Here is a 68,127-nt window from a genome sequence, read left to right on the forward strand (position 1 = left end):
CAACTATGCAATAAAAAAGGATTTTTGAATTTTTTGAATTTTTTTTAAAATATGAAGGTTAACCCCCACAAAATTGAGGTTTTCGATAAATGTTCTATATAATGAAGTTTACACTCTTTAATGTTGTTTAAAAATTTCTAACCACATTATAATTTGTATTAATATATGCTAAACTCTCTTTCATGGTACATAAACATCACTATAGTTTTTAAAATTTTAATTTAATAAATTTTATATACTACTTAAATCGGTGGATTAAACACTATAAAATATATATTTTTCTAGAGAAATGGACACAACATACATTTCAAACCTCTTTGACCATCATCATATGTTTGTTAAGGATGCAACTATGCAATAAAAAAAGATTGTCAAATTTTTTGATTTTTTTTCAAAATCTGAAGGTTTACCCCTACAAAATGGATTTTTTCGGTAAATTCTCTATACAATGAAGTTTACACCCTTTAATGTTGTTTAAAATTTTTTAACCACATTTATATATTTTTATTAATGTATGCTAAACTCTCTTTCATAGTACATAGACATCACTATAGTTTTTAAAAAATTAATTTAATAAATTTTATATACTACTTAAATCAGTGGACTAAACTCTATAAAATATATATTCTCTAGAGAAACGAACACAACATCCATTTTAAACCTCTTTGACCATCATATGTCTGTTAAGGATGCAACTATGCAATAAAAAAAATTGTCAAATTTTTTGAATTTTTTTCAAAATCTGAAGGTTTAACCCCCTACAAAATTGAGTTTTTCGATAAATGCTCTATATAATGAAGTTTACACTCTTTAATGTTGTTTAAAAATTTCTAACCATATTATAAATTTGTATTAATGTATGCTAAACTCTCTTTCATGATATATAGATATCACTATAGTTTTTAAAAAATTTAATTTAATAAATTTTATATACTATTTAAATCAGTGGATTAAACACTATAAAATATATATTCTCTAGAGAAACGGACACAACATACATTTCAAACCTCGTTGACTATCATCATGTGTGTTAAGAATGCAACTATGCAATAAAACCACTAATCACACCAACCGGTATGCACCACGAGAACAACACTTCACATCGGTTTGTATACATTATCTTCGGTTTAGGATACGGTTCGGTTGGTGTCTGGTAGTTACTTTACACTAACGTTGAGGCAAAAAGAAGATATTTGGGTTTTACAGGTGACGTGCTGTCTCGTGCATCATGTGGATTCATTCCACGACGTCAAGCTGATTCAACCGGCTGGGGTTGGTGGCTGACTGGTAGTTTATAATGCAAACAAAAAAACAGGATAGAAACTGGTAAATGTCATTCTCTATCACCAACTACCACAAATCTCAACCGTTGAGCTAATGCATCAAACAACTGTGATTAAAAAGAACGTGTTACTTATCCTCACAAAAATAATTAGTGTGTCTAGTATTTATATAACTTTAGGAAGAATTACATGTTCAGAGTAAAATGTAGCTGATAGAGTTCTATGTACATATATAGTTTTGTAAAATTCTAAAATTAAAACATGCCTTAAATTACTTATATTTTATTGGTTTCAAAAATTAAATTAGTAAATACAATTATTGGAATACCTTTTATTTACTACAAAAGTAAACAGAAAATAGTAAATAAACAGTAGTATATATTATCTGTAAGAGAATCCAACTTACCATTAATATCATTATTTGTATGTTTTCTTAATAGGAAATGAATAAATGCAATTTCCACAAGAAAATATCCGACCGATTGACCCAGTAACCAGTTACTGAAAGTTAAAAAGAATGAAGTGTGTATAAAAAGAACGTGCAGCGGCGTGAAGGGTTGTGTACTTGTGTCCAGTGGCTTTGGTCGGTGTCGGCTGCTTCTCTGCTTAGATTTGCTCTTCCTCTCTCTCTCTACACAGGTTTCTCTTTAATAGACAAACTCTCTACCTATTCTCTGACTCTTTTCTTGTTATAAACAAGGGTTTGATTCTCCTGTCTTCACAGATCTGTGCCAATCATTTGCTGTTTTGTTTGCTTTGGATAGGGAAAATATTACTCTTCGGTTTGACCTTTCTACTAATCACTTAATAATGATTGTGTCTTCATTGATCAATATAGACTTTAGTCTCTGTTTCCAGTTTACTGATCTTGATTTTAACCGTTACACTTAATAATAATAATCTGTATCAGGATTTATTTTTCTACTATTAATAACTAGTCTTCCAAGTCACTAATCTTTGTCTTACTGTATTTAGGCTATGGAGTCGTTTCTGTTTACATCAGAGTCAGTGAACGAGGGACACCCAGACAAACTCTGCGACCAAGTCTCCGACGCAGTCCTAGACGCTTGCCTCGAGCAAGACCCTGAAAGCAAAGTCGCATGCGAGACTTGCACCAAGACCAACATGGTCATGGTCTTTGGCGAAATCACCACCAAGGCCAAAGTTGACTACGAGAAAATCGTCCGTGACACGTGTCGCGCCATCGGCTTCGTCTCAGCGGACGTCGGCCTAGACGCTGACACCTGCAAAGTCTTGGTCAACATCGAGGAGCAGAGCCCCGACATAGCTCAAGGAGTTCACGGTCATTTCACAAAACGCCCTGAGGAGATCGGAGCTGGTGACCAAGGTCACATGTTTGGGTACGCAACGGACGAGACTCCTGAGCTTATGCCGTTGAGCCATGTCTTGGCCACGAAGCTCGGTGCGCGTCTCACTGAGGTTAGGAAGAACGGGACTTGCCCATGGGTTAGACCTGACGGGAAGACTCAAGTCACCGTTGAGTACTACAACGAGAACGGTGCTATGGTCCCTGTCCGTGTGCACACCGTTCTTATCTCAACTCAACACGATGAGACTGTAACCAACGATGAGATCGCACGTGACCTCAAACAGCACGTGATCAAGCCGGTGATCCCCGCCAAGTACCTAGACGAGAAAACCATCTTCCACCTAAACCCATCAGGGAGATTTGTCATCGGTGGTCCACACGGTGACGCTGGTCTAACCGGACGCAAGATCATCATCGACACGTACGGTGGCTGGGGAGCTCACGGTGGTGGTGCATTCTCGGGCAAAGACCCATCTAAAGTGGATAGAAGCGGGGCGTACATAGCTAGACAAGCGGCTAAGAGCATTGTGGCTAGTGATCTAGCACGCAGGGCTCTTGTTCAGGTCTCTTACGCCATTGGTGTCCCCGAGCCGTTGTCTGTTTTTGTTGATACTTATGGAACAGGGAAGATTCCAGACAAGGAGATTCTCAAGATTGTGAAGGAGAACTTTGATTTTAGGCCGGGGATGATGACTATTAACCTTGACCTCACGAGAGGTGGGAATGGGAGGTTCTTGAAGACTGCTGCGTATGGACACTTTGGTAGGGAGGATCCTGACTTTACCTGGGAGGTTGTTAAGCCTCTCAAGGCAGAGAAGGCTTAAGAAGAGTCAGCTTATTGTTTTAACTACGTTTATGTTTGTTTGAAACTCTTTTAAATCTCTTTTGTGGCTTTCAGTCTGAGTCTTGTTTGTTTTTTTATTTATTTTATAAGTGTGATGTTTTGTGCTCTTTGGTTTGGTACTTTGGTATGATGTTACGTACTCCTTGATGGTTTTATTGGAGATTAGTGTTGTGGCAGAGCAAGACTTTTACTTAAGAAGACACTCAGCTTTCAAGTGCAAGTCTCCAGTATTCAAGACCAAAACCATAAGTTCACTGAAGAAAATGGATATACAGTTTTACTTATACCATCAGTACTATTAAAAGGATTATTGTTTCTATCAATGTTCAAAAAATCGGTATCGATCCTTTTTAAAGGATTATTGTTTAGGTAGTCGCTTAGACCGATTTTTATAAAACTTGCACCCATTTATTAAAAAAGTTGTTCTGAAAAATCCTATAGATTTGATTTTTAGAACACTGATCAAGGGAATCAGGGGAAGCAACAGAAGAAAATTAACTATAGTACAAACATCATCTCCATTGTTAAAATTACAAAAATATAATCATGTCAACAAAAGAAAAAATACTAATCAGAGTTACAGAAAGAGAATCCTCAGGTTCCAGAGAGAAAAGAGAGCTTTTACACACAACAACCTTCTAAACACATGTCTCTATATCTTTATATATTACAATATAGAAATCACACATTTATATAAAGTAACATTTATTTTATTTATAACTTAGAAGATTTTTCAACATAGACTTACACACTCATCTTGTTCCATAGTCCAACAACTCCCACCTGAACGGTTGAAACACATAAAGCACTTCTGGGCAACTCTTGAATAGAAGTGCCACACAGACGCAAACCGCAGCAATCGCCACCATTGACAGCATAGCTGGTCTGTATGCTACAGACCGGCGTGCTGTCCCATACACCAGCTTATGGTCACAGAGCTTGCACTGAAGCTTGTGGTTTCCATGTGTGATCTCCAACGCTGAAGAACCTGATTTTGTTTCTTTCTGCTCTCGGTCTGAGATAGAGGAAGCAGGGATATTGACCACAACATGATCTTCAGTTGCTGACTTTTTATTGATCTTGCGTTGGATCAAGTGGATGTATGAGAAGTGACCGCGTAAGCGTGCGTAGTCTTCCGGTGTAAAGCCTGTGGTGTCTCTAGATGTTCTCCATGCTTCAATCCCCACCTGAACCAAATACAAAATAAGATAAGTTTTTTTTTTCGTTCTGAGAATCAAATTCAAAGTGAAAGAGATCAAATCACCATTGAGGGATCTTCTGTTAGAGCGTCCAACACATCTTCTGAACCATCTTTACCAGCTGCAATGTGAAGAGGTGTTAAACCTGCTGGACCAGCAGCGTCAGGTCTAAACAAGCTGTGTATTCTTTGCTGGTTAGGAACGACGTATCTCAAGAGCATTTCCACCATAGGCTTAGAGTTTTTCCTGACGGCTCTGTGAAGAAGGCACAGTTCTGATAGCGCGGCGGCATCAGATGAAGAGTAACCAACAGCTCCTTCAAAGAACATGTTCAGTAGCTTTCTGATCACAGCGCACCACTCTCGGTCCATTGAGAACTCGATGAGCCACTTGAAACGTGCTAATGAGAACACACCGAGCTTACTTCTGCGAAGAAGCCAACCGAGTTCATGAATGAACTCCATAGCTAGCTTAGCGGAATCAGTATCAGTGAACTCTAATGTGGTTTCGAGTATACGGATCTCAGAACAAACGTCATCCTCTTCAACCACTATGAAAGGGAAGAAACTGCTGCTGAGTCCTCCTTGGTCTTCAATCTGAAAATAGTCATCAAGCGAAGCTTGAGTCAAACGAATAAACAGGTGATAGATAGCTCATTACCAGAAATACAAAGTTATCTCACCTCCATGAATCCTCGACCGCTTGTAATAGGCAAATCACAAGAGAAACTGACACACTCATTACTCTCCTTGAGATCATCATTCTCCTGAATCAAGTATTTTCCTTCTACAGCACAAAGTAACCTGAACAAAGACTGTTAGATATCAAAAAGGAAGAAGAAGAAGAAGATAAGGAAGGGACATAGAACCTTGTGCCAGGTCGACGGAGATTGATGCCTTTTACTGTGAACTGAGCCTTTCCTGTTGCAGCAGCTACAGCGAGCGGTCTAACGCTAATAATGTGGCTGTAATCATGACTTCTTAGCGGTAAAGAAGTGTCAACAAGAACCTGACCTGTAAGTAACCCACAAAATTCACAATTAAAATTACTTGCAAATATTATATTCAACTGATGAAAGTAATCTCGAAACTAACTAACCGTCGAATACAAATGCGTATTGGTTTTGCATCCTAACATAAATCCATCCACTTGTCCATAGAGGATCATCTGAGAGATCTAGAAGCTTGCTCAAGCTAAAGCCCATGTCATCAGAAAGCTGCAAAGCAAAAAAAAAACAAAGTTCATAAGTTTAGAAATTTTAATCAAGATAAAAAGAAGAAATGTCAAAGTAAGCTTACTTCTTCCCAAGCAGTTTCAGCTTGACGAAGATAAATGGTCAATACGATGCAACCAGGTCTAATGTAGCTCTCAATGTCAGTTGGAGTATGAGATAGCCAGTCAAGAATCTGAATTATCAAAGAGAAGAGAAGATTAATATTAACACATCAGTATAAAAAACAAAGTTTCAAGTTGAGAAAATGGTACCTGTCCACGCAAGACAGGAGGAAAGTCATTTGGCTCTTTCCCAAATAGTTTGAACACAATCCTCCCTGTGCGCATCTGAAGAAGATGAAGGAGGTTATTATCAGCTATAGAGCAAATGGAATGGATGAGGTAAGAGATTCATTCATATATACCTGAGCATCTTCGCTGGAGCTTGATGGTGACTGGTCAGATGCTGAATCTGAGTTCCTACTAGTCTGATGTATCCAGGAAGGATAATCAGGAGAGCTTGTTGCTGGATTCGTAGTAGTGGTAGGAGGAGAAGATCTTTCGAGATCTGTGCCGCCATCATCAGAGTCTATGTAGATGTCATTCAGATCAAAATCATTTACTTTGGTTTGTAGTTTCTCTGATCTGTTCCCACTGGCATACAGTTCCTGCCGAGGAAGCTCAGGAGCTTGCTTCGAATCCTCTTGAGGAGCTGCAAGCAAACCCGATCCTCCTTGTAGAAGAAGTTCGACCAAGTTCTTCCCTAGCTGTTCACCAGCATGGCTGACAAGGCTCTTGAGAAGATGAGGCATCAAATCTTGATCACCTGATGATCCATTGGCTGCTGCAACAACAGAACACAACACAAAGTTAAATAACACTAAATAAAACTAGAATGTCTGATGAGAGAGGTTTAAGTAAGTAACATACAGTGCATATTGGAGAGTATCTTCAAGAGACAAATCAACAGATAATTGCTTGATTGATTATCATCACTCAGGGGATTCCCATTGGCGGCAGGTTCAGGATTTGTCTTCCTCCTACGTTTGTTATGCCCAGCCAAACGTCTACGGCAACTTCTCTTTCCTTCATCAAACTCCTCAAGAACATGGAACCTGGAACACAGAACAATCAAAAGTTAATTCCTTTTTTTTTTTTTAATATTAACTTCATTCATCATCAGGCATACCTACTACATTGCTGACAAAACCGCTGCATGATTCCACCGACGAGTGCACTAGTAGCCTTAGAATGCATCTCACACACCTTATGGCGTCTATGATAGTCCTTAACTTTGCTAAGATCAGCTTCACAGCTCTCCACCTGACAAACCGAGCGATGATTTGTCCCACTTCCTCCTCCGAGTTTCGTCTTCTTCCCTTCTCTTTCACCATTAAGATCATAACCATTCTCTCCCAGCTTCAAACTAAGCCCACCACCACCACCATCTTCCCCTGTAGCAGCAGCTCTTCTTCTCTTCTCAACTTCTCTTGTATTATCATTCCCTTCATCAGAGCAAGAAGAAGAGGTATTTGACGAGTTCCCTAGTGGGAAAAACTGACGCCCCATGGTTTGGCTAACACCAGGATTCAACGGTGTTGCTATGAAGAGATCACCATCCCACTTCCAATCATTCAGATCCCACTCCACGCTCCTTTTGCCAACATCCATGGCTCTGTATCCATAGAAATGTTGACCCTCACCTTCAATTCTAGCTTCCATCACAAACAACTTCGATCCCAAATTGATCTTTGCAGATCAGAGGGAAAAGATAAAAAAAACAGAACTTTAAGGCTTCTTCTTATCAATCAATCAAGATTCTTCCCAAGAGATCTACAAATGAACAGATCCATGGTTCCAATTAGCCCCACACACACTTCTCAATACACAGATAAATCAAAAGACCTTTCAACGTATAAAACACTTTCAAACAAGACAACAACAAGAAGAGAAAACTGACCTGTCTCAATACTAAACAATCAAAGTAACAGCTGGAGAGACCTTCGAGAGGAGCCACTGGTGATGGAGAGGCGATGAAGATGCGTTTGTGGCGTGATGGAGAGGAGAGTATGTGTATGGTAATGGTTAATTGGGGGTAGTACAAAAGGTTTGGGGGAGAGAAAGAGTGAGAGAGAGAAAACCAAAATTAGTACATATCAAAAATATATAATTTTAATTTTAATTTTTTTTTAGGCAAAACAAAATAGTGGTGGACCACTTCTACACTGATAATATTTATATTAAAAATCTATATAAGATAAAAAGACATAAAATTAATTCTTTTGTGACTTTTGTCTACCTTTTTTATTGTCTTCTCCCATGTGGAGTAGTGTACTAATGGAGGTTAATAATCGACTGCTTCGCGGAGCATGGGGCGGTTTCGTGCACTTAGAGGTGCTATTGTCTGTGGAGCGGTGCACGTTAATGCGTTTTTTAGACTTTTAGTTAGTTGTGAGTTCGTTGAGAGGTAAAAAATCGAGTGTTTAGTAGTGAAGAACCGTAGTAATCGCTGATCGATAAAGAAAGTGTCGGTGTGTCTACTAGTAACTGAGTGAACGCGGTTTGACTTTGACTTGAGGAACCCGACTGGGCCAACTTTCTGTCTCGATGTGGTCAAAGTGGTCTGGGCTTTACTGGCCCACTTACTACTAACCCACCTAAATTAAATATTATAGATTTTGTTTTGTTGTTAATCTCGTTTTGTGTTTTGTTTTCATTCTTGTGATACATCTAATCATTTAATTAAGGTAGAATATTGGAAAAATAATAATCGAATTTTTGTTAGTGAGAGTACAAAAAGAGACCAGTCACATGAGAAATATAAGGGAGAATCCAATGCGCTGCGTCGGATGATATATTCTTCCATGTTCCTCGTCATGATAAGCTTTAGAATCTCCAAAGGATCTCATTCCGTAATTATTATGTAATTTCATAGTCCTAAAGTATGATGTTCCTCACTTATTATAACCTGATGCTGATAGTTATCGATTGTATGTGAGATTCCTTTCTAACTCTATTCGTTTTCAAAAATAAAAAGAAGTAAATTGAGTTAGGAGCCGAATAAATGCATTATGTTATGATTTTAGAAAAGCACTACCAACCGAAGCGGCAAGGTTTCGGCAAATAATTCCCCATAAACCTAAAAAGAAAAGAAAAACTTGAAACGGCTAATATGATCATTATATGGTTAGAGAAGGTGGAAGATTGATTAAATGGTGTTTAAAATAATGTAATGGTCACACCAAAAGAAAACCATGATGATTCATCTCGAACATGCCCATATTTTGTTCACATGCAAAGATAACGACTTCATCTAGATACGACCCACAACTCACCAACCCACATTTATACATTTATTTATAAAGTTTTGTTGGCTGTTTCTTGTGGAAAGAAACGCATTATAAAAAGATAACGCGGAAACATGATACGTAACATAGGAAAGCTAACTAGTTAAGGCTGTATATATGCATACGTAGTTTTATAACTAAAATGGTCTTAGGAACGAGTATCTAAAAGAAGGCACTATAAAGGAAACTATATAGAATTTGCGGTTTTTAATAAATATTGTATAGTTGCAATGAAGATAAGCGACTCATCTCTATCAATATCAATGCATTTTGTTAACGTTAAAGAAAATAATAAAATATCTTAAGAATACAACATGATTTAGAGGAAACCAGTAGATTTGGTCGGAAAACATAAATATTATTGTAATGAAATCAAAATTGGCATTTATATTGAATAATTCTACATAATACAGAAAACAAAAGGAAAATAATCCCAACATACCAACGGCCACACAAAAAAAAACATGGTCGTTGAATGACGGCCGGCGGCGGAAGTCACGCCGTTGATATGTAACGATAATTCCGGTCATTTTTCAATTTAATTCGATAAATAAATAATCCAAATTAAAAATGAGGTGGCAATCTGGTCCGTTGGCTCTTGAGTTTCGTCAAACTAATCCAACGGCGACACCGCTGTCAAGTGACAGCGTTGAAATCCAGTCAAAGTAATTAAATTAATACACTAGTTGAAAAAACTATTATTTAAAATACAAAAATACAAAAAAAAAAGGTTTGCGCGTTATGTAATTTAATCTTTCAGTCCTATAATTTTCAAAAGATCGCCACTGTTATCGAAAACTCAGATCTCCAAAAGAAGAAACTCGCTCTCACTTACCTACTACGCATCCTCTCGAGGTACAAAGTTCATCTAGATTTCGCTCTTTGTTGCTCTGATCCTCGATTCGAACCTGTAATAGAATATTTCTCGCTATTTATAGTAACGTTTCGAGTTCATTTGGTTCCGTTACGCTTCCTAGATAGTTGAATTTCATTATCAGATTCAGATCTCTCGTTTGATCTGGCTAATGTAGATTATATTATCTATTTGCAGATAGAATAAAATAAAAATGAGCTGCTTCGGGTGTTGCGAGGAAGATGATATGCACAAAGGTGCTGCTGATCACGGTGGCCACAATACAGCTAAACACTTTGGAGGTAATTTTTTTTTTTTTTTTGAATAAAGCAAGTTTTTGTTTTACTTATTGTTTGATTATTTGGTGTAGGGAATGATGGGAGGCACAATGCCTCTGAAGCTGCACAAAAGGGCGGCGCACCAGCTGTGAAGGTGCAGCCTATTGAAGTACCTACCATCCCTGTTAACGAACTCAAGGAAGCTACCGAGGATTTTGGATCGAGTTCTCTCATCGGTGAAGGCTCCTACGGAAGAGTTTATTACGGGATGCTAACTAACCAGCAGCCTGCAGCTATTAAAAAGCTTGATTCTAACAAACAGCCTGACAATGAGTTCCTTGCCCAGGTTTGCTTCCTTTCTATAAATAGAGTTACTAGTATTAATGTTTCCTATATTAGCTAAACTTGGGAACTGTCGCTGCTTGCTCAGGTTTCCATGGTGTCGAGGCTGAAGCATGACAACTTTGTTCAACTGCTTGGCTACTGTGTTGACGGGAACTCGAGGATACTTGCCTATGAGTTTGCCAAGAATGGATCTCTTCATGACATTCTTCATGGTACAGTCTTAAATAGATTTATTTTTGTGGGCATTACTTTGGTTTTAACATCTGTCTTTATTATTCCACAGGGAGAAAAGGAGTGAAAGGAGCTCAGCCAGGACCTGTCTTGTCGTGGTACCAACGGGTGAAAATTGCGGTTGGAGCTGCGAGAGGGCTAGAGTATTTGCATGAGAAGGCAAACCCTCACATCATTCACCGTGACATTAAGTCAAGCAATGTCCTACTCTTTGAAGATGATGTTGCCAAGATTGCTGACTTTGATCTCTCTAATCAAGCTCCTGATATGGCTGCTCGCCTTCATTCGACACGTGTCCTTGGAACTTTCGGTTACCATGCCCCTGAGTAAGTTGACACATAGCTTCTTCTTGTGAATAAAAAACGTAATAGTGTGAGCTCCTCTCAAGTCTCAAATGCTCTTGTTATTTTTTTTATCTTGACAGATATGCGATGACCGGTCAGTTAAATGCCAAGAGTGATGTGTACAGCTTCGGGGTTGTCTTACTGGAGCTCCTTACAGGTCGAAAACCTGTTGATCATAGATTACCCAGAGGCCAGCAAAGTCTAGTCACATGGGTACTGATTCCTCTCAGTCTTACACATCTTTTGTTTCTATTATTGAATCCATATAAACTGTTACTTATGCTTCAGGCAACACCTAAACTGAGTGAAGACAAGGTCAAACAGTGCGTTGATGCAAGACTTGGTGGCGATTACCCTCCAAAAGCTGTTGCCAAGGTATTTAAAACATTATATGTCTTTGGACTTTTGAAAACGTAAACGCTCAGGTGATTCTCTCTGCTTATCTCATATGTGATGTTGGTTGATGAAACGCAGTTAGCGGCGGTAGCAGCGTTGTGTGTGCAGTATGAAGCAGATTTTAGGCCGAATATGAGTATTGTTGTGAAAGCTCTACAACCTTTGTTGAACGCTCGAGCCGCTGCTCCAGGGGATGGATTACATTAGCCAACACCGGAATATTTGATATCTCCGCCGTCTTCCTGAATATTTGATTTCCACATATACAGTAATCAAAACTTATAGTGTGCATAGAAAATCTATTTTTTTTTTGTTACAAAATTAAATCCGTCACCGTTATTTGGATTCTTGCTTTTCTACTAAACTGCTATCTCTCCCATACAATTTCTGACCGCCTAATATTATTATTTTCATTGAAGTTGTGGTAAAAAAAAAACAGAATCATAGCGATACTTCTGGTTAATTTTTCTGTTATCAACTTATCAAATTTGTGTGTATATAGTACTTATAGTATACAGCTTCTCTGTTACTAGCTAATTAGCTATATGTATATTTCTTAAATATGTTTATAAGACAAATTTTATAACTGACTCATAAAATAAGGAGGAGGCTTCTGTTTGAGGACAAGATCATGGCATGTCCGATTAAAAAAGCCACAATTCACGCATTACCATCAGTTTATCTTTGAAGAAATAGTAAAAAAAAATCTAAATATAGCAAAACCATATAAACATCTATATATACACGTAACCTTCCTTTTTCCTTACTCTAATCCTTTCCAATCCACGTTGAAGTTAACAAAAAAAAAAACAAAAAAAATGAACACTCCTATAAAACTCGCCTTTCTCATTCTATGCATCGCCCTAACCGCAACCGCAATCATAGTCCCAGCCAAACGTGACGCCGTTACACCCGAACACGAGAAAGCCGTCGCAGGAATATGCAGCGTTGTCCAAGACAAACGTCTCTGTAGCATAACCTTGAAAACCGTCCCAAGCAATGATCCAGCCGTTCTGGTCCGTCACTTAGCCACTGGTGCAGAAACCTCAGTTAAAAAGGGATTGAAGTTCCTCTCCGGAATCAAACCCAAGTACAAAGGAGACAAATTCGCCACAGCTTGCATCACCAGCTGCGAGAAACAGCTAAACAGCGCTTTGGAAGACTTTTCAGATTTCTGGAAAGCCGCGGGAAAAGACATAAAGAGCATGGCTAATAACTACTTCACGTGTAAGAAGAAGATGACCTCGATCTTTAACTACCAGTCGAGTTGTCTCGATGACATTTACGACAAACCGTTGTTGAAAGAGGTTCAAGGAGGGATAGGGCTTGGGAAAAGAATGAGTGGCGAGTCAGTGGATGTGTTCGCTGGAATGGGCAAAGTCTTTAACACTCTCAACATTAAGACCAAACTTAACCAGAAAGATACCGATTCGTTGCTCCCACCACCTTTGTCCTTTTACTACTATTGATTTATTTATATAATTAACTATATAAAAAAAAAGAAAAGACAAAATGTATGTCATTGTCAATGGTGATGAATAATTTGCATCGGTTGGTTTTTTAGCTATCTTTCGGAATCTTGTAAAGAAAGGTTCCTTTTGATGTATGTTTGTAACTAATATGTTTTGTAGATAATCATGTATGGACCTCGTGGTTGGAAAGGATGTGGAAAATATGATTATCTAATAATAATAAGCTTAATTGATAATGTATTTTTCTTTGGTAAAAATGTTAAGAGACTTATATTGATAAACTTAATTGATGAATTGATAATGTATTATTGGTATATAATATGTTTACGTTTTGACCTTCATGTATGTACATTTTAAATATGTTGTGTTGACATGTTCTATCAAGTCTATTCTAAAACTTTGATCTTAAGATCAATGTGATTCCTGATCATTTAGAAATCGCAAGCTTCTTTGATTTAGAACTGAGGGTTTTAGTTGGAGCTGAAAAAATATGGGATTGAAATGGTACAAGAGGCTATATTGCTCATGATTATGATATGCCACGGTAGAATTACATTACAAAGCAAAGGAAGCAAAGAACTGGTGAGTTGGCAGTTCAAGAAGAAGAACCAGCTAATTAAGCTGGCAAGTTAGTTTGTTCGATGTGTAATTTCCAATCAAAGAAGCTTGATGTGAAGACTCAAACCGCTTTCTCCTTAAAGCATACCAACATGTTTTACTTGTTCCAAGACAAAGACACCATTGTATTCCTTTGTTATTAAAAGACTAAGAAATGTCCACTTAAGGACAACGAAAATACAAACTACAAAAATAAATCAAAACACCAAACTCAAAAGTAGCTTAGTCTGAATTGAATCATCGTTTCCGCATCAATGCTTCTTGCTCCACCACAAGCCTCTCTCTTTCTTTTTATGACCTATTGACCAAGTAGTAAGATAGAACAAAACTGTTTTATAAATTCTACGGTGCTACAAGATAACATAAACACACATTTCCCAAGTTCCAAAAAACAAGAGATATAACTTCAATATAAACGTACTCTCCTAAACCAAAAGTCAAGAAAATTAGAAATGCAAGATCATTCCATACGGAACAACAAAAAGATAGAGTTCATAGGTATGGAATATAGTAATCTTCCAGTTAGCCAGTACACATCTAATGAATCATGCAAGGACTGGTCGTTGAAATGATAAGAACACTATAATGTAATCATATTTACATGTTCTATGCGTGTTGGTTGAGTTCATAGGTATGGAATATAGTAATCTTCTACTGCTGGATCATCCAAATCTTCTTCTGCTCCATTATTGTTAAGATCACATGAACCATGATAGAAATGGAGCTCTCCTTCAACATTTATTTCATGCTCAGTTTGTCTATTGTTTCTTCTTTGCCTTTTTATAGTTTTTTATCAACATTTTTGTTTTGTTTCTTTGTAATTTATTCTTCTACGAGGTCTTAAAACTCGATATGTGGATGCGGTAATAGCTCCAACATCATTTGCAACAGGTACAAGTGGATTTGTTCTCCATTTTCAGATATCGCCAATGGGTTGGGAAAATTTGGATCATCTCCATTTTCAAATATATGCAAAAGATACTTAAATCGTTAGCGAGTTATTGGATGTGAAAAATCCAATCACCACGAGACAAAGAGCTAAATCTTCACCGAATAACTAATTCATCAGTTGTTGATTGTACAGTGATTGTTCAGGTTTTCTTTTTTGTTTCTCGAGATTATGACATTTTGCATACATTGAGCCTTACTAGCAGTCTGCCTTGATGCCATGAGTAGCTGAAACTAGCTTGTGGATGCTATTGTGCTGCTCACTTGGCTTCGCATTTTAGGCACTTAGTGAAGAATATGATGCGGCTTAGGCTAAACATACTGTGAAGTAGCTTAGGTATATAATAAATTAAGTAGGTGTGTAACTATCACTCTATGAAACTTAACTAACAACTTTAACATAAGATTAACTACCATTGATAAAACACCATAAGAATTGTAACGGCGATAAAAGCTTGAGATATATATAGACACTATACTAATAAGAGATCAATATATCAACATCTTGATTTACATAACCATTCTTAAGTAAATCAATATTTGTCTGATTATTTTACGTATGACAATAGTTTGTCTTCTCATATAAACATAGTCTGTGGCAATATGCATAACAGCTTTATACTTGCTTAGACATTATTTGGTTCACATACTATGTTTATATGAGAAGACAATATATGCGTTATGCCGAGCTAGTTGTTGTGCATTCTTTTGCAACTCCTTATGCATGTTAACTTGATAACTTGAGTGTAGTCAGGATGATATTGTTGCAACTTCATGACGAAAGCGTGGACATTAGTGTAATCCTCCATCTTGATGTATGTGGGGATCTCAGGTTTCACTGGTTTGTAAGGAGGTGAAGAAAATGTTCTCTTGTAGATCTTGTATGCAGAGTCCTTGAAATAAATAAGGAAACACAAATGCCGAATTTGTAAATTCTTAAGTGAAATCTAGATGAAAATAAATAAGGAAACACAAATGCCGAATGTGTAAACATAAATAAGGAAACACAAATGCCGAATGTATTCCCTGAGGTGAACTCCCTTGAGGTGACTTCTGATTTCTCACGGCTCGGCAGGTCCTCTAGAATGTATTCCATTTCATTGAGTGCGTCGTGATCATCTCCTTGTTTCTTACTTTATTAACTGCTTTCTGGCTAGTGTTTCTTCCTTCATCATAATCTCGAAAAACAAAAGAAAAAACTACACAATATCTGCATAGCCAACATATGATAAATTAATTATTCGGCGAAAATTTACATTTAGTTTTTTCCTTTTGTTTTAATCTGTAAAGAGAGTTTTTTTTTTGGTGGACTGTAGTGGTAGTTGTTGGCGAATTATTCGGTGTCTAATAAATGGTTTTCAAAAGTCAGATAAGTTGTTAGTCTTCTTTATTATCTTTGTGGCTATAAATGAGGAACAATCCATGACTTGCTCTTCCTGATCCCAGATCAAAAGCAATGCTAATAATAATATAAAATATTCCTAAATAATTCAATTTCCTATATACATTCTAAAATGTATTATGTCAGGGGACTTTCTTAAGACCATAACCGAATCCTGATTCAAATCCATCAAGATCTTTGCTCGTTCGATTTATTATAATCAAAGAAAATGTTAGAAATGTATTCATAATGGAAAATGTTAGAGATTTATAACTATACTTAGCCATATGGATTGCTATAATCATAAAATAGATAGGAGGGTTACCAAGTTGGATCTTTGATAAAAAAAAAAACCAAAGTTGGATACAGTTGGAGTAGAAACGGGCAATGAGTTAATTAATGGGTTCCTAAGTGGGCCGAAACATGTAAAAGTTTCCAAATTCAAGATCCATTGATTGGGGGGGTTCTTCAACCGGGTCAAGATTTAACTGTGATTAGTGTGAATTGATAGTTTGATCTGGTTAGCCAAGTTCAAGGATTTAGGTCACTTTGACACATGTCATGCATAATTCTCCAAAATTTTAGTGGGAATTGAATGCTTTTTTTGCACTCTTTTTTTTGGTCTTATAGGAAAAAGGTGGCTTACACAAAATATATGTCAATTTCTAGTTGAACTACGACAGCGATAACCAAACGAATCAGTGAATATGATTTACTTTTATAAGTATTATAAGTCTATAATAGTCTCTTTTCGTTTCATATAGAAATAATAAATATTCACTTCAAAATATGTTTCGATGAAAGACTAAAAAATATTTAAAATAATTATATTCAAATAGTTTAATTATAAACAAAATAATAGTTTATTTTCATGATTGTTTTTTTTTAAGAATAATAATCTGTTAATCGTCCATTCTCAAACTGAAATTCAACTATATGTCCTATTTAGAGGCTCGCATGATTTAGAAGAAATGGCATGTATTTGATTGTAGCATTAGCATCAATATAGCAAGCAGTAGTAATTTTATTCTTTTATAAGAAATTGAAGAGTAGTATATATGTGGGAAAGAGAGAAATATAGTAAGAACCTTTATGTCAGGAATGCGTCGGGCTCGTTGATTAGTTAGATACAAAAGTTTAACAGTTAAGATTCATTGATTCTAAAACATAGTCTAAGGCTTCTGATATTACAGGAACAACCGTAAGCATCACTTAATTACTGTTGATTATTGTTAAATCAAGCCGCATGCAGAATTTTAAACATCTCATATAAGCAACTGCATAGTCTCCAAAGTTATTACTTACTTCATTTTACAGGTATATGATTATATCTATATATATATGTTATTGTCAATCAAGCCACCACACCTTCTAATTTAGGAGAATACGCCATATTTATCCTGCGTTGACCAATTTTAAACCTCACAACTAAGCTATTTTCATAGTTTCAGAAGTTAAATTAACCGAGCTTTTTTTTAACCAAATATTCTCAGCCATTCATCCACCATAACTCTCTCCCTCCATGCAACGTCTCTAATTTTAGAAACTAAAAGGCTTCTATAAAAACCTCCTCATCCCTCACAAGATACACTGGCCCAAGTCATTAAACAACTTGGCTTTTCTCTAATAAAGCCCCTCCCTCTCCGATTAACCTCTAAACAAAACCGGAGGGAGCAAAAAAAAAACAAAAAAATCTGAAATACACAAAAATAGAAATAAAAAATGATTGGAAAAGTTGTTGTCTCCGTGGCCTCCGTCCTTCTATTGGTCGGAGTAGCCATTGGAGTCGTTGCCATCGTTAATAAAAGCGGAAACACTAATTTGTCTCCACAGATGAAAGCTGTTCAAGGCATTTGCCAAGCCACTGCTGACAAAGCCTCATGTGTCAAAACTCTCGAACCGGTTAAGAGCGATGACCCAAACAAATTGATCAAGGCCTTCATGCTCGCTACACAAGATGCATTAACCAAATCATCAAACTTCACCGATAAAACCGAAGGCAACATGGGTTCGAGCATCTCCCCAAACAACAAAGCCGTTCTTGATTACTGCAGGAAAGTTTTCATGTACGCGCTTGAGGATCTCGGTACCATTCTTGAGGAAATGGGTGAAGATCTTAACCAGATCGGTAACAAATTCGACCAGCTTAAACAGTGGTTAACCGGTGTTTACAACTACCAAACCGATTGTCTTGACGATATTCAAGAAGATGATTTGAGAAAGACTATTGCTGAAGGCATTTCTAGCTCCAAGATTCTTACTGGTAATGCCATCGACATCTTCCACACAGTTGTTAGCGCCATGGCCAAGATTGACGCTAAAGTCGATGATTTCAAGAACATGACAAGTGGAATCTTCACTCCTTCAGCTCCGGCCAACAAAGAAGCCGCTCCTGTCGTTGACACTCCTGTGGCCGACCCTGACGGTCCTTCTCGTCGTCTTCTTGAAGACCTTGGAGTCCCAACATGGGTTTCAGGTGCAGACAGGAAGCTCATGGCTAACGCTGGACGTGGCCGAAGGGGAGGCGGTGGAGCTCCTAGAATCAGAGCAACCTATGTGGTGGCTAAGGATGGAAGCGGACAATTTAAGTCAATTCAACAAGCTGTTAACGCTTGTCCCGACAAAAACGCTGGAAGATGCATCATCCACATCAAGGCTGGTATCTACAGAGAGCAAGTTATCATCCCTAAGAAGAAGAACAACATCTTCATGTTCGGAGATGGTGCAAGAAAAACCGTTATTACTTACAACAGAAGTGTTCGTCTCAGTTCTGGAACCACCACTTCTACTAGTGGCACAGTCCGTAAGTCTCACCAAACCCTAAACTACTAATTTATTAGTCAAATATAATTGCTAAGTGGTAATAAAATGTTTTATAAAATTAGTGCCTAGATACCGTCTATACCAATTTTTAGAAAAATCGATCTATAAAAATCATTTCATTTATAATCGACTCAGTGACTAGGGGCAGCCTAAACCGATTTTTAGAATCCTACAAAAATCTAAATATCTCTACATATAACCAATATAAATTATATGTGTGTTATGTATTCGTATAGAGGTTGAATCTGAAGGATTCATGGCGAAATGGATCGGATTCAAGAACACAGCCGGTCCAAATGGTCACCAAGCTGTTGCTATCAGAGTCAACGGCGACCGTGCCGTGATCTTCAACTGCAGATTCGACGGTTACCAAGACACACTATACGTCAACAACGGTCGTCAATTCTACAGAAACTGCGTCGTTTCAGGAACAGTCGACTTCATCTTCGGCAAATCAGCTACCGTTATCCAAAACTCACTCATCGTCATCCGCAAAGGAAACAAGGGACAATACAACACCGTCACAGCCGACGGTAACGAAAAGGGTCTATCCATGAAAATCGGTATCGTCATCCAAAACTGCCGCATCGTTCCCGACAAGAAGCTAGCTCCCGAGAGGCTGACCGTTGAGTCATACTTGGGAAGGCCGTGGAAGCAGTACTCGACCACCGTGGTGATTAACACCGAGATCGGAGATGTGATTAGACCAGAAGGTTGGAGACTGTGGGATGGAGAGAGCTTCCACAAGACATGTAGGTACGTTGAGTACAACAACCGTGGACCAGGAGCTAACACTAACAGGAGAGTTAACTGGGCTAAGATGGCTAGGTCTGCTGGTGAGATTAATCAGTTCACTGTGGCTAACTGGTTAGCTCCGGTTAACTGGATCCAAGAAGCTAACGTGCCTGTCACGCTTGGATTATAAAGCGTATAAAATCATTTAAATAAAAGAAAAAGACTAGTACGTGTGCATGCATGTAAAAGGTGAAAAATGCAACGTTTATTTTCGATAGAAGTTGTAAGATTTGCTCTCACGTATGAAAAAAAACTGAAAATTTATGTTTGTTTGTTTTTTTATTTGTATATTTTTTTTTCAAAATATGAAATTTATCTACTGTGTTGTATGTATCTATGTGTATAATACTTAACTAAAAATAAATAATTTATTTGCTGTTGTAAATTTAGTTTTATCAAATTTTATGGACCAATTAGAGAGAAAGCCCAATTAATGTATTAAAAAGGCCCAATAGATGTAACATGAAAGCCCAATAGATTTACCAAAAACCCTCTCGTTGTTCCATTTCATTTCATCTCTTACCGACGGCGACGACGAACGCCGTCACGAGCTCCGGCCAAAATTCTCTCACTAATCAGACCGATCCAGATAAAATCCGAAGCATGAGGAGGATGTTTCGGCCAATGATTCTGAGTAGTCTGATTCGATCTTGCTCGAGAGCTACGCATCCAATTAATCGATCGTCGATGATGTTTCGTCTGTACTCCACCGGTAAGTTTCAGTTTTCAGTTTTAGTTTTTTTTTTTTTTAATTCGATTGCTATTGATTGAAACGGTGTCGTATGATGGCAGAAGTGGAACCTCAGTTATCTCCAGATCTTATTAAGATTATGGATCAGAGACTATCAGCTATAGAACACAGGAACGCTATTCTCCAGAGGCTTATTAACCAGGTGATCTAGAGATTTTGTTATATATTTCAAAAATCAAAATCAACCTATTGTTGTTATTAAGCTTCTTTTTTATTAATCTATGTTGATTGAAGACAGCCTGAGTACTCACAAGAAGAGTTTTCAAGAGCTAACAAGGAGCTTCGGAAGCTGAGAGACTCTATGGAGCTCATCAGTTCTTTGAGGGCTATTCAAAAGGTAATGACTTTCCTTCTTGTTACAGTCTCTAGCAAGCTTCATCATTCATTCGATTTGGCAGGAGATTGATGGGCTGAAGACTCTGGTCTCAGAGAGCGCTGATGATAAGGACATGCTTGAGATGGCTGTTAGTGAGTTAGATGAAGCGGTGGAGGAGGAAAAAAGGCTTCAGACTTTGCTGCTTAAGTCTTTGCTTCCTAAAGATGAAGCTGATGAGAGGGATTGCATTTTGGAGGTCAGAGCAGGTAGGGCTTATCAGAACTACCCATGAATGTTGAAAAGCTGACTCTGTAGTTGATAACTGAATGTATTGGTTAGGTACTGGTGGAGAAGAGGCTTCTTTGTTTGCCATGGACATTTTCAGAATGTAAGTTCTTCCCTATTACTGCTGGCAGAAACTAGTTAGTATCTTTCTTCCTTACTTGAACTTTAGTTTGGTATGTTGATAGGTACGAAAGGTATTCTCAGAAGAAAGGTTGGCAGTTTGATATTGTAGACATCACCGAGTCTGATATGAAAGGATATAAAGTATGTATTATTTTTCTTGTGTGGGGGTATTATTAGTATTCCACTACTATTGCTCTGCTTTAGTGCAGCTAAGATTTTTACATGCTATTGACAGGAAGCAAGTGCTGCAATTTGTGGAGCCAGTGTGTATGGAAAACTTAAGTTCGAGAGTGGAATTCACAGGGTTCAGGTATGTTAACATTCTGATATATTTGTTTGCTCTCCATGGCATAGATGTTCATAGCTATTAACTCTCGTAAACATCTTTTCACAGCGTATTCCTATCACAGAGAAATCTGGACGTATTCACACCAGCGCTGTTTCTGTTGCCATCCTTCCCCAGGCTGATGAGGTTCTCCAATCTTACAAACATCACCATTTTTCTTTTTTCTTATCTATTAGTATTACAACAACCTTCACGTACTCTGTAATAATGTTGGCTACGTATAGGTAGATGTTCAGCTAAGGAATGAAGATTTGAGGATTGATACTTACAGGTCTGGTGGCTGCGGTGGTCAACATGCCAACACAACCAACAGCGCAGTCCGAATAATCCACCATCCAACTGGGATCATGGTCTCCATCCAAGACGAAAGATCACAACATATGGTATAGTCAAATCCCTCCTCAAACTTGTACGTCCTTATTAATAAGTAAAATTTCCACTATAACAGAACAAAGCCAAAGCTCTTAAAGTACTCTGCGCAAAGCTCTATGAGATTGAAAGGTTGAGATTACAGAGCAGCCGGTCAAAGCTACGATCAGAACAGGTACCTCCTATGTGGATTAATAGTCTTTTTGTCAATCTTACATCATTTTCTTTATTAGCTGATCGATGTATAATCCCGTTAACAGATTGGCAGTGGAGACCGATCTGGACGCATACGTACGTACAATTTTCCACAAGGGAGAGTGACGGATCATCGTGTGGGAATCACTCACCACGCTATTGAAGATATGATGGAAGGAGAGAATCTGGACACCTTCATCGACGCCCTTCTCTTGCGCCAAGAAATGGATGACATTGCTTCTTTCAGCTCCACTTCATGAACAGAGGTAGACCAGAACTCTGAGCTCGTCTTAAGTTCATCATCAGCTGTCAAAAGTCGTTAGCAGTAGTAATAAAATATTTGATTAGAAGAAAGCTAGCAAAAAAAGAGAAGGGAGGAGAAACAGGGAGCCAGGGAAGAGGCAGTGCATGGGAAGAGACCAAACATAGTCATTTGATGTTTTGGTAAAAACTCGATCCATGCTCTGCTTGTTCCCTGTCTCTCTCTCGTTACCACTTTTGTCCTCTTCATTTCTTTGTAAAACAGATTAAAGAAAAGCTTGCTTGTTTTACCTTTGAACTTGGCAAGTTCTTTGAGTTTATTTGATGATGTTGTTTTAATGACATAGGTTTAAATAGATATCGAAACCGTGAGATATTTGTACTCCTTGTTATGGAAACTCTTGTACTGCGATCTAGCTTAGCTAATAAAGAGTACACACAATTTATTAATTTTATGTTTGTATTGCAAAATCTCTAAGGTGGTTTGTACTTTATACGACCTTTTGTGCGTTTGGACATTGGCTAAATCGGAAGGTAGAATTATTAAGCTGCCACGTGGTAGGTCCTAATCACATCGCAAGTACACTTTTTAAAAATTAGTACATTGCTCTCTTTCTGGTACTACTACAAGAATAATCTCTCAAGTACATCATAATTTATTCTGATACAAATGAATAATTAACTTTTAATATGGTTAGCTTGGATTTAGTATTGTTTATGTTCGTTTTGCTGTAGATGTTTTAGTTTGATACTATTGTATAAAAAAAGAAAATCTCTTCTGTATTAATTTAGGAAACACTCAAATATAACTTCAAGAACATAAAATAAAGGGAATTAAATCAAGTAATAAGAACATTGAAATCAGAAAGATGCCATTCTGCAACTGATTTTTCGTCTTTATAAATCTCTGTACCAACATCCACCGATGTCCATATTCTCCTCGCTGGAGTCGTACCGGTATCCTACAACATTACCAAATCAAAACCCAAACCGGGAAAATAGGGGAACAAACCGGTTTAGTCATTCACCTGGTAGAAGTAAAGCCTACTAGACAAAGCACCAACATCAAGCTCCCAAGTTCTCGGGTCACCCACCCAACCATCTCCTCTCCGGGTCGGATAACCATATTCACCCCAAACCGGGTGAGGCAAAAGCTGAAGAATCTCTTGAGCCTGTGGGTTGCTAAAAGGATCGCAAGTCCCCACCGGAAGCTCGAGATGCTCGGCGTTTCCCGGCGCACAGTAAACGTGGTAAGCCTCGTAAGGGAACCTCTGGCTGTCCGTACGGTGGACTCTGGTGCCGTTTCGAAACGTGTGGTACGGTGGACAGTTGTGCAGAGTCTTGGGGTTGCACCAAAGCTCTGTTTCAGGGTTTATGATCATCTCCGAGTAACGAGTGACGTCGGTTGTTACGTCACCGTCGCATGGCTCGCCGTTGTTTTTCCAGCAGCTTCCGATGTCGAGAAGGTAGAACTGACTCTTGGCTCCTCCTCCTTGCTTGATGTCTACGGTTAGTCTCACCTTAAAGTTTGGTGACTCCGGAAGCTGAAAAAAACACAACACTTCATCATATCGAAACACAAGAGATCAACTCGGAACAGTGTTTTTAAAATTGGCTTGACCCCATTGTAGGACTTAGTTCGACCATGAACCAGTCATGCAGCTATATTGGATCTCAAAATTATTAAATTAGATAAAATCCATCAAAACTATAAAAAAAATTCATGAACCGACCATATAACAAAAATCTAGTTTATATTTATAACCTTTTTATTTGATATTTATTTATATTTTATTTATGTATCATAATTACTAATATTAATTTAAAAATTTTATATTAAAAATATATTGAACCAAGTTATTAAACCAATATATTGAACCAAGTTATTAAACCCTGTTTGATTCTCTCGAATTATATTAAACCGTGATCCAAATAATTATCCGGTTTTGATCGGTTTAAAAACTTACTGTTTTGAGCATTCCTCTAGTGTCATAATGGTATCCACCAGAGAACCCTTTAGTTGCATCGGCTCTAAGGTAAAGCATAAGCCAAGGATACTTTGATGATGTCTTAAGCTTATGTTTAAACACCCAACCACCAACACCAACTCTCTTCTCCCACACAACCTCGTAATAACTCACTCCATCAAACCCTTTTCCCAAATCCGCATCAAGATCGTACGTTCCATTGAACCAACCCCTCATTGTGTAACCATCACTCAGAAGCTGAGTCTTCCCATGGTTCAACACCGGTTGGTTCATGCAACCGGTTCCGAAACAGGGGAACTTTCCTGGCTGGTCGAAAGGTGGGATCTTACGGCCGTTTTGAGGGCAGAGACCTGACTTTGTGTCGTAGTTACCGTTCTTGAGCATGACCATCCAGAAACTCCATGGGTTTGGTTCGTCCGAGACTTGACAGAGAGAGCCTAGGTAGAGCTCTTTTTCGACGGCGTAAAGATCAGGGTTGTGTAATGCTGCTTCTGATATGATTCCTGGTTTACTCTTACCGATCCCGAGGTTGTTATCCGAGTCTGATACCTTGTGATCTAAGGAATAGCCACCTACTCGTAATTTTAGGTTTAAGAAACAGAGGAGGCATGAGAAACAGAGGACGTAGTGTAAAAAGAAAGCTTACTTGTAGAGACATCGAAGCAATCTGCGGCTCGAGGACTACCCATGTGAGGAGCTTCGAGACCAACCTCATTGCAGAAGTTCCAAGCTTCAAACGCCACTCTGAGACCGTCTCTCTTCATCCCTGGATCTCCAACAGCTGATGATGAGGAAGACACGTCTCCATGAACCATGAGAAGCAAGTTTATCACGGTGTGGATTAGAGCCATTTGCTTCATTATTGTGCTTTTGTTTGTTTCCTCTGTTTACTTGGTTTAGTTTCCCTTTGTTTTAATCTGTAAAGAAGAGCATTTTTTTTTTTTGTGGTGGACTGTAGTGGTGGTTGTTGGTGAATGATTCAGTGTGTTGTAATAAATGGTTGTTAAAAGTCAGATAAGTTGTTAGTCTTCTTTGTTATCTTAGTGGCTATGAATGAGGAGCAATCTATGACTTGCTCTTCCTGTTCCTAGACCAAAGTAATGGTATATAAAATGTTTCTGAATTATCCAATTCATAAATACATTATTCTAAACTGTATTATGTTCATGACTTCTTAAGACCATATTAAACCGAATCCTGATTTGGTTTATACTTTAACCACACATGTGTGGTGCTACTATAATCATGAGTGTAATAGGAGGGTTAAACCAAGGTTAGAATTCAGTAGAACTGGAAATAACCGATGTACTAAAAACTCTTAGAAACACTGAAACTGGATAAGAAAATGCTGATATTTGTTTTAAGCCCATCAAAGACCAATAAATTCAACAAAAACATACTTAAAAGGGGAATTAGAACAAGTTTTGATAAAGCCCACAAACAAACGCATAATAGAAAAGATAAATTTTGATTGACTCTGTAGCTTATTTGTGTCAATGCTTTCTAAATTCCTAGAAAAGATTTAGAAAGTGGATCTCTCTTGAATCGGTCCGTGTAATCATTCCTTGGAATTGATCTCTTGTCGTTTGGATCACCACCTTCCCAAAGTCCAGACAAGGTCTTCTTCGCAAATAGTTCCATGCGGAAGACATCAATTGTTGCGGCCTTCCCATTCAATTGCGAAGTCCTTATGCATGTTAACTTGAGTGTAGTCAGGATGATATTGTTGCAACTTCATGACGAAAGCGTGGACATTATTGTAATCTTCCATCTTGATGTGTGTGGGGATCTTAGGGATTCGCATTTGTTAACACACTATTTTAAAGTTAAAGTTTAAACAATACAAAATGCATTTTATACGAGAGAGCGTGACAACACCCGTTGTGGTTTTATCCTCACGTGACAAGAGAGCGTGACAACACCCCGATGATGTTTCTTCCTTCATCATAATCTCGAAAAACAAAAGAAAAAACTGCACAATATCTGCATAGCCAACATATGATAAATTAATTATTCGGCGAAAATTTACGTTTAGTTTTTTCTTTTTGTTTTAATCTGTAAAGAGAGTTTTTTTTTGGGTGGACTGTTGTGGTGGTTGTTGGTGAATTATTCAGTGTCTAATAAATAGTTTTCAAAAGTCAGATAAGTTGTTAGTCTTCTTTGTTATCTTTGTGGCTATAAATAAGGAACAATCCATGACTTGCTCTTCCTGATCCCAGATCAAAAGCAATGCTAATAATAATATAAAATATTCCTGAATCATTCAATTTCCTATATACATTCTAAAATGTATTATGTTAGGGGACTTTCTTAAGACCATAACCGAATCCTGATTCAAATCCATCAAGATCTATGCTCGTTCGATTTATTATAATCAAAGAAAATGTTAGAGATTTATTCATAACGGAAAATGTTAAGAGATTTATAACTATACTTAGCCATATGCATTGCTATAATCATAAGATAGATAGGAGGGTTACCAAGTTGGATTTTTGATTTAAAAAAAAAACCAAAGTTGGATACAGTTGGAGTAGAAACGGCCCATGAGTTAATTAATGAGTTCATAAGTGGGCTGGAACATGTAAAAGTTTCCAAATTCAGGATCCATTGATTGGAGGGTCCTTCAACCGGGTCAATATTTAGTTGTGATTAGTGTGAATTGATAGTTTGAATTTGGTTAGCCAAGTTCAAGGATTTAGGTCACTTTGACACATGTCATGCATAATTCGCCAAAATTTCAGTGGGAATCGAATGCCTTTTTTGCACTCTTTTTTGATCTTTTAGGAAAAAGGCCTACACAAAATACATGTCAATTTTTAGTTGAATTACGACAACGACAACCAAACGAATCAGTGAATATGATTTACTTTTATAAGTCTATAATAGTCTCTTTTCGTTTCATATAGAAATAATAAATATTCACTTCAAAATATGTTTTGATGAAAGACTAAAAAATATTTAAAATAATTATATTCAAATAGTTTAATTATAAACAAAATAATAGTTTATTTTCATGATTTTTTTTTTAAGAATAATAATCTGTTAATCCTCCATTCTCAAACTGAAATTCAACTATATATCCTATTTAGAGGCTCGCATGATTTAGAAGAAATGTCATGTATTTCTTCAATCGGGTCAAGATTTAGCTGTGATTAGTGTGAATTGATAGTTTGAATCTGGTTAGCCAAGTTCAAGGATTTATGTCACTTTGACACATGTCATGCTTAATTCGCCAAAATTTTAGTAGGAATCAAATGTCTTTTTGCACTCTTTTTTTTGGTCTTATAGGAAAAAGGCTTACACAAAATACATGTCAATTTCTAGTTGAATTACGACAATGATAACCAAACGAATTAGTGAATATGATTTACTTTTATAGGTCTATAATAGTCTCTTTTCGTTTCATATAGAAATAATAAATATTCACTTCAAAATATGTTTTGATGAAAAACTAAAAAATATTTAAAATAATTATATTCAAATAGTTTAATTATAAACAAAATAATAGTTTATTTTCATGATTGTTTTTTTAAGAATAATAATCTATTAATCGTCCATTCTCAAACTGAAATTCAACTATATGTCCTATTTAGAGGCTCGCATGATTTAGAAGAAATGGCATGTATTTGATTGTAGCATTAGCATCAATGTTTGGAATAATATAGCAAGCAGTAGTAATTTTCTTCTTTTATAAAAAATTGAAAAGTAGTATATATGTGGGAAAGAGAGAAATATAGTAAGAACCTTTATGTCAGGAATGACGTCGGGCTCGTTGATTAGTTAGATAGAAAAGTTTAACAGTTAAGATTCATTGATTCTAAAAAAAGTTGCGCAAGAGAAATAATGGCAGACAATTCCACCCTCCCTGGCTCCAAGAAAGTAACAACTAAGAAAGGTCTCTCTTTTTTTCTTTCTGTATTTTTGACTTTGAAAGTTCTTAGAACAACCCTTAATGAGTTTCTTATTTTTATTATTATTTTTTTTGTCTGATTAAATTTTTTTTTAAAAAAAAATCAATCGCGGTTCGCTACGTGTCAATGGGGTCCACAAACAGTTGAAAAAATCTACCGAAAACGTCTCTTATTTGGCGACTTGGACATACGGTTTTTGTTATTTTGTGAGGTTCCGTGTACTTATTGCTTAATAAACCTTTCTTTTTTAGGGATAAAGAGGCTCTTATACTTCTTCCTTTTCTGTATTTATGAAATATGCACAAAAGTAGTAATGGGAGACAATTCAACCTTCATTCGCTCCCTTTCTATAGTTTTGACTTTTGCTATGATCATTTTGACTTGTTTCTTGCTCAGAAAGCAAACCAGCTTCACGTGGTTCCCCCAGCTAACATGTCAATGCAACGATTTTATACTAATATTTTTAGCTTAACTGCATAAATAATCTATGCCATCTTGATTTTGGGGATTTGATATCTTTTGTAACACTAGCTAATGCTACCATATATTATTAATGCATCCCTAATAGTTATGTACACATGCTTTACATCCGTTGTCAAATCGAAGTTGTGATTACATAACGTTTTTTGTTAAATTTAAGAAATGGGTTTTTTGCACGTGTTACAACTTGCAACTCACAAATGCGAACAAGAAATTCGACTAAACCGATGGAGGAAAATTCTAATCATCCTGGTGTTTTTTGGTTTTGATTTATTTTGTGGTACACGTACGGTACCTACTACTATTATTATTTTTAAAAATATATTAATTCATAGCTGGTGAGAGATTAAAACAAAAATGTTCTCAGAGCATCTCTCTTATTGAGATTCTTTTTAAAAGTGTTTCACTAATATGTTATTAATGTTTAAATTATATATTATTATATTTAAGTTACAAAACGTATACTCACTCATATTAGTGTAATGTGTATCAAAAATATGTAATGTGCTTCAAGAAAAAAAATCAAATGAAAAATATTCATTTCACTTTTACTTTTTTTTTCTTCTGTTTTTTGATAAAATATTTATTGAAAACAAGCAAGTGGATGTGTTTTTTGTGAAACTTATGATTTTCACTTTGGTCACTGCTAGTAGTAGTCCATATATGTACAGACAAACACATATGTATCATATACGAATTTAAAAATAAATTAGGAGGACACATACAGGCTGCTAAAACATAGCTAATTGGCTATTACAGATCAGTTTTATAGAGTAATAATAGAGCTGTAGTGGAACAAAACAGCTAGGTTATTACTAGCTATGATCAATCTGTTTTTTTCTTTATTTCAAATGTTTTCGGTAAGTAATAATTTGGTCAGCGTTACCAGAAAAGAATGACTTGTTTATGTCACATCAATTTTCATGAACTTTGATTATTATATGTTCACATATGTTTTCTCTCTCTTGAGATAGTCACGGCTTGTTCGTCAAGAAATGACCAGAGCTTATAAAGTAAATAAACTTACATGAGTCTTTGACAAACTTCATTTACAATTTTTATATATATATATATATAAGCATAGAGATATCTGCTCATTCTTCAACAGCTTACACTGCAGACGCCAAGATAGTAGTAACCCCCTTTTCACTTTTCAGCTTCTTCTTGATCCTGTTACAGGTACATATAACATATGTATATATTGTCTCTAACATATGTATATATTGTCTCTACTTTTAATATATACATACATGTATATATTCAATATTATCTACTTTATCTGTGAAGCCTTGTTTGTAATTGATGGATCTTGCTTCATGTTTTATCATCTTCTCAGATGTTCTTGAAAAATCAAAAGGATTTGAAAAAAAAAAAAAGATATTGATTAAGAAACGAAACCTTTGATTGTGAAAGCCTTTGTCTTGTTTCCTTTATGTTTTTCCCTTCTTGGTCTGACTTTTTATGTTCCTCATTCATATACTCTCTCTTAAAGACCTCAACTCAAAGATTTGGAAACTTATTACGTTTCTCCTCTGTTCTTTAGGATCCTAAGGACTCTGTACGTTAAACCTAATGGCTTCAGAGAGCGGTTTAAACGGAGATTCAAATATAGTAGAAGAGGTTTCCGAGACCAAAAGAAGCAGAGATGTAGAAGAAGACAAAGAAGTGAAGAAAACAGAGAAGAACAACAACACCGAAGAACATGAGAAAACGAAAACGGTGCCGTTTTACAAGCTTTTTGCTTTTGCGGATTCCTTTGACTTCCTCTTGATGACCCTGGGGACGCTTGGATCTATCGGAAACGGACTCGGCTTCCCTATAATGACCATACTGTTCGGAGATCTAGTAGATGCTTTTGGAGAGAACCAGACTGACTCAAATGTTGCCGACAAAGTTTCCAAAGTAAAAACCACATGATGTTTTCCTGTCTTAACGATTTTCAAGAGTTGACTTTTTTGGTAATAACGGTTTCTTAACTCACTCACAGGTAGCTCTGAAGTTCGTATGGCTTGGAATCGGTACTTTAGCGGCTGCTTTTCTACGTAAGTTCTTGGATATGTCAAAAGGTTCAAGTAACACATGTTAAGTAAAATAGAGTTCTTAACGTTCTTGATGTCTATGAATGTTCAGAGTTGTCTGGTTGGATGATCTCTGGAGAAAGACAAGCAGCGAGAATAAGAAGTATGTATCTAAAGACAATATTAAGACAAGACATAGCCTTTTTTGACGTTGATACAAACACTGGCGAAGTCGTTGGACGAATGTCTGGTGACACTGTGCTAATCCAAGATGCCATGGGAGAGAAGGTACACACTCTCACAGTCAAACAAAAAATCATATTTATAAAGAAAGATTTCAGAGTATTTACTAAAAATAATAATTATTTAAATTAAATATATTACTTTATTTTATTACACACTTTCTAATAATTATCAAATCAATTCAGATATTCTTAACTAATATTTTTAAAAAAATTATAAACTATTAAAATCAATTATTAAAATATTTAAAAATTTTAGAAAATTTCTTCTTGTAGAACAAAAAAATAAATGTTGAAAATACATTCTGGCAGGTGGGGAAAGCTATACAGCTTCTAGCAACATTTGTTGGAGGCTTTGTGATAGCGTTTATAAGAGGATGGCTGTTAACTCTAGTCATGTTATCTTCAATACCACTTCTTGTGATGGCTGGTGCGGGTCTGGCTATCGTCATCGCTAGAACCGCTTCTCGTGGACAAACCGCTTATGCTAAAGCTGCGGTTGTAGTTGAGCAAACAATCGGTTCCATAAGAACGGTAACTAGGCTTACTTACTCTATACACAAATTTATACAAATTTTCTGAGACATTTTCTTGTAACTTTCTAGGTTGCTTCGTTTACTGGAGAGAAACAAGCGATAAGCAATTACAATAAACATCTTGTCACTGCTTATAAAGCAGGAGTCATAGAAGGTGGTTCAACAGGATTAGGACTTGGCACACTCTTTCTTGTAGTCTTTTGTAGCTACGCTTTAGCTGTTTGGTATGGAGGAAAGTTGATTCTTGATAAAGGGTACACAGGAGGACAAGTTCTCAACATCATCATCTCTGTTTTAACTGGATCCATGTAAGTACCTTTCGTGCACAACACGTCTTTTTGTGTGTTTAACTTTCTTGCAACCCAATCTAAGACTTGTTTTTGTTTTGTTTTTATTAGGTCTTTAGGTCAAGCATCTCCTTGTTTAACAGCATTTGCAGCTGGACAAGCTGCAGCCTACAAGATGTTTGAGACAATAGAGAGAAGACCTGACATTGATTCTTATAGTACAGATGGTAAAGTCCTGGATGACATCAAAGGAGACATTGAGCTTAAAGATGTCTACTTCACTTACCCTGCGAGGCCAGATGAGCAGATTTTTCGCGGTTTTTCGCTGTTTATCTCGAGTGGAACAACCGTGGCATTAGTTGGACAGAGTGGGAGTGGGAAGTCTACTGTTGTGAGTCTGATAGAGAGGTTTTACGATCCGCAAGCCGGTGAAGTTCTCATAGATGGTGTTAACCTAAAAGAGTTTCAGCTCAAATGGATCAGAAGCAAGATAGGACTTGTGAGTCAAGAACCGGTTCTCTTCACTTCAAGCATCAAGGACAACATAGCTTACGGTAAAGAAGACGCTACACTCGAAGAGATCAAAGCAGCTGCTGAGCTTGCAAACGCTTCCAAGTTTGTGGATAAGCTTCCTCAGGGTTTGGATACAATGGTTGGAGAGCACGGCACCCAGCTTTCGGGTGGGCAGAAACAGAGGATCGCTGTAGCCAGAGCCATACTAAAAGATCCGAGAATCTTGCTTTTAGATGAAGCTACAAGCGCGCTTGATGCAGAGTCAGAGAGAGTGGTTCAAGAAGCCCTTGATAGGATAATGGTTAACCGGACTACTGTTGTGGTTGCTCACCGGTTAAGCACGGTGCGAAACGCTGATACAATCGCTGTGATTCACCAGGGAAAGATTGTGGAGAAAGGCTCTCACACTGAGCTACTAAAGGACCCTGAAGGAGCTTATTCTCAGCTCATACGTCTTCAAGAAGAGAAGAAACCTGAAGAGACTCAAGCTGGTGAGCGTAAGATGTCATCAATAGAATCATTCAAGCAATCTAGTTTCAGAAAATCGTCTCTAGGCCGGTCACTAAGCAAAGGAGGATCATCCAGAGGAAACAGCAGCAGACATTCTTTCAACATGTTTGGTTTCCCATCAGGTATTGAAGGAAACGACGTCGTTCAAGATCAAGAAGAGGATGATACTACAGAGCCCAAGACCAAACCAAAGAAAGTATCTATCCGTAGAATCGCAGCTCTAAACAAACCAGAGATCCCCGTTCTCATACTCGGAACAATCTCAGCGGCAGCAAACGGTGTTATACTTCCTATCTTCGGTATACTAATCGCAAGCGTCATCAAAGCCTTCTTCAAACCGCCTAAGGAGCTTAAAGAGGACACGAGCTTCTGGGCCATTATCTTCATGGTTCTTGGTTTCGCTTCCGTCATCGCCTACCCGGCGCAAACCTTCTTCTTTTCTATAGCTGGTTGTAAGCTAGTGCAGAGGATAAGGAGCATGTGTTTTGAGAAAGTGGTTCACATGGAAGTTGGATGGTTTGATGAGTCAGAGCATTCTAGTGGAACCATTGGTGCAAGGCTATCGGCAGATGCTGCGGCGATACGTGGACTAGTGGGAGATGCTTTGGCTCAGATGGTTCAGAATCTTTCTTCTATATTGGCTGGTTTGATTATTGCGTTCTTGGCGTGTTGGCAGTTGGCTTTTGTCGTTCTTGCCATGCTTCCTCTTATTGCACTCAATGGGTTTCTTTACATGAAGTTCATGAAAGGTTTCAGCGCAGATGCAAAGGTAAGGAAGTTACTTATTCATTTATATACATCTTCGAACATATAAACTCAGGGTCGATCCTGAAATTTTCGGGGTTATAAATAATTAAATAAAAATTTATAATATAAATTGAAGTTTTCTATATATGTAACTTTAAAAAAAAATTAGGGGTTATAAAAAATTATATAAAATTTATAATATAAATTGAGGTTCTCTATATATGTAATTTTTTTTTAAAAAAAGTTGGGGCTATAGACCAATGCTTCATTAGGTTATGTTTAGAACCGGCCCTGTATAAACTCTGTTTCTCTGGTGCAGAAAATGTATGGGGAAGCGAGTCAGGTGGCTAATGATGCGGTTGGGAGCATAAGAACAGTAGCTTCGTTCTGTGCAGAAGATAAAGTGATGAACATGTACACAAAGAAGTGTGAAGGTCCTATGAAGACAGGGATACGTCAAGGCATTGTCAGTGGAATAGGTTTCGGTGTTTCTTTCTTCGTACTCTTCGCTTCTTACGCCACCAGCTTCTATGTGGGGGCAAAACTTGTCGATGACGGCAAGACAACCTTCGACTCTGTTTTCAGGGTATTATTATATTAAGAAATATAATAAAACTGATTTTTTTTGTCTCTTTCTTGTTACTCACGGTTCTCTTGATTTTTCTAGGTTTTCTTTGCTTTGACAATGGCGGCTGTTGCGATATCTCAGTCGAGTTCGTTGTCTCCTGATTCAAGCAAAGCTGATATCGCTGCTGCTTCGATTTTCGGGATTATCGACAGAGAATCGAAGATTGATCCAAGTGTGGAATCTGGAAGAGTGTTGGATACTGTTAAAGGAGACATTGAGCTTCGTCATGTTAGTTTCCGATACCCATCAAGGCCTGATGTTCAAATCTTCCAAGATCTTTGTCTAAGTATTCGAGCTGGAAAGGTTAGTCACTAATGCATTATTTGATAATCGTCAACGTCAACGAAAAGACAGAACCTTTAAGACAAACTCTGTTCTGTTTTTTCATTTTTCAGACCGTTGCTTTGGTTGGAGAAAGCGGGAGCGGGAAGTCAACGGTGATCGCCTTGCTACAGAGGTTTTACGATCCAGACTCAGGCGAGATCACTCTCGACGGTGTAGAGATCAAGACCCTGCGACTAAAATGGCTCAGACAACAAACGGGACTCGTGAGCCAAGAACCGATCTTGTTCAACGAAACGATCAGAGCCAACATTGCTTATGGAAAAGGCGGAGACGCGAGTGAATCCGAAATAGTATCAGCAGCTGAACTATCAAACGCCCATGGATTCATCAGTGGTCTACAACAGGTAATAATTACTAAAGCTTTAAAGGTTTCTTGTATTCCAAGGCATTAGGTTTCAAAATAACCTAATATTGGTTTATTGATTTAGGGTTACGATACGATGGTGGGAGAAAGAGGAATACAGTTATCAGGCGGGCAAAAACAACGAGTGGCCATAGCGCGAGCCATCGTCAAGGATCCTAAGGTATTGCTACTTGATGAAGCTACTAGCGCTCTAGACGCGGAGTCTGAACGTGTGGTTCAAGATGCGCTTGACCGGGTTATGGTGAACCGGACTACGATTGTGGTGGCTCACCGGTTATCCACGATTAAGAACGCAGATGTAATTGCAGTCGTTAAGAACGGAGTTATTGTAGAGAAAGGGAAGCACGAGAGTTTGATCAATATCAAAGACGGAGTTTATGCTTCGTTGGTGCAGCTTCATCTCACTGCTGCTTCTTAAAACATATCTTTTATGTTCATTCGTTTTTTTTGGTTAATTATGCTATGTATTGATGAACATTATTGTTATTCAATGATTGATTTTAAATATTATTGAAATCTAATGTTATTGGTTATTGTATTTAAAATGTATTTATTTAAAGATCTTAAAATCTAGTGTTGTTGGTTCTTATTATATTTATAATCTATTCATTAGAAAGTTTTGAAATCCAATGTTATTCTATAAAAGATTTGCATACAATATTTGAAATCTCGTGTTATACGTATTTGATAAATTTAAACAATCCATTTAACGTGAAATATATTGAATCTAATACCATGTATAAATTTTATCAATCAAAATCCAACCTTTTACTTTATATTTTATCATCATTTTTATTAGCAATTGTCATCACATTATTGAAAAAGTCACTCTGCAAATATTATCACTACGCATTGATTTTCTCAAACATAAAACCCTTTTTTTTTTGAGAGAATGTTTTTTTTACCCTTAACCAAAACCAAATTATTCTTATTCACATGATGTGTAGAATAATTTGGTTTTGGTCAAGGGATAAGCAAAAAATTCTCTCAAAATGGGATGCAATAATAGCTAAAGAGGCATTGAACAAAATTCTAAAGGAAGAAGCAGCAAAAGTACATGTTGGAGATATATTACATCATCCTTTCATCGCTGTATAAAAGTTTATTTTCTCTCTCTCAAACATAATCTTATACTAGGTGCTTATTTATTCTAATAATATACTTATGTTTTGCTCATATGAGTCCACACACATTGAATGCTATATTATCTTCGGTTGGTCCTAAATCAATTTATCAGTTGTTGATTGTACATCATTTCGTCACTCTTGTTTCTCGAGATTATAACATTTTGCTTCCTTGGAAACCTGGTAGAAAATAAGAGTTGAATGCAAATGTTCATTTCATCAATTCCACAACTAATTTTACCATTTGCTTTAAAAGGAATAGAATTCTAATTCCATCAATTCCATACAAAATTAAACAAAATTCAAAGAAAAGTATTAGCGTTCTATAGTTACATCTAAGTGGAATGGTAAAAAAAAATTTTGTGATCCCTTGTGTTTTTTTTTTTCCTTTTTGCCTTTGGTTTAATTAAACAATTTCATTCTGGTTTATCTTATATGTTAACTAGTCTTTTGGTTTGTTGGTTATGTTGTTGGTATGATAAACAATATTTGTGCAGTTTGATGAACGAGGTCGTTGAAGTATGTCTTGCTGTTTATTATTCGTTAGATGTTAATGTTATCAATCCAAAGTTATGTAATCCCACATTATGACATCAATGGTACTTTTGATGAGAAAGTTTCTTATTTGGCTTTGGAATACACAAGATCTAAGCTACTAATGTTAGAACAAGTATTATAGATTTTTCAATAATATCTAAGAGTTTATAATATTAGAAACTCTTCTCATTCTTTTCAGTTTGTTTACTTATATTAATATTTAGTTAAAAATCATTAAGATATTTTTATTGTGATTGAGAATTCTCTTAATTAACCTAACCTTTATTAATCTAATCTATTAATTTAGAGTCCAATATTTTCTACAGATAAAATATTGTCATTTAAGTTTTGAACCTATTCATTATTCATTAAATTCAACATGTTCTTCGTTCTTCCTCTAGTTCTTCTTCTTCTTGTTCTTCTCATTCTTCTCATTCTTCGCATTCTCCTCACGCTTCTCAAACAAAACTGCCTGATCTTGCCAAAATTTTTTGAACACAGCCCTATCATTGCACTCCTCTTCTAATTGCTTTCTTTTCTTCTTAGATTCTCTTGCTAACATGGCAAAGGGAAACGCCACCTCGGTGCCCTCTTTCTTTAGTGCCTCTCGTGCGACCTCTATGTACCAATTCTTGTTTTTTAGTTCCTCCTGAAGCTCTTTCTTTTTCTTTTCATCGTCAACCTCCCTATAAGTCGGCTGGTGGTTTTTGATGGCGGTGATGAAGTCGTGGGAATTCTTGTACTTTTCCATGGGGATCTCGGGGAAGGGGAGCAAGGGTTTGACCGGTTTATAGGAGAAACTCCTCCTCTGCATCGATGGAGGAGCCATCATCTTCAGCATCCCTGCTCAGTTTCCAACAAAAAAAATGATATAAACAGCTAGTAAAATACAGAGAGATACGAATGCTTATTATATATACAGAGAGATACGAGTGTTTATTATATATACAGAGAGATACAAGTGTTTATTATATATAAAGAGATACGAATGTTTATTATACAGAGAGATACGAATGTTTGTTATATATACCTTGGGACAAATACAAAGACGAGGTAAGACTCGACACGACACGTCCATTGCCCTCAAGGTGGTTCCCGATAAAAGAACCTAAATAAGAGGTATATATATCATCGATCACTGAACATGGTTGTTGTATCAAATTATGGTTGTTGTAATCGTCTATTTACCTTCAAGAGTGCTGGTCATTCTCCTAATCTCTGAGACAGCCCTGAGACATGGCAAGAGTAATCAAATTATGGTTGTTGTAATCGTTTATGTTCATTAAAGGTAGAAAGAAAGGTTATGTTATGTCCAAACAAGAGACCACCTTCCTCTTCTGTTATGGTTGCTGTAACCGTTTATTATGTTCATCAACGCCAGCTCAGAGTCCCACGCCTGAGTAAAAACCATAACAGTTAGAACTTGAAAAAACCATAAAAAAAATTCTGAAATCGAAAAGGTAAATAGAGAAAAATAATCATATGCTGCGTTACTTACATTCTCCACCAGGAAACCATGGTCGGTGAGAAACTCCTCCGGCGGAAGGGAGAACTCAGCGTCGTCTTGAACCGTTACAGAGCATCCCCTTAAACAATATGAATGATTTATTAATCTAAAAAAAAAAAGTAGAAACGTAATATTATCTCCCCATCAGGAGACCGACCGACCTTTAATCCACCACTGAAATCGGCTGGAAGAAACGAGATCTGATGACTTCAAGCTTCTGGTAGTGGAGGAGAACAGCACCACGTGCTTCACTAACACTGGAACGAGCAGATCTACTCGTCACTTCCCTAAGTCCTGAAGACAACAATCTTCTGCAGCATCTTCCCTGAAAACAGAAAGAGAAAAAAAAAAGTTAGAAGAAGAAGAAGCTTCAGATGCTGTATGGCCTTTGGGAAAGTGGTTATGCAGACGACAAGAGATCGACACCGAGGGAGGATTACATGGAGCGGTTCAAGAGAGATAGAGGCTTTCAAGGAATTTAGGGATCGAACTTGATTACTTTTTTATAAATCACGTCCTTAGTTGAAATTTATTACCATTAGAACACATATTTTATCATTAACTGCAGTTTAAAGCATGGAATCAAATCATGGTTTGCCTTTGGTCTAATTAAACAATTTCATTCTGGTTTATCTTATATGTTAACTAGTCTTTTAGTTTGTTGGTTATGATGTTTGTATGATAAACAATATTTGTGCAGTTTGATGAACGACCGTTGAAATATGTCTTGCTGTTTATTATTCGTTAGATGTTAATGTTATCAATCCAAAGTTATGTAATCTCACATTATGACATAAAGAGTACCTTTGATGAGAAAGTTTCTTATTTGGCTTTGGAATACACAAGATCTAAGCTACTAATGTTAGAACAAGTATAATAGATTTTTCAATAATATCTAAGAGTTTATAATATTAGAAACTCTTCTCATTCTTTTCAGTTTGTTTACTTATATTAATATTTAGTTAAAAACCATTAAGATACTTTTATTGTGATTGAGAATGCTCTTAATTAACCTAACCTTTATTAATCTAATCTATTAATTTAGAGTCTAATATTTTCTACTAATAAAATATTGTCATTTAAGTTTTGGACCTATTCATTATTCATTATACAACATATTTTTTTGTCAGCTTATACACATACTTGGTAATGACTTATTTGATAATGTAAGATAACATCATCCTTTCATCGCTGCATAAAAAATTATTTTCTCTCTCTCAAACATAATCTTATACTAGGTGCTTATTTATTCTAACAATATGCTTATGTTTTGCTCATATGAGTCCACACACATTGAATGCTATATGACCTTTGGGTTGGTCCTAAATCAATTTATCAGTTGTTGATTGTACATCATTTGGAGACTCTTTTGTTTCTCGAGATTATGACATTTTGCTTCTTTAGAAACCTGATAGAAAAGAAGAGTTGAATGCAAATGTTCATTTCATCAATTCTACAATTAATTTTACCATTTGCTTTAAATGGAATAGAATTCTAATTCCATCAATTCCATACAAAATTAAACAAAATTCAAAGAAAAGTATTAGCGCTTTATAGTTACATCTAAGTGGAATGGTAAAGTTTTTTTTTTGTGATCCCTTGTGTTTTTTATCCTTTATAGGAGACCGATACGAGGAAGGTGATATTACACCCAGGCCAATGATGAAGTTCAAGGCTGCTGGCGCTGATGTTTGGGATCCCAAATGGGATGCACATCCTATTGGCGGAGGTGCCAAAAAGATGTTGACAAGAGAAGAGCTCTTCGAAAGAGCCAATCCAGTAGATGATCCCCCCGCCCACTCCTCACAATGAAGGACATTCTCGATGATCTTCTGGAGCTCCGTAAGAAGTCTGAAGTCGCCTCAGGTGACTTCGCAAGACAGCTGCATGGGAGGGCAGCCACAATCGACTTCTTCAGCATCAAGGGTCCTATCTGCTAAGAGGTTGTGGAGAAGCTTCAGATGCTGTATGACCTCTGGGAAAGTGGTGATGCAGACGACAAGAGATCGACACCGAAGGAGGATTACAGGGAGTGGTTCAAGAGAGATAGACGCTTTCAAGGAATTTAGGGATCGAGCTTGATTACTTTTTTTTATAAATCACGTTCTTAGTTGAAATTTATTACCATTAGAACACATATTTTATCATTAACTGCAGTTTAAAGCATGGAATCAAATTATGGTTTGCCTTTGGTTTAATTAAACAATTTCATTCTGGTTTATCTTATATGTTAACTAGTCTTTTGGTTTGTTGGTTATGTTGTTGGTACGATAAACAATATTTGTGCAGTTTGATGAACGAGGCCGTTGAAATATGTCTTGCTGTTTATTATTCGTTAGATGTTAATATTATCAATCCAAAGTTATGTAATCCCACATTATGACATCAATGGTACTTTTGATGAGAAAGTTTCTTATTTGGCTTTGGAATACACAAGATCTAAGCTACTAATGTTAGAACAAGTATTATAGATTTTTAAATAATATCTAAGAGTTTATAATATTAGAAACTCTTCTCATTCTTTTCAGTTTGTTTACTTATATTAATATTTAGTTAAAAATCATTAAGATACTTTTATTGTGATTGGGAATGCTCTTAATTAACCTAACCTTTATTAATCTAATCTATTAATTTAGAGTCCAATATTTTCTATTGATAAAATATTGTCATTTAAGTTTTGGACCTATTCATTATTCATTATACAACATACTTGATAATGACTTATTTGATAATGTAAGATATTAATTGGCTTATAAATCTGTATTGTTACCATATTTTTTGGGGATTTTTTTTAAGTATTTAAATGTAAAGACTTAAAAACAATTAAATCTTATTGAAATAATTTGTTACAGAGGCAGTTACAAAAAAAAAAAATTTGTTACAGATATTTTAAATATGCATATTTAATTATCAAATAGTAAAAGAATGTTGTTGTTTTTTTTTGTCAACTCGTTTATAATATTGATGCCCAGTGGACTAAACGTTTACAAGCAATTTCAAGCCCAAAAAATATTACAATCAACCCATAAGCCCAAATGAAAGGATAATGATGTTTGCATGTGTGACACGTACTCCCTTTCGTGGGTCTGATCAGATGCATCGGGAATCGGAAGACGAAGCTGTAGCCGGAAACCTACCGGAACAAAGATCTCCCCCGCCGACTCGCTTGATACTGCTTGTTCACTCTACTATCCTTCAAATCGCCATCGATCTTCAAGCACTCATCTCAAATCGCTAGTAAAGGAATGCTGGTTATTTGATTCACCATAATAAATCTGAAAATAAATTTAAATATAATCAATTAAATCAGCTAAGAATTTAAAATATTGTTCCCCAAGTCAAAAGACGATATGACCGTTCAATGATGACTCTTTACAATCTCTTTACCATAAAGTGTGAATGATCTCAAGAGACCATACACGCAATATGAGATTCAAGTGGGTTTCTACCCCCTAAAACTTATAAAAATAAATTAATTTTAACGATAAGAAAACTTACGTGAAATTTTTTCATGTTGTATGCTAATTTAACCTCAATCACTTGCTTTCAGAAGCAAATTTAAAAGTGATTATTGAACAAATTATAAATTTAAGATAAACAAAATGAATAACCAACTAATTTACTGTCATATATTTTTATTTTTTTTACGACCAAAGGCTATGAAACACTGTCATATATTTATATACATAATTTTATCGGTTTACTAAAAAAAATTAAAATAATCCACGTTTCAACACAGATGTAATTAAGTTTAAGATCGAGTGGTTTAATTTTCAACCTAATATTCTTCGTTAGAAAGGATTGTATCATGGGCTCGGTTGTAATGGCAACCAGGCTTGCCTCAAGTCTAATTTGGGCTGTGTGCTGAGTTCATTCTTTTTTTTCAAAGCTTACTGGTAAGCCTTGGCGTTCGGTGGACCGTTCGGTTCCGGTCCGAATAATTCGGATTTTCGGTGTTATGTTCAGAAGTACCATTCGAGTTTTACTAATTATCGGATCGGTCTCGGTTCGGTTCCTTCCGGGTTCTAATTAAAAACTAGTTAAACTATCTAAATTAACTAAAAAGTATTCAAAATAACAATTAAAATAAACTAAAAAAATATTTTGAATATCCTAAAATATCTAAATCATTTTAAATATATAAAAACTTTAACATATTTAACTAATTTCAGATATCTTCGGATCCTAATTCGAATGTCGGTTCGGTTCGGATTATAACCAAACACCAAAGTACTAAGCTCATAAGTCCCGTTCAGATATTTTTGTATAACAGTTTGGATTCGGTTTTAGTTTTTCCGGTTCGGGTCTAGGTAAGTACTTCGGGTTGAGTTAAAAACGTCCAGGCCTACTTACTGGTATAGTAAATTATACATTGTGCTAATAATCCAATGGTTGGAAGAAAAATGTGATTAAGAAGAAATAATAGGGTCAAAAGCGTCAATTTGTCTGCGGCGTACACACGCAAAATTTAGCTGAAGGCGGTTTTGTTTAACCATTTGCGAAAATCAAAAAGTTTCAATCGGCCCGCCTCTCTCTCTCTTCTCTCTGTCACTGAGAGCAGATTCAAATTCCAGTTACTTTTCCGGCGATCAAGGAGTTAGGGATCTCGCATTTCAACCTGCGAGAGCTCTGGTTCGAGTAAGCACCTCTTCCTTGTTAACACAGTCGCTTGATTTTCTCTAATTTCGTTTCCGATTCGTCGCTTGTTTCTCTCGGAATCTGTGAAAACTCTGCTGCGATCTGTGCCTACGTCGTCTCGATTTCTGAATCCGATACCTGTATGATAGTGTTGTCCTTCAAAATCAGATAATCGTTTTGTTGCTGGAGATAAAGTGTAGTCGCTACGATTAGGGTTTGCTAATCTCGTCTCTAACGATGTTTAGCTTCAATTTGTATTCACTGGTTCGAATTTGTTTTCTGTAGTCTGTGTTCTCCGCTTGCTTTGATCATTTTACCAAGATCTAACACCGTCTGTGGTTGCAGAGCTTCGATCGATCTATTTTTCAAATAGGTTATACCAAGATCGTTGTGTTGTTTCTCTGGGTTGTGAAATTTGACATTCTCATTGATTCTCATCGATTGTGTTGTTCTGTTGATATTATGCATTCCTTATGTCTCAGAAGAATGCTTAACCTTCTGTGGTAATAAATTTTCAGGGAAAGATGAGCGAATACAGAAGCTTCGGCAGTAACTTTCACCCATCAAGTCAACCTCGAAAGATGTCTATTGGAGTTATGGCCGATTCACAACCCAAGAGACACCCTGATGGAGCTGCTGCTATTGGCAGAGCTGAGAAGTTGAAATCAGCCGCAGCAACCGATTTACAGCTGAACAAGAAGGTCACAGGTGATGATGTAGCTGCCAAGCAGAGGAGTTCAGCTAAGGGCACTGATCATGTGACCTCACCTTGGAGGTCTCCCAGATCTTCTTATCGGAAATTGGGCACTTTGGAGAATGTTCTTTGCAAGCAAACGTCTAGCTTGTCTGGTAGCAAAGGGTTAAACAAGGGACCAAATGGAGCACATCAGGCACCAGCTCGTGACTCATTTCAAGACATTCCTGTCTCTAGTCCTCGGCACAGTGATGATGAGCCGATCAGTGGCAGGAAGGGTAACGAGATGGATAAGAGTCCTGAGAGGATGCAAGAACCTCCATCTGCAGTCTTGCAGCAAAAGGTTGCGTCACAGAGAGAAGAGAAGCGTGGACCAGAGACGGCTAAAGATGGAAGTACTGATGTTTTGAGATCGAAACTGTGGGAAATATTGGGGAAAGCTTCGCCGGAATATAATGAAGATGTCAACTCTGAAACCCCAGAAGTGGTTAAGACAAACTCCAAGCTGAATCAAGACAAGACTTCAAACGATGATCCTCTTACTAAGCCTAGACACCACTCAGATACTATTGAAACTGATTCTGAAAGCCCTGAAGTTGCAACCAGAAGGCCGGTGACTAGATCTTTGTTGCAGAGGAGGGTGGGAGCCAGAGGTATTCAGAAGAGAACCAAAACTGGTGCCAACTTAGGTGGCAAAAGCACAGAAGAAGTGAACAACGTATTCACCTTTGAAGAAGGTCTACGCGGGAGAAATGGCACCACTGTTATGCCGAAGAAACAAAGGGGTAGGAAGAAAAATACTGCTGTAAAATGCCGCAAGGTTCAGTCCCGTGAAAAGGAAGAAGCTGATGGGATTCTGAAGGAGACGAGCAAGAGTAAAACTCCAGCACGTTCCGAGAGCACAAGAACTGGCAAAAGGTCTTCACTATCAGACAAAAAAGGAAGTTCCCTTGAGTTCAATCAACACACCAAAGCCCAAAAACAGAAACAAGATGTTAGCACAAGGGAAGAAGATTTTCAGCCATCACCAGAGGCTGAAACAGCAGCTACTCCCGAGATGTTCCGTGGATTATTTAAAAATGGCGATGAACAGAAAGGGCCGTGTGAAGTTCTCAGGGAAAAGTCTGTTGAGCCAGAAAATGACTTCCAGAGTCCAACCTTCGGCTATAAAGCACCAATCTCAAGTCCTTCCCCCTGTTTTTCTCCTGAAGCATCTCCTTTGCATCCTCGGAATATTAGTCCCGCTTTTGATGAGACTGAAACAGCAATATTTAGCTTCGGTACAAAGAGAACTCCCCAAGAGACAAAAGGCCAAGTGTCAGATAAGAGATTGCCTGTAACATTCCTGAACTCAAGCTGCTTTATTTCACTTAAAAATTATGCATGTTTGATTTTACATGTGTGTCCTCATTTATTTTCAGGACTTCTTGGAGAAGAAAGGAGACTATTCTTTCGGCAGAGAGAGTTCTGCCGAGCCAGATGAAGATTTAGTTCTCTCAGATCCGTCGTCTGATGAGAAAGATTCAGATGGATCAATAGAAGACTCCCATTACAACAGTATGCTAATTATTTTACACTTTCCCCTATACATTCTTAACATAATCCATGTTTACCTACTTAACTGATCTTCTGGTTGAGATCCCCAAGTAAGAGAAACTGCTAACGGGAGTAATAAGAAATCTAAGCAAGGCTTTGGCTCAGCTAAACGGAACTCGAACCTTAAGGGCAATGGACGTGTTACCTCGTCTTTGTCCGAAGGTACAATAAACATTTGTATGTCACTGTTGTAGCTGTTTATACTACACACTCATTTTGTTTTGTCATGGAAACTGAGCAGGGATGCATAAAACTGATTCCTTCCAGCGGTTTTCAGAGGTGGATGAAGATGAAGGCTTGGGAAGGTCTCTTGTTGGACATAATATTAAGTTTCTAGCTTATTAGTTCTTCTTTCCTTGAGTCTTAATTTAATTACTTATATGCCATGTCTCAGGGCTGTTGCATTGTTTGCTGTGGCTCTTCAAAACTTTGAGAAAAAGCTGAAATCTGCAGCCAAAAAGAAGTCTTCAGAAATTATAGCATCAGTCTCGGAGGAGATACATTTGGAGTTGGAGAATGTGAAGTCTCACATCATAACAGAAGCGTATGTTCCTTCAATTGATTCAGCATTGTTCCTTTTTAGTATTAACTCAATCATATTGTTAAACTACGCTACAGGGAAAAGACGAGTAACGTAGCCAAAACTAAGAGAAAGCATGCTGAAACAAGATTACAAGGTACATTATTGCATCATATCTTGATCACTGTAGTTTATTTTACAGTCATGAACGTTAGAAGAGCTTATAACTTTTCTATTTACCCAAAACATACTGTCTTAGTAGTCTACTTCTGATTCAGTGATAGATGATATATATACATTTGATTTAGGTTCTCATTAAAATTGTTCCTCAAGCCAATGCTATATGCTCAATACTTATATGGGGAGTAGAATTATACACTTGCGTGTCTGGCTTGTCTTAAGAGTTTAGAGTAGTCTTCATAAGTCCACATGCTGAATGAGAATATGCAAGATATGTCGTGATCGTTCACTTAACTAATCTGACCGTATTACAGAGCAACAAGAGAAAATGAGAATGATCCATGAAAAGTTTAAGGATGATGTCGGGAACCATCTTGAAGATTTCAAGAGTACTATTGAAGGGCTTGAAGCAAACCACTCAGAGTTGAAAGGAAGCATAAAGAAACAAAGTATGTTCACTTCTGTAATCCTTTCTTGCTTTTCACTATAAAGAATCATAACGTTGAAGAACTGCTGTGAAACATAATCATTTACGATAGAGCACTTGTGTAGACTAGATTCTTTCTGGCAAGAGAGCTTTTGAGAAAAAGTCTTTGCCTAAACTAACTTGAGGCTATATCTCTTGTTGACAGGAACATCGCACCAAAAGCTCATTGCGCATTTTGAAGGAGGCATCGAAACAAAACTGGACAATGCGACCAAAAGAATCAACTCTGTCAACGAGGCAAGCCCTTGTTCTAGCGCTTAAGAATCAATTATAAATATTAGATCGTCATGCTTCAAGTCGAATATCTTATAAATTGGTGTCTTTGATTTAACAGTCTGCGAGAGGAAAGATGCTGCAGCTGAAGATGATTGTGGCAGAATGTTTGAAGGATGATGTGTGTTAGGTTGACCCACCCCGAGCGTGTCTCTCAGAATCTATCACACACGTCTTAAGCCTTATATTCTCCACTTATGGTCTCGTGAATAAAAGATTTGTAGAGATTCATTTGCCTCCTCGTTCAGTATTGTTATACTTGTCTTAGTTATGTGAACCACTTGCAAACAAACTTTATTAAATGTTAATGGTTTGTTTTCTCAGCCAAAATAATTAGACCAGTAGTTTTGTATATATCTGTAAACTGAAACAAAACCAAACTAATTGAGGTTGCACCAACTCAACACGAAATGCTATGAACATGTATTTCATTTCAATATGGGTATGAAACTCAAAACCCAAATTTAACGGGTAAACCATTGGTTGTAGTTTCAGTAAGCATCGGATCAAATTGTATTGATATCTTATCTAGCTATTAAGATCTTTCATGTCACAAAGAATTCAAAACTTTTCATAGTTTATATTTTTGAATGAGTAAAAGGATGTTGAATAATAATGCGAGCATCAAGGTTATCTTTATTTTTTTTTTAACACTGATTAGATTAACTTTAAAAGAAACCATGGAGGTTCAGACAACTACCAGCCATAACGGCCAAGGAGATGTGATCCCAACAAAGAGTAGAATAGCCAAAAGAAAGAAACACAAAGCTCCAATTTGAAAAGATGTCAGTAGACACCTTCAGAGCACAATTAAAATCATGCGACATCGAGAGATTATATGCGAGCTTCCTTAGTAATCACTCCATTCTCGTATTTGTCCCCTAGAAAGAAAAGAACAAGAATCAGAATAGTTTTATGTAGAGAACTTGTGTGTGTTCTTGTAAATGAGATGATGCAAAAGACAAAATGTCACCTCCATACTCTTTCTTCACGTCATCAATGTAGGAATCATGCAATGTAAAGACTACTCCGGGTAATCCTGTTCACAGGCGAGAGAACTAATTGTCAAACAAGTTTATTTTCTTCAAAAAATTCAAGGAAAATAAAACAAAGTTACCCTTGAACTTCTCTGATTGTTCTTCAGTCATAATCGCTTGGAAGCCTTTGTAGGTAGTTGTACTTCAAGCATATGAGTCCACACACATTGAATGCTATATGAGCTCTGGGTTGGTCTTAAATCAATTTATCAGTTGTTGATTGTACAGCATTTGGGTACTCTTTTGTTTCTCGAGATTATGACATTTTGCTCCCTTAGAAACCTGATAGAAGTTGTTCAAAAAAAAAAAAGAAACCTGATAGAAAAGAAGAGTTGAATGTAATAGAATATTCATTTCATCAATTCCACAACTAATTTTACCATTTGCTTTAAATGGAATAGAATTCTAATTCCATCAATTCCATACAAAATTAAACAAAATTCAAAGAAAATCATTTCATTATAATTTTGATCATGAATGAATGAAGTAAGATGTATTCCATTTTCTCATATTCCATTCATTTCTCTTCTAGTAATTCCATTATATGTTTACCATTTACAACATTAATTTAAACAATAGTTAAGGGTGTCAAAAATGAGCATGAGCTTATAAGTTTACTCAACTCAAATTAAGTTTTTTTTCATGAGCACGGGCTATGTTTTCTAGGTTCATTTAACAAACGAATTTAATGAACGAACTTAATTTATCTCGCAAATTATATGAGTGCACTTTAATAAGAAGAGTGATAGGCATACATGGATTAGCTCATGAGCTTGATTTTTTAAAAGTTCAAATTATATAGGTTGTGGTGCATTTAGTCCCACTAGTTCTTTGCTGGTTAAGTCTGCAAGCTATGGTTTGGATTTGTCTACAAAGCTCCTCAAGGTACTAAACCGGATATGGAGTCTCGCAGAGCAGAATGCTGCTAATATTTCTCTAAATATGGAGTTGGACAAATGTAGAACCGAGATCAAAGAGGTGATAAGAAGAGTGATAGGCGTATATGGAAGAAGAAGAAGAAGAGCTAAAGGATGTGTTTCGAAGGAGTTGGATGATGAGAGGAAAGTTGGAAGCAAAACGTTGTTTAACAAAACCTTTGAAAGATCTTACAACGACCCGATGATTCTTGAGCTAATTAGATCTGTTTCCCTCATAAGTATTCAAATTCTTCTTCTCCAGAAGAAGAGTGAACTGAAACGAGAGCTAAAAAAAAACAGTTTTAACGAGAAACTAGTTTTCACTTAGTAGGGAATTAAAATATCCACATTCCAAGAAATGATCAATGCTTATCTAAAGGCTGGGAGACTCGATGATGCTTTGGAAACTGCTAACAAGATGGTCGACGCAAATCTAAGACTTGTCGCTAGGTTAATGAAGAGCTGATGATCAATCTGTTCAGATATATTTTTTTGCTAATGATCAATTTGTTTAGATTAAAAGACTTTTCAATGTTTTACAGGTTTTGAAAACCGGACCGGCAGGTTCGACCGCGACTCGTTTAGTAAGCCGAGTCCGGTTCGATTCAAAACCCGGATTTCATAAAAATCGGGCAACTCGGCTCAAAACCGGTGAAACCGGTGACCCGAGTTGACGTTAAAACCCGGTTTGTTCTTCTTGACACATTTTAAATTGTAATTAGGGTTTTATTTTTTTTTTTCATTTTTTTTGTCAGAAAAAAAAACAGTTTAGGGTTTTATATCAGGCTATTCCTGGATAATAACTTATAAGTTAATAATAGTAATACTTAAGAGCCGTCGTTTTTTAATAATTTCTCGAGAAAAAAGAAACCTAAACGTCTTCTCGTCATCTTTCACTGTCTTTCACTGTCGTACACCATTCTCCATCTGAATTTTCCTTTGCCACAAAATTTGGACTTGCACTTGTAAGAAAAAGTAAGTAACGTGATTCTCTTTAACGGTTTAATTATAAGATTTGATATAACATATAAATATATTATTCTTTTGCTATTTTTACTAGTTAATGGAGGGGAATCATTCAGAACCAGATTTAGGCGTACCTTCTTCTTAACGTTCAGTTCGTCATAAAGATGACACAGCTTGGCGATGTATAACAGAACGGACTGAGCAAAATGGGAAGAAATATTTGATTTGTGACTGTTCTCAGAAAGAGAGCGATGGTGGAGGCATTAACATAATGAAACAACATTTAGCTGGGGTATGAGGAAACATAGATTCATGTACCAAAGTTTATCAATGGACTCATAATCAATCAGATCATATGACCTCTTTCTTTTTGAGAACCTGAACATATGAACATTTAATAGTTATATGCTATAATTTCATAGCTCTGTATTTGAACTTATTAATATAATTTGTATATGTTATACTATCATTGTTTTTTGTTTGGATAATCATCGGAATCGGGATAAACCACAAGAAAATGTGTTGTTTCCTGCTCTGACATGGGGACCCACAGACTAAATTTGACCTGGTGATATTAAAATAAAAATCAGTGGAAACCAAAAATAATAAAAATAAAGTTTGACTGCCGCTCGATTGTCAAGAAAGGTAAAATCCTTAAAGACACTAATATTATTTGCGCCGCCTAAAGGATTCTCTCTTTGGTGACATCACCATGAAAAGTGTCAAAATAGAAGTGACACTGTTGATTCTATTTAGGAACAAAAATTTAGTATGATTGTTTATTTGGTATTCTTTATATTAAATTTTAAAAAATTATTTGAGAAATTTTTTTGGATGATCATAATTTTTTGTATCACAAATATAATCTATAAGGGTTAAACTAACCAAAATGTTTAAGATAGATAAATATGTAGATTCAGGGCCAGTCATGGGCTAAAACCCGTAAAACTCAAACTTTGGACGCCACAGATGTTAAATATTTTAGGGGCGCCATTTATGTCTAGATGTACTTTAGTACAGTGGTTGTAAGCTACTGCTAATGTCTTCCTTTTTTTTTTTTGTCAACTCTCCATCTGCGCTAGATCAAGTAGTGGTCAGACGAGCCGATTCTTCGAAGAACACCTCCGTCTGACCGGGTCTGATATATATGGGAAAAAATATAGCCTCTAGTCCTAGTTTCTTTTGCAAATGCGTCTGTCCGATCATTCCTACTTCGAGGAATATGAGACAGACTCACATCCTCGAAATCATCATGTAATCTCTGGAACACTTCGATCTCTGTCGCGAATGTTGGCCAATCCACCGGATTTGTAGTCATGTCTACTAGGTCTGAGCAGTCCGTCTCAAATCGTATCGATGTTATTCTCATGTCTCTCTTTCTTCTTCTTGAGTGTTCTAAACCCACATTCTCATTTCTCTCTTTCTTCCTTCTTTCTCATCTTTTTGGTGATAATAATACTTTTCCCTTATATGAGAAAACAGATTTATACGTGAGACTTCTGCTTATATATATTCTAACAACTTAACTCTTTTGTTATGTATATTACATTAAATAATATGTTATAAGATAAATAATTTAATCAAACAAAACTTAAAACTATTCTACTGTTTCAATATCTTTCTAAATTTCTGTGAAAACAATTAAACTATCATATCTATAAATTACACATCGTTGTTTTATTCTTAATTTGGATTTAAAAAAAAAGTTATTACCAAATTTAGTTTTAAAAAGTTATTAAAATAGTTTTAGAAAATCAACCAAGTAAACTCTAACTAGGAAGGAAAAAATGCAGACAATGTGATCTGCAAAATGTTTTGGTGTTATTTTCTTTTGAAAACAACTTTAGTTTTATATAATATTTGATTAAAAATACAGTAAATTTTAGTTATTGGAAAATGGTAACATTTTTCTCGATTGCTTTAGGCGCGAGACAAGTCCGGACCGGTATTGTGTATATTCATAAGGTTAATTAATCCAAACTTAGTGTTTATATTTGAGGAGTGAAGTTTTGGAAGAGATTAAGATTTAAAAAGTAAATAAATACTTAAAATTTAAAATAGAAATTTTAAAATAGTTTCAAAAATAAATTTTCGAAACTCAAAATAAAATTTGAAAACATTAATTTTGGAAAAATAAATCAAAATCAAAAATAATTTATAAAAACCTATAATTCAAAAAAAAAATCTTTAAGAAATATTTTCATTGTGAGAGTTTTTTGGTGAAAAAAGTCTATTTTAAGGTCATTTAGGAGAATTGTCCAGTATATATTGAGACTAAAACTTATAGCATATTTTTATTATATTAAATATGATAGGTCCGTATATAGAATCTTTCTCTTCGGAAACTGGTCTCGTTATAGTTAGTTACAAAGATTCTATTTCTCCATATTCTTACGTTCTTCGTGACTCTCTCTCTCTCTCTCTCTCACTTCATCATCTTCTCGATCCTCCGAAACAGAAAGAGAGATGATGATCAGGATGATACTCCGCAGCGGCTGGATGACGAAGGTGAGAAAGTGATCCATTTTCTTGTTCTTCTTTCTTCTTCTTCTTCTCCTTCTTCTTCTTCTTCTTCTTCTTCTTCTTCTTCGATCGTCTTCTTCTTCTTCTAACTATTTTCTCTCTCTGTTTTCAACAGGGGAGACAAGGAAGATCTCTACTTTCTGGACTAAGGGAGGTGACACTGAGGCGGTTTGCCCATGCCAGTGCGGAGAGTAAGGTATAGTAACGATCGCTTTTTCTTCTCTTCTTTGTCTTCGATCATCTTCTTCTTCTTAAAGACTCTCTTCTTCCTTGTTCAGTTTCTCATAGTTCATAGATCTGTTGTTTGATTTTATCTTGATCGGTTTGTTTCTGATTCTGCCTCTACGTTCATGAATTAGAGTTTAATCAGTAGTTTAGAAAATGGTTACTCAGATCAGTGAACTCTATTGCTTGTTTATTGCTGCAAAAACTATCGCCTTTGTGCCATGAAGGTATCTGTATCTTCAAGCAGCTAGTAGTAGTACAGGGACCTCATACTTGATTGTTTTCCTTCTAATTGTTATGCAGATAATAAGAGATTGTGTTAATGTTTGTAAATCAAACTCTTCTTCACAGCTGTCTTATGCCTCTCTAGCAGTCTAGGCTGATGCGTATATAGTGATTGATGTTCTCCACGCTTCTTCTCATACTTTTATTTCTTGCTGGACTTGTTCTCAGCGCTGCTGCTAACGCCTATGCCAGATACTACAAGGTAACAACACCGGTGCAGATTTTGTTTTTCTCTGTAAATGGTTCCTCTGTGCTGTTATAGCTCTGGACACTGATTCAATCGTTTTTTTTAGGCTCAGCACATGGATCTTCGCATCAACTTGCAGAGGACCTCCCTTCTTCCCCAAAGGCTCTTCACATCCACTAGGGTACTCAGCAAAAAGAGAGGTGATCCACGCAACAAATACCACAACCCTGCTACAGTGGCGAGGAAAGCTGAAATAGCTAAAGAGATGTGGAAGAGAAAGGAAGAAGCAGCGAAAGAAGTCAACGAAGACACATTTCCTATAGCTGGGATTAGGCGCCGTCTAAAAGATCTTCTTGCTCGTGAACAGTGCGACGGAGACATGGCCAGACAGATCCATGCATTAACGCTCACCTCAGGGATTCTGCAGGTACCTGGTGATGCTTCCCTTGAGATAAGGAACTCTCTCACGAAGCTGTATCGACTTTGCTGTGAAGGGAAGCCCATGGACCCTACTTACTTTGAGAAACAGTTGAAGACTACGGACCCAACAAAATATTAAGAAAATGTATTTTCTTCTATGTTCAACTTGGTTTCATTGATATCATGTAAACCGTTTGAAGCATTTTATGGATCAAAATTTTATCATAAGTAAATGCATCAGAAAAAAATTGTTAAATAATGCACTTGAAATTATTATTATTACTGATTTATGTATTTTTTTTTTATATCGATTTTTTTAATATTTTTAGAACTGAAACCATTTGAATTTGTCCGGTAGTGCAGTGAATTATTAGGTAGTGAAAATATTAATCTATAAATAAAATGAATTAGATGCGTGTTAAACGTAGTATTATATATTAATGTTTAATATTTTTAAATGTAGAAAAAAAATTAGTCGTACTTTGATTTTTTTCGAATGCGTGGATGTTATCTTTATAAATTTGTACTTTGATTTTTTTCTAATGTGTGGATGTGTCTTTATAAATTTGTTTTCACATACTACTTCAGAAAATATATGGAAGGAAAATGAATTAGATGCGGCAAATAGACACCAACATTGTTTCATAGAAATTTTGGAGAAATAAATGTATTTATTATGGTTTTTTTACAAAGTCAGAACTTACATTTATATGTACCTTAACTTAATAGACTTACTTATAATTTTAAAAGTCAACCTAACTGAGATACCAAGACAACATAAAACAAAAATAGGAAAAAACATATGAATAACTCATAAAACTATCTCTTAAGCTATGTCAAGTCCAAACAAAAGTCCCAACGACATATGTAACAGCCACATTGCTGGAAACTAACTCCTCTGTTGTTTCTGGGGCTAGACGACGGCCATCGTTTTTGTTGATTTGCTTATGGCAGAAGAGACACAGCCAAGACATGGCAGGAAGATCAGATCCATTTACTTATCTCATCATCACCTTCTTTTCTCGGATCAGACTTCTCTTCTTTCTACTGAGATATGAATTTCCTCCTCTGTTGAAGGTTTTTACTTCAGTTGCACTCGCTTGCTCCTCTCCATATAGCTCAAGCTGTTGAAGCCCGATTCCAAAATCACCAGTTGGAGTTGCATATGGATTTGGTTTTTCAACTCCTGAAGACACACCAGCTAAGGAATATAATGACTTTTTACTCAGCATAAATAACCAGATAATGCACAGCACATACGTATACAATTCGCGAGAATTACCTTGCTTGCACGGTCACAACCCATATCCGTGAAACGATTAGCAGCCTAACAAAGAAAATAAAAGAGCATTCGTTTGTCAGTATGAAGAAGATCTATGTCACAAATATCATGATTCGTATATTGTTACAAATGAGATAAAGCGTAACAACATCAACACAAACTAAAAAATAATGTGTTAAAGGTCAAATTAAATAAGTTGTAGTGTGATCAATCAAATATACTACTCTCCTTCTTCAGTTAATTTTATCTTTTCCTTCACTTCTTGAGAATCTGAGATCAAATTTAACAATATATCAAGATTTTCAGTCACCTCGTGATCATCTTCCTACACATGATCCACGTTCAAATCAATCCCTTCACCTCTATCACCTGCACCTCCCAGAGCACTACCACTAGTGGCAACAAAAGCACCGAAGATTTCTCCTCCGACAACAAAGAAAACAAAACAGAGCTGTTATAGGTCATATCCTTATGACATCTACTCAGGTGACTTGCCTCGTGGAGTATAACCCGGAGGAAAGCCATGATTCTTGTAACACCTCTCTGCAATGTGACCGACTTTCTTACAGAATGAGCAAATAGGTTTCCCTTTGTGAGCTCCAGTTTGAACATAGCACACACTCGAAGGCAAAGTTGAAGTCTCAGACACCTGAAATGAAGCAGGTGAAACGGCAGTCGCGAAACTCTTCTGACTGTAATCTTGATGGAGGATGTTATAGACCTCAGTGAGAGAAGGCAGAGTCTTCTTCATTATGATCTGACGACGAATCACAGATATGATTCATTGAGGCCTACCAAGAACTTCACAATCTTAGCACGCTCAGCCTTCTGATGAAGCCGAGCTGCTTTCCCACACGTACATGGATCATCAGCTTCTTCACAACTCTTCAAACTACTCCACAGAGTCTTCAGATTGTTGAAATAATCAGAGAGGGATAGAGAGCCTTGACACAGATCATGTATCTCCTGCGTGAGGTTGTAAGTTCGTGGCAAGTTCGTCATGTGAAATCTACTATGCAAATCACGCCAAACGTCAGTAGCATCATTCAAACGCAAAATGCTATAGATCTGAGTTGATACCGAGTTAAGTATCCATGACTTAACAAGGCTGTTACAACGAGACCAAACGCGAAAGTTTAGATCGGATTCAAGAGGACGTGGAATCGATCCATCTACAAAATCGATTTTATTCTTCGCATCCAAAGCAATCTTCATCGCAGCTTCCCAATCATCAAAGTGAGATCCATCAAGTTTGATAGAGATCAGAAGCAAACCAGGATGATCAGAAGTGTGCATGAAAAACAGAGAGTGGATCGAATCGCCATGATCAACACCAACAAGAGCTCGCGACGCCTGAGAATCCGGACCAGAGATCGCCGGAGAAGCTATCGGAGCTGTACAGGCTGAGATACGGACCTATCGACGCAGATCTTCTTCACAGACACCATCGGAGCTTGAATATGTATGGAAACGAGCTCGAGCAAGCAAAATCAAAGAGAAATCGAGCTCAATGTTAGCTCTGATACCATATTACGTTCAAGCTTTCTTGGGAGAGAAGAAGGAAAGTAATATCAAAATATCTCTTATTTATTAAAATGAGCATTTACATGTATGTATAGTCAGCTGTACAATTGAGATTAAACCAACTAATCTAACCAAACCATTAAACCGGTATACATAAACCAATAATGTCCAAGCACAGCGTTCCCCAAACCAAATGCTCTTCCACATATGGTCCACCACCTCTGCCGCAGCTACAACCAACTCCGCCGACAGATTATTAAAAAGAAAGAAAAAACTATCTCTCTGCAAATATGAATCTATACAAAAAAATACTTCTGACATGAACACAGCCAACAAACAAATCACACCTACATTGCATTTCAAAAATCAACCTTAGAAGATTATTCATAGGAAAAATGCTAGTGGGAAGACCAAATCGGTGAACATTTGATCAAAGTCGTAACATTTCCACACATAGACGATCAAACATAGAAATAAAAACTCGACTTACGAGAAAAGAAATTGCACCCTTTACCTCAAAAAAAAAGTCTTAAAGAGCATTAATTTAGATGACACCTGATTGAAGCTCTCGGTTCCCTCACCAGTGGCCAATGCTCTAGCTACAGTGGTTGTTTGTGCCATCTCTCTAATCAGGAGCATTACCCGAGCTGGTCAATATTAGATCAAATATGATTTGATATTATTATATATGTTGAGAATTATTGATCGTTTGATTGCTTAACTAAACTAAAGAACACATAGAATTTGATCACCGAGTTCCAGGCCTCAAACCGGTACATTTCGGGTGGGAACCGTCTCCCACAACTTCCACTATTAATCAAAGGGGTTTACACAAACGCTCTAAACGTTCTCCTTGTATAAAACATGACACCAACAAAGAATAAGAAAGATCAAAGAAACTTTATCCCTTAGAGACATGACTCGAACAATGTCTCTTCTCCTTAGTTTCTTCTACTATTGATCTCTCTTAACTTCTCTTAATTCTTGTGTTTAGGGTTTCTCTCGGATTATCCCTTAAAGTTACGACGTCTTATATTTATACTCACGATCTCACTTGGGCTCAGTTTCCTTTTCCCAGCTGTTTAGTGCCTTCACGTCTTGTAACGTAATAATGGAAACAATCCCACCGACTAATCCACCTCCTTTGTTGGCTGGACAGATTTGATTGGGCCAGGATGAAGAGAATTAAGGCCCATTAAGCGGATACCCTGTAGCCTTTTCAAGCAGTCGGTCATGTTCATCAATCATTTGATAAGATTTTGACAAGAAAATGTTCTCAAAATAGGACCCGAGTCAAAGAAAAACTCACTTTTAGGCTCTTCAGCCTTGCACCATTTAATATCTTTAAGATTTTTGAGAGCCTCTTCATCACGCTCTGTGACCTAACACGAAGGAGAAGGACATAAAGGTAGTGTTACATTTCCATAGTTATAATTGGAGTTTCATACGAAATGAATACCAAAACTGCATATAGTCTACCTCCTCTGTTGATGAATACCAAAACTGCATCATTGTTGATCAAGGCCATCAAGCCAGAAACGTGGAACTCCTTCCTCTGTGATGTAACACATGGAACATGCTAAAATATTTTTTTTTCTTCCAAAACACTAAAACAAAACAACACAAGAAAAGACACAGCGTTCCTCAAGTTACCTTATGCAGTTTCTTCCTCTCCTTGGTCCTCTGGAGTTGGTTTGACTTCAGTAGTTCCATTCACAATCTCATGGTGATGTGCATTACAAAATACAAGGAAGTTTTAAGATAAGAAAAAGAAAAAAGTATACACAGATGCCAATCGTTTTTCATTGCTTGGTTTTGATTTAAAAAAGATGATAGAAAGACAATCCCACATGAAAATCTGTCACTAACAATTAACTTGGTATATAAAGGCTGATACAAATTTCCATGCTTGGCTTCAAGAACAACAGGGTCTGTCTTCATCATGCTTGCCTTGAGTTGAAAGAAGACATTAGAGAAAATTTAGAACCATTAATTCGTTTGTCAAAGTCTAGAGCTTTGAATCTGTCGTTGAAAGAGATTAATCAGTGGAACTGAGGTAAATTATCAGATATCAAAGTTGTTTCCATACCTCCGCATCGACCAGAAGGAGCTCTATTCCAATTAGGAGGAGGCCTCAGTGTTACCGGATTTCCAGAAATGTCAGGGGATACGCCGGCAAACAAATCGAGCCGGTGGAGACTTAACGGTTAAATATTTTTAGTGACGTGCAAAGTTAGATATGAGCAGGGTATTTCCCTTTAGAGCATCATCAGTGGTGCATCCCTACACTATATTTGCGAAGTGATTTTGCCACATGTACTTTCTACATTCAATTTCACAAAACAAATATGACATGACTACTGAAATTGATGACATGGTTTCCAGAAAAATATGATATAAATAATTTCATTTAATATTCATTTATATTTTTGGCAAACTTGTTAGAATATGCTAATAATTCATATATTACATTCAATATTGATATTTCTTTTTGGTAAACTTTTTTTAAATATGGCAATAACTCATACATCATCTATAAAATAAATATATTCATATATAACATTTCAAATTTCGAATTATTATTATTTTTGTATAATTATACAATTTGTATTACTAAAACTTTCAAAAATTTCTACAATTTTTTAAAAATTTAAATATGTTCTAACCGTAAGATCATTAGTTTCTTATATATCTACAAATTTTATAAATATTGTTTAGGCTAAATTTTTTATAATTATACAATTTTATATCATTTTTATTAGTTTTATATAAATTAATTTAATATATATCAAATCTATATTAAATATTAGTAAGAAATTAGTAAAATCTATAATATTTAATAAAATTTATTTTTAAATATATGTTAGATTTAAAAAATTAATTCTCTTATTAGTCTCTCACCAATTTTATACTGATATTTGCATTTGATTTTGTTAATGATTTAACATTAATAAAAAGAAACAATGAAAAAGTGTAATTTGTGTTTTTTACAAAAAAAAAAAAGTGTAACATGTCTACGTAAGTTTCTTGCAAACCAAAAGAAGTCTCTTCTCCACGAATCGATTCTCATGTTTTTTCTTGCTTTTGCCTTTCTCTTTCCTCATTTCAGCATTTTCTGGCAGAACTCCAACACATTATCTTCTTCCATTGTGGATTTTCACCGGTTTATTGTCTTGACTCATGTATCTTGCCAATTATACTCGTTGTCTTGTGTTGTATTTACCCGTTTATGTATTGCTCTGTGTTTTCACTAAAGTTATTCTAATTTGTCATGCATTTGTAGAAAGGGCTTTTGTAAACAAAATAAGAACTCAGTCTAAAGGGATAAAAGCTTTTCTTGATAAAAAAAAATATAATAAACGAGCGGATTGGATTAAACATCATTATTTTGAAGCAGAGGTTGGAATAAAACAGAGTAAAACATCATTTAAGTTTTCTTTTAAAAAATCAGCTCTTCATTAAGATAGAGACAAGCCTTAGATTTGCATCGACCATCATGTTTGCAGTTTCCAAAGCATCATCGAGTCTCCCAGCCTTTAGATAGGCATTGATCATTTCTTCGAATGTGGATAGTTTGTAAGCCCATGGATCACAGACGTTCAACGATTCAGCCAATATCCACTTCGCGTGTGGCAAAGTATTCTCATCTTCGCAACACTTAGCGATGACGTTGGAGTAAGGTGCATGATTGAATTTGAACGTAACGAAATCTTGCATCTGTCTGGCTTTTTCGAATTTTTCGATGGATTCCTTTGTCATCCGGAGATCGCAACAAAAAAGTTCATGCATGGTTAAATTTTGCTTCATAATATGTAGTGGCCGGTCTTCAATCAAATGATGATTTTCTACCAACGACCAAGCTTCGGTTTCCTTACCGTACTTAAACAAGACATCCAAGAGTGGTCTCTTGGAAGCATCTTCAATCTTACCACTGGTTTCTGCTACCAAACAAGTGTAAATCTCCATTGCTTTATCCTCTTTACCTTTACTGAAATGATACTCAATGAGAGAAACCGTTACTGCGGTTTTGGTTACCGTTGGATAACCAACGTTGTTGTTGTTGCCATCTTTACTACTTATAAACTCCTCACAACAAAGTGCCCAGGCTTTGTCAAAATCTTTCTGATCCAAGAATTCAGAGTCGTACTCGTCAGGATTTTTTAAAAGAAAGATATCTTTAACCAGATCTAAAGCTTCATCATACTTCCCGGAAAGGTACAAAGCTTTGGTCAAGATACGGTACGTTTGGTAATCAAGAAGAGCATGATCATCATAGCCACCGCGGATGTGGTGATGGAGTTGAAGAGCTACGTGGGCATGACCATCGTCGCAGAGAGCTTTGACGATGTGGTTGCAACAATCAACGCTGAGACTGATGTTGGATTGGTTGAAAAAGTAATGGAAGAGATGATAGGCGTCCATGTAACGCTTGGCCTCGCACAAGGCTGCGATTATAAGGTCACAAGTAGCGGTTGTTGTTTCGGTGCGAGAAGTGGCGAAAGCGGTGAAGCGTGCGTACTCCACGGCGGTGTCGAGATCAGAGAGATTCTGGATCAAGAATCTAACCTTCGAGTATAGATGCTTCTCACAGTAATATTGATTCTTCGGGGGCTCCTCCTCCGGTGAGATGATGACATCTCCTCCGAGGATGATAGGGTAAGGAGGAGGGTTTGAGACAAGACACTTGTTTAGTTCGTGACGTTTTGCTTCCGCTTCCTCTTTCGCATCGGAACTGAGTCTCTCTTTCTCAAAAGCTTTACGGATCAGATAGCGGCAATAGAGGCTATTATTATAGAGTCTGGAATCAAGGATGAGGCTTAAGACGTCTTTGTAACGTTTGGCATCATCCAAGGCTGGGGCTACAAGCTCACATATAGCAACTCTGGTGGCCATGCGACTTTTTTCAGCAACTGGCGAGCGTGCGTACTCCACAGCCTTGTTTAGTTCTGAGCTACGGATCAAGGATCTCACCGTCGTGTATAGGTCCTTCTCATCCTCATAATGATTCCACGTGGCGGTGGCAGACCTGGAGGAGATGTGACGGTTTAAAAAAGAGGACTTTAGGAGAGTGCGACGGCGGAGTAACATCATCATCATCATCTTGGCTTCGATAGGAGTAGGCCTCTTAAAATAAAATAAAAAACTGTTACGTAATATACTCTGTTTTTAACCCTAGTTATTTATGAAGTTGGACAGTATTAAGATAACTCCTAGTTTTTTTTTTGTAACTAAAAAAAAAAAGATAACTCCTAGTTATGTTTAAATAATGATGTATTAGTTCTTAGTCCTTATCAATACATGAGACATATATACCGAGCTATGCTTGAGCTAATAAAATAACAGAAACTATTCATTTTATACATTCTATATCAATACTCTGATTTTAACCTATTTTATTTTATTTTATAGAATCCCATGCATGCATGGAAACACGTGCATGAAAAGAAAGAATAATATATTTATATCTTTTATTTTTGTCAACAGAATATATATTAATATATATTGTTTCCACTCCAAAAGTGAAGCACAGTTTATTAGTCTGGCATGGGCAATCGAAAGTATGAAAAGTCATAGATGTTTAAAGGTACACTTTTCCTTTGAAGGAAGAATGCTAGTGGATGCAATCAACGGGCTTCTGAATGGCCTTCCTTCAGGTTTAAAGTGATGGAGATTAGATTATTACTGAGAGATTTTTTGGCATGGCGTGTGTTCTCTCAATCATTTGAAGCTAACAGAGGAGCTCGCCTTATAGCTGCTAGTGCTTTAAAAGACTTCAGGTTTCAATCCTATGTTGCTAGAGGCGCACCAAGGTGGTGTTCTCAAGTCTTTTGATGGCTACATAGTGTTTACCTTGTTTGATCTCATCGGTTGGTTTAAGTTTGTATGAAACTTTTTAAAGTTAACCGGCGGCTTTGGGCTAGTGGTACTTGAGGGGAAACCCCCAATACGGTACCCGCAGTTCGAGTCCCGCTGGCCACCCAGGCTAGGGTTAAATTCCAAGAATACGTGGAGTTCCGTGGGCCTCGCGGGAATAGTCGGTTGATCACGGTCGCCGGAAACCCGCGGTTACCTAAAAAAAAAAAAAAAAATTTGTAAAGTTTTTTGGATGTATGAAAGGAATATATTAGATGGGAAAAAAAAAAGTAATTAAATATCTTCTTATTTTTTTCCTCTAGTATAATAAATTTCCGATTATATTGTAAAATATATCAATGATTAAAAATGAATTTTTATGATATTATCTCATTCCTTCTTTTTTTTGGGTGGTAAAGGAAGGAAAATATATTATTGAACCATCGATCCTTGAGTTTGCTTCTATTCCAAGGTAATATAATATTTCCCCATAACATCAAATTATTGAAATAGCAAATGGTTATAAATCAAATAAGAGATAAAGACATATCTTAGAGCAAAATATAATATAATTATCGATATACATAATACATAAACCCTAGGACTCTAATCATATCGTTGTATAAGTAGCGTAGTACAAACACACACAGTTCATCAGAACTTTCTATTAAGAATACAAATCTTTGAAAACGATACCTCTGGAGCGATGTCCCTAACCCGCCGCATTAACCTTCTGGTTGGCCTCTCAAAGTCTCTACAATTCTCAAATCGTCGTCACATGTCCACCTGCGTCGCCTCAGCCACCGTGGCACGCTACCCGCTTGGAAAAGACCTCTCCTGGCTTCCCAGGAACCCGACGTCCGAGGATGTAAACCGGGCGGCGGATCTCGTAAAGGGGCGTCCTGTTTCTCTGCTATACAGAGTCTTGACGATGATTGAGCTGTCAGATGTTGACGGAGCCGTTGAGTTGGCTCGTCTCTCTGTCTTGAAAGATGATCGTGGTGGCCACGACACCATCTTCATATGCAACGCCGTGATCGGAGCCATGTGCCAAGCGAAACGTTTCGAAGAAGGCATCGGTCTGTTCCATTACTTCTTCAACGAGAATAACATCGTCCCTAACATCGTCTCCTTCAACCACGTGATCAAAGCCTTTTGTGACCTAGGCCGTGTCGACGACGCCCTTCAACTCTACCGTCACGCTGCTCGGTTCGGTGCAGACAAAGAGACATTCAGTGTTTTGACTCAAGCCTTGGTCCACGCCTATGGCTACGGGGAAGCTGGAATATTCGTGGGATTAAGTAGATGCTTAACTACGGCGGATGATTGGACGCCCATGCTCATTGAGATTCGTGGGCGCTTGGATCAGATGAATGCTGAAGATGCTGATGATTACTTTCACACGAATAGGCTGAAGTTCGATGATGATGATGATGATGGAGTTTTCAAATCGATTGCTACGATATTTGTGGAATATTGGCTCAAACATGACAATGAAGAGAAAGCAATGGAGTGCTATAGCACTATCCGTACTTGGGAAAGCTTGCCTGCCACCACCGGGAACACCCTTTTAAGGATTTTGCTAGAAAATTGCAAGAGAACTGAGGCTGGGGCCTTGATCGAAGTAAATGCTAAGGACTTGTTTCACAACATGTTGAAAAAACACAAACGTTTTGATTCAGAGACCATTAACATAATGGTGGACTACTGGTTCAATATTGGCGAGTTTAACAAGGCCATGGAGACATTCAACGAGTCACAACAACAGGGAAGAAAGATAATGGTTCGGTGTTATAGTAACGTGATCGCTAGGCTTTGCGAGCGTGGGATGATGTCGGAGGCTGAAGGTTTGTTTGAGGACATGTGTTCAGACAAAGACTTGTCTCCTCCTCCTGATGTGTCTACATTCAGATCCATGGTCAATGGATATGTTCGTGCTGGAAGAGTTGATGATGCCATCAAAACCTCGAACAAATTAGCAATTTTGAAACTGCGCAAGGTTTCTGTTTATGAGGACTGATGTTAATTTACTTCCCTAATTAAGAGTTACTACTTGTCGCTGTATCGTTTTGCTTTTTACCTTGCTGTAGTTTGAGCTGACTTTTGCTCTCATCATGCTCATTGCACCTTCGTGGTTGTCAAAAACCCAAGCTCAAGCACTAGAGTTAAACATTTACTTAAATAGTAATAGTAATAATAATAACATTTACTGATCAGACGTTAAGAGGAATGACCGTAGATTGTAACTTATAAAGTTATAAAACATGTTTTTACATCAGTATTGTCACAACATTTACTCACCAAAGTGTTAGTAGTTTAGTAGTAGTGATAAGAATTTAGTTTTATTGGGGACGAATGATTATTTTTTAAATCTGAATTTTATAGTATAATTTCAGGTCTACGAGAAAATATAGATTTAGAGCTAAGAATTTTCCTGGTAATAAAAAATATTTACGGTCATTTTATAATAGAGAGAAAATAACAAACTTGTCATAGTAGATCTATCTTTCCTTATAGTTTTTTTTTCTTCTGATTTTCCTTTACAAACAGAGAGAAAATATAGATGCACTCTTTCGTGGTACATCGGCTACTTTCTATTTTTTATCGGTTAATTTAATAAAACTTTATATGCTCCTTAAATCAGTGAACAAATCACAATAAAATCATTATTTTAGAGAAACGAAGACAAAAAAAATTTCAAACCTCTCTGACAATAATCATATATTAGTTCATGATAAAAATACTGAAGTCTATAATCTTTAGTGTTGTTTTAAAATTTCTAACCAAATTCTATATTTGTATTAATGTATTCTAAACTCTATTTCATGCCAAATTCTATATTTGTATTAATGTATTCTAAACTCTCTTTCATAGTACATGGCATCATTCAATTTTTTTCATCAGTTAATTTAGTAAAACTTCATATACTCTTTAAATCGGTGGATAAACCACAATAAAATTTATATTCTAGAGAAACGGAGACAACAAAAGTTCCAAAACTCTCTGACCATAATCATATGTTAGTTCTTGATACAACTATGCATTAAAACAATATTGTAATATTTTTTGAAATTTTCTCAAAATCTATGTGTTAACCTCTACAAAATATTCAGTTTTTCGATAAATGGTTAATATACTAAAGATAATAATCTTTAGTGTTGTTTTAAAATTTCTAACCACATTCTAAATTTGTATTAATGTATTCTAAACTCTCATTCATGGTACACTGGCATCGTTCTATTTTTTTATCAGTTAATTTAGTAAAACTTCATATACTCAAATCAGTGGATAAACCAAAATAAAATTCATATTCTAGAGAAACGGAGACAACAAAAGTTCCAAAACTTTCTGACCATAATCAAATGTTAGTTCTCGATACAACTATGCATTAAATCAATATTTTAATATTTTTTGAATTTTTCTCAAAATCTATGTGTCCCTACAAAATATTCAGTTTTTCGATAAATGGTTAATATACTAAAGCCTATAATCTTTAGTGTTAATTTAAAATTTCTAACCACATTCTAAATTTATATTAATGTATTCTAAACTATTTTTAATGGTACATGAGCATCGTTCTATTTTTTTATCAGTTAATTTAGTAAATCTTCATATACTCCTTAAATCAGTGGATAAACCACAATAAAATTCCTATTCTAGAGAAACAGAGACAACAAAAGTCCTAAAACTCTCTGACCATAATCATATGTTAGTTCTTGATACAACTATGCATTAAAATAATATTTTAATATTTTTTGAATTTTTCTCAAAATCTATGTGTTAACCCCTACAAAATATTCAGTTTTTCGATAAATGGTTAATATGCTGAAGCCTATAATATTTAGTGTTGTTTTAAAATTTCTAACCAAATTCTATATTTGTGTTAATGTATTCTAAACTCTCCTATATTGTAAATGGGCATCGTTAATTTTTTTTTATCATATAATTTAGTAAAACTTCACATGCTCCCCAAATCAGTGGACAAACCACAATAAAATCTTTATTCTAGAGAAACAAAGGTTTCAAAAATCTCTAACCATCATAATATGTTAGTTCATGATACAAATATGCATTAAAACAATATTGTCATACTTTTTGAATTTTTCTCAAAATATATATGTTAACCCCTACAAAATATTCAGTTTTTCGATAAATGGTTGATATGCTGAAGCATATAGTATTTAGTGTTATTTTAAAATTTCTAATCAAATTATATATTTGTGTTAATGTATTCTAAACTATCTTATATGGTACATTGGCATCGTTAATTTTTTTTATCAATTAATTTAGTAAAACTTCACATGCTCTCCAAATCAGTGGACAAACCACAATAAAATCGCTATTCTAGAGAAACGAAGCCAACAAAGGTTCCAAAACTCTCTGACCATCATAATATGTTAGTTCATGATACAAATATACATTAAAAAAATATTGTCATATTTTTTGAATTTTTCTCAAAATATATATGTTAACCCCTACAAAATATTCAGTTTTTCGATAAATGGTTAATATACCGAAGCCTATAATCTTTAGTGTTGTTTTAAAAGTTCTAACCACATTCTACATATGTATTGAATTATTCTAAACTCTCTTTCATGGTACATGGGCATCGTTCTATTTTTTTATCAGTTAATTTAATAAAACTTCATATGCTCCATAAATCAATGGACAAACCACAATAAAATCTCTATTCTATAGAAAAGGAGACAACAAAGGTTCTAAACCTCTCTTACCATCATCGTATGTTAGTTCATGATACAACTATGCATTAAAACAATATTGTCATAGTTTTTGATTTTTTCCCAAAATCTATGTGTTAACTCCTACAAAATATTCAGTTTTTCGATAAATTGTTAATATACTGAAGTCTATAATCTCTGGTGTTGTTTTAAATTTTTTAACCACATTCTAAATTTGTATTAATGTATTCTAAACTCTCTTTCATGGTACATGGGCATCTATCTATTTTTTTTATCAGTTACAGGCCCCTTTACCATTCTGTCTAAATAGGCTATATGGTTTGCAAACCAACTCGGAACGAAGAAGAGAGAGAGGAGAACGAAAAGGGAAAGAGAAACAACAGTTGATGAAAGGTGGGATTGAACACACTAGAGAGGATGTTTCTCTTTGGGGTTGAACCAACTCTCAGGCCAAGAGAACATACCTCGCCTAATAGACTGGAGGAGGTGTCCTTTCATGGGGCTTCTTTGGCGATCGTGAAGTCACCGGATGAATTGCCGAGTAGATAGATCTGATCCGGACGCGGATGTTGCTCCACGGCGATACGGACTCGACCCGTTCCTACCCACCCCGGGGCACCATAGCATGTCGGGAAGAAGGGGGGTCTTTAGTAAAACTTCATATGCTCCATAAATCAATGGACAAACCACAATAAAATTCCTATTCTAGAGAAACAGAGACAACAAAGATTCAAAACCTCTCTGACCATCATCATATGTTAGTTTATGATACAAATATGCATTAAAACAATATTTTAATATTTTTTGAATTTTTCTCAAAATCAATGTGTTAACTCTTATAAAATATTCAGTTTTTCGATAAATGATTAATATACTGAAGCCTATAATCTTTAGTGTTGTTTTAAAATTTCTAACCACATTTTACATTTGTATTAATGTATTCTAAACTCTCTTTCATGGTACATGGGCATCTATTTTTTTTTTTTTATCAGTTACGGGCCCCTTTACCATTCTGTCTAAATAGGCTATATGGTTTGCAAACCAACTCGGAACAAAGAAGAGAGAGAGGAGAACGAAAAGGGATAGAGAAACAACAGTTGATGAAAGGCGGGATTGAACACACTAGAGAGGATGTTTCTCGTGGGGGTTGAATCAACTCTCAGGCCAAGAGAACATACCTCGCCTAATAGACTGGAGGAGGTGTCCTTTCTTGGGGCTTCTTTGGCGATCGTGAAGTCACCGGATGAATTGCCTAGTAGATAGATCTGATCCGGACGCGGATGTTGCTCCACGGCGATACGGACTCGACCCGCTCCTACCCACCCCAGGGCACCATAGCATGTCGGGAAGAAGGGGGGTCTTTAGTAAAACTTCATATGTTCCATAAATCAATGGACAAACCACAATAAAATCCCTATTCTAGAGAAACAGAGACAACAAAGATTCAAAACCTCTCTGACAATCATCATATGTTAGTTTATGATATAAATATGCATTAAAACAATATTTTAATATTTTTTGAATTTTTCTCAAAATCTATGTGTTTACTCCTATAAAATATTCAGTTTTTCGATAAATGATTAATATACTGAAGCCTATAATCTTTAGTGTTATTTTAAAATTTCTAACCACATTTTACATTTGTATTAATGTATTCTAAACTCTTTTTCATGGTACATGGGCATTGTTCTATTTTTTTATCAGTTAATTTAGTAAAACTTCATATACTCCTTAAATT

General features: G+C 36.3%; 12 protein-coding genes and 1 long non-coding RNA gene across 18 annotated transcripts; 9 read left to right on the forward strand and 4 right to left on the reverse strand.

The window, feature by feature from the left end:
- The first annotated feature begins 1,537 nt into the window (after positions 1-1,537).
- LOC106395982 (S-adenosylmethionine synthase 2) lies at positions 1,538-3,633 on the forward strand. 2 transcript variants are annotated; one of them, XM_013836284.3, is made up of 2 exons: positions 1,538-1,922; positions 2,259-3,633. In XM_013836284.3, exon 2 carries the CDS (start codon positions 2,262-2,264, stop codon positions 3,435-3,437), a length of 1,176 nt encoding a protein of 391 aa, XP_013691738.1. In that variant the 5' UTR covers positions 1,538-1,922; positions 2,259-2,261; the 3' UTR covers positions 3,438-3,633. The 2 variants fall into 2 exon arrangements, with proteins under 2 accessions (XP_013691738.1, XP_013691739.1); XM_013836285.3 differs by lacking the exon at positions 1,538-1,922 and adding an exon at positions 1,940-2,065.
- Positions 3,634-3,943: 310 nt separating this feature from the next.
- LOC106450451 (squamosa promoter-binding-like protein 1) lies at positions 3,944-8,088 on the reverse strand. Of its 2 annotated transcripts, none has more exons than XM_013892110.3 (11): positions 7,829-8,088; positions 7,058-7,701; positions 6,799-6,983; positions 6,294-6,709; positions 6,142-6,216; positions 5,955-6,062; positions 5,755-5,872; positions 5,525-5,669; positions 5,339-5,459; positions 4,722-5,252; positions 3,944-4,644 (listed from the first exon to the last, which is right to left on the reverse strand). In XM_013892110.3, exons 2-11 carry the CDS (start codon positions 7,588-7,590, stop codon positions 4,210-4,212), a joined length of 2,667 nt encoding a protein of 888 aa, XP_013747564.2. In that variant the 5' UTR covers positions 7,591-7,701; positions 7,829-8,088; the 3' UTR covers positions 3,944-4,209. The 2 variants fall into 2 exon arrangements, with proteins under 2 accessions (XP_013747564.2, XP_013747561.2); XM_013892107.3 differs by having other exon boundaries at positions 6,294-6,712.
- A 1,803-nt stretch (positions 8,089-9,891) lies between these two features.
- Positions 9,892-12,080, forward strand: LOC106390115 (probable receptor-like protein kinase At2g47060). Its single transcript, XM_013830506.3, has 8 exons — positions 9,892-10,070; positions 10,267-10,370; positions 10,439-10,692; positions 10,777-10,903; positions 10,975-11,248; positions 11,347-11,479; positions 11,555-11,641; positions 11,741-12,080. Exons 2-8 carry the CDS (start codon positions 10,283-10,285, stop codon positions 11,867-11,869), a joined length of 1,092 nt encoding a protein of 363 aa, XP_013685960.1. The 5' UTR covers positions 9,892-10,070; positions 10,267-10,282; the 3' UTR covers positions 11,870-12,080.
- Positions 12,081-12,432: 352 nt separating this feature from the next.
- LOC106390116 (pectinesterase/pectinesterase inhibitor) lies at positions 12,433-13,370 on the forward strand. Its single transcript, XM_013830507.3, has one exon. The coding sequence runs from the start codon at positions 12,481-12,483 to the stop codon at positions 13,129-13,131; it is 651 nt and encodes a 216-aa protein (XP_013685961.1). The 5' UTR covers positions 12,433-12,480; the 3' UTR covers positions 13,132-13,370.
- Positions 13,371-17,662: 4,292 nt separating this feature from the next.
- LOC106394875 (pectinesterase 5-like) lies at positions 17,663-20,032 on the forward strand. Its single transcript, XM_013835426.3, has 2 exons — positions 17,663-18,884; positions 19,141-20,032. Exons 1-2 carry the CDS (start codon positions 17,804-17,806, stop codon positions 19,827-19,829), a joined length of 1,770 nt encoding a protein of 589 aa, XP_013690880.2. The 5' UTR covers positions 17,663-17,803; the 3' UTR covers positions 19,830-20,032.
- Positions 20,033-20,165: 133 nt separating this feature from the next.
- On the forward strand, positions 20,166-22,795 carry LOC106390649 (peptide chain release factor 1, mitochondrial). 2 transcript variants are annotated; one of them, XM_013831159.3, is made up of 11 exons: positions 20,166-20,411; positions 20,492-20,592; positions 20,689-20,787; positions 20,849-21,032; positions 21,106-21,154; positions 21,237-21,315; positions 21,410-21,484; positions 21,569-21,646; positions 21,745-21,903; positions 21,969-22,064; positions 22,150-22,795. In XM_013831159.3, exons 1-11 carry the CDS (start codon positions 20,303-20,305, stop codon positions 22,342-22,344), a joined length of 1,224 nt encoding a protein of 407 aa, XP_013686613.2. In that variant the 5' UTR covers positions 20,166-20,302; the 3' UTR covers positions 22,345-22,795. The 2 variants fall into 2 exon arrangements, with proteins under 2 accessions (XP_013686613.2, XP_022557860.2); XM_022702139.2 differs by having other exon boundaries at positions 20,199-20,411; positions 20,495-20,592.
- A 307-nt stretch (positions 22,796-23,102) lies between these two features.
- Positions 23,103-25,471, reverse strand: LOC106394625. 2 transcript variants are annotated; one of them, XM_013835196.3, is made up of 4 exons: positions 24,980-25,471; positions 24,313-24,890; positions 23,374-23,889; positions 23,103-23,307 (listed from the first exon to the last, which is right to left on the reverse strand). In XM_013835196.3, exons 1-4 carry the CDS (start codon positions 25,191-25,193, stop codon positions 23,185-23,187), a joined length of 1,431 nt encoding a protein of 476 aa, XP_013690650.2. In that variant the 5' UTR covers positions 25,194-25,471; the 3' UTR covers positions 23,103-23,184. The 2 variants fall into 2 exon arrangements, with proteins under 2 accessions (XP_013690650.2, XP_013690649.2); XM_013835195.3 differs by having other exon boundaries at positions 24,313-24,905; positions 24,980-25,327.
- A 4,210-nt stretch (positions 25,472-29,681) lies between these two features.
- LOC106396442 (ABC transporter B family member 4) lies at positions 29,682-35,501 on the forward strand. The gene is made up of 11 exons (XM_048754378.1): positions 29,682-29,903; positions 30,268-30,626; positions 30,712-30,766; positions 30,855-31,030; positions 31,297-31,518; positions 31,590-31,828; positions 31,919-33,599; positions 33,897-34,163; positions 34,245-34,508; positions 34,601-34,894; positions 34,979-35,501. The coding sequence occupies exons 2-11, from the start codon at positions 30,297-30,299 to the stop codon at positions 35,330-35,332; spliced, it is 3,882 nt and encodes a 1,293-aa protein (XP_048610335.1). The 5' UTR covers positions 29,682-29,903; positions 30,268-30,296; the 3' UTR covers positions 35,333-35,501.
- Positions 35,502-42,479: 6,978 nt separating this feature from the next.
- On the forward strand, positions 42,480-46,800 carry LOC106396826 (meiosis-specific protein ASY3). Of its 2 annotated transcripts, none has more exons than XM_013837322.3 (10): positions 42,480-42,720; positions 43,239-44,750; positions 44,836-44,971; positions 45,053-45,172; positions 45,252-45,315; positions 45,405-45,554; positions 45,629-45,687; positions 46,025-46,159; positions 46,343-46,434; positions 46,532-46,800. In XM_013837322.3, exons 2-10 carry the CDS (start codon positions 43,245-43,247, stop codon positions 46,598-46,600), a joined length of 2,331 nt encoding a protein of 776 aa, XP_013692776.2. In that variant the 5' UTR covers positions 42,480-42,720; positions 43,239-43,244; the 3' UTR covers positions 46,601-46,800. The 2 variants fall into 2 exon arrangements, with proteins under 2 accessions (XP_013692776.2, XP_013692777.2); XM_013837323.3 differs by having other exon boundaries at positions 45,062-45,172.
- Positions 46,801-49,163: 2,363 nt separating this feature from the next.
- Positions 49,164-53,523, forward strand: LOC125585397. The gene is made up of 2 exons (XM_048754380.1): positions 49,164-52,625; positions 52,717-53,523. Exons 1-2 carry the CDS (start codon positions 52,539-52,541, stop codon positions 53,167-53,169), a joined length of 540 nt encoding a protein of 179 aa, XP_048610337.1. The 5' UTR covers positions 49,164-52,538; the 3' UTR covers positions 53,170-53,523.
- A 43-nt stretch (positions 53,524-53,566) lies between these two features.
- Positions 53,567-55,833, reverse strand: LOC111205201. Its single transcript, XR_002657644.2, has 3 exons — positions 54,623-55,833; positions 54,313-54,357; positions 53,567-54,216 (listed from the first exon to the last, which is right to left on the reverse strand). It is a non-coding gene; the product is annotated as an uncharacterized LOC111205201 (long non-coding RNA).
- A 3,450-nt stretch (positions 55,834-59,283) lies between these two features.
- Positions 59,284-60,936, reverse strand: LOC106392455 (pentatricopeptide repeat-containing protein At3g60980, mitochondrial-like). Its single transcript, XM_013833270.2, has one exon. It carries the CDS (start codon positions 60,934-60,936, stop codon positions 59,284-59,286), a length of 1,653 nt encoding a protein of 550 aa, XP_013688724.2.
- Positions 60,937-61,936: 1,000 nt separating this feature from the next.
- LOC111213996 (pentatricopeptide repeat-containing protein At3g60960, mitochondrial-like) lies at positions 61,937-64,392 on the forward strand. The gene has a single exon (XM_048754381.1). It carries the CDS (start codon positions 62,396-62,398, stop codon positions 63,707-63,709), a length of 1,314 nt encoding a protein of 437 aa, XP_048610338.1. The 5' UTR covers positions 61,937-62,395; the 3' UTR covers positions 63,710-64,392.
- The last annotated feature ends 3,735 nt before the right edge of the window (positions 64,393-68,127 follow it).

Source organism: Brassica napus, chromosome C4 (genome assembly GCF_020379485.1).
Source record: "Brassica napus cultivar Da-Ae chromosome C4, Da-Ae, whole genome shotgun sequence".
Classification (NCBI taxonomy): Eukaryota; Viridiplantae; Streptophyta; class Magnoliopsida; order Brassicales; family Brassicaceae; genus Brassica; species Brassica napus.

Coding starts and splice junctions, on each gene's coding strand:
- LOC125585397 (XM_048754380.1), top strand. CDS start 52,539: ATGTTCTCCACGCTTCTTCTCATACTTTTATTTCTTGCTGGACTTGTT. Junction 52,626..52,716: donor CCTATGCCAGATACTACAAG/GTAACAACACCG, acceptor CGTTTTTTTTAG/GCTCAGCACATGGATCTTCG.
- LOC106390116 (XM_013830507.3), top strand. CDS start 12,481: ATGAACACTCCTATAAAACTCGCCTTTCTCATTCTATGCATCGCCCTA.
- LOC106390115 (XM_013830506.3), top strand. CDS start 10,283: ATGAGCTGCTTCGGGTGTTGCGAGGAAGATGATATGCACAAAGGTGCT. Junction 10,693..10,776: donor ACAATGAGTTCCTTGCCCAG/GTTTGCTTCCTT, acceptor CTGCTTGCTCAG/GTTTCCATGGTGTCGAGGCT. Junction 10,904..10,974: donor TCTTCATGACATTCTTCATG/GTACAGTCTTAA, acceptor ATTATTCCACAG/GGAGAAAAGGAGTGAAAGGA.
- LOC106450451 (XM_013892107.3), bottom strand. CDS start 7,590: ATGGAAGCTAGAATTGAAGGTGAGGGTCAACATTTCTATGGATACAGA. Junction 6,984..7,057: donor TTTTGTCAGCAATGTAGTAG/GTATGCCTGATG, acceptor TCTGTGTTCCAG/GTTCCATGTTCTTGAGGAGT. Junction 6,217..6,293: donor GCTCCAGCGAAGATGCTCAG/GTATATATGAAT, acceptor CATCTTCTTCAG/ATGCGCACAGGGAGGATTGT.
- LOC111213996 (XM_048754381.1), top strand. CDS start 62,396: ATGTCCCTAACCCGCCGCATTAACCTTCTGGTTGGCCTCTCAAAGTCT.
- LOC106396826 (XM_013837322.3), top strand. CDS start 43,245: ATGAGCGAATACAGAAGCTTCGGCAGTAACTTTCACCCATCAAGTCAA. Junction 44,972..45,052: donor AGAAGACTCCCATTACAACA/GTATGCTAATTA, acceptor CTTCTGGTTGAG/ATCCCCAAGTAAGAGAAACT. Junction 45,173..45,251: donor TACCTCGTCTTTGTCCGAAG/GTACAATAAACA, acceptor GAAACTGAGCAG/GGATGCATAAAACTGATTCC.
- LOC106394875 (XM_013835426.3), top strand. CDS start 17,804: ATGATTGGAAAAGTTGTTGTCTCCGTGGCCTCCGTCCTTCTATTGGTC. Junction 18,885..19,140: donor TTCTACTAGTGGCACAGTCC/GTAAGTCTCACC, acceptor GTATTCGTATAG/AGGTTGAATCTGAAGGATTC.
- LOC106394625 (XM_013835195.3), bottom strand. CDS start 25,193: ATGAAGCAAATGGCTCTAATCCACACCGTGATAAACTTGCTTCTCATG. Junction 24,906..24,979: donor TTGCTTCGATGTCTCTACAA/GTAAGCTTTCTT, acceptor AATTACGAGTAG/GTGGCTATTCCTTAGATCAC. Junction 23,890..24,312: donor CTAGAGGAATGCTCAAAACA/GTAAGTTTTTAA, acceptor TGTTTTTTTCAG/CTTCCGGAGTCACCAAACTT.
- LOC106396442 (XM_048754378.1), top strand. CDS start 30,297: ATGGCTTCAGAGAGCGGTTTAAACGGAGATTCAAATATAGTAGAAGAG. Junction 34,164..34,244: donor CCTTCGACTCTGTTTTCAGG/GTATTATTATAT, acceptor TGATTTTTCTAG/GTTTTCTTTGCTTTGACAAT. Junction 34,895..34,978: donor TCATCAGTGGTCTACAACAG/GTAATAATTACT, acceptor TTATTGATTTAG/GGTTACGATACGATGGTGGG.
- LOC106395982 (XM_013836284.3), top strand. CDS start 2,262: ATGGAGTCGTTTCTGTTTACATCAGAGTCAGTGAACGAGGGACACCCA.
- LOC106390649 (XM_013831159.3), top strand. CDS start 20,303: ATGAGGAGGATGTTTCGGCCAATGATTCTGAGTAGTCTGATTCGATCT. Junction 20,412..20,491: donor GTTTCGTCTGTACTCCACCG/GTAAGTTTCAGT, acceptor GTATGATGGCAG/AAGTGGAACCTCAGTTATCT. Junction 21,647..21,744: donor TCCTTCCCCAGGCTGATGAG/GTTCTCCAATCT, acceptor GGCTACGTATAG/GTAGATGTTCAGCTAAGGAA.
- LOC106392455 (XM_013833270.2), bottom strand. CDS start 60,936: ATGATGATGATGATGTTACTCCGCCGTCGCACTCTCCTAAAGTCCTCT.